Genomic DNA, 59,391 nt, shown 5'->3' on the forward strand with positions numbered 1-59,391 from the left:
GCCGAAGAACACTTTCCAATATCATCCCGGAATGTGGCAGAGCAGTAAAATTCAACTCTGGATAGCAGTTGTTTCAAGCTGAGTTGTGGGCCCCCAAAATATATATTGAAGTGGTAATGCCCCAGTACCTCAGAACGTGACCTGATTTGGAAATAGGGTCAATGTACACATAATTAGTTAAGATGACGGAATCCAATGTGACTGGTGTCTCCGTAAGAAGACAGCCATGTGAGGACATGTGACGCTGGAGACAGAGATTGGAATGATGCAGCTATAAGCCACAGACAGTCACAGATCGCCACATATCCCCACGGATCACCACGGAGCGCCAGGGACCACCAGAAGGCTGGAGGAGGCAGGGAGGGATTCTCTCTCCAGAGATTCAAGGCATGGCACTATCAACACCTTGACCTTGACTCCCAGCTCCAGAACTGCGAGCGAATCCATTTCTGTGGTTCGAAGCTCCCCAGTTTGTGGTACTTTGTGACAGTGGCCCCAGGGACCCAAAACCATGCCACCTACCATGCTTTCCCATTCTGTTTTCGCTGCATCCCATCAGTTAAAAAGACTTTGCTAAGCCCTAGTTTTTATAGTCTGTATTTCAAGAACAACTAACTGACTTACTGAAAATTTAGGTTGAATTTTAAATGCCACATCCTCTGAGCCACACTGACCATGCCCACTATGGCCGCAGAAGCAACAAGAACAAAACAGCTAAGAGTTATGAACACTTCCAGGAGACTTCCTGCATCTCCCGGTTTAATGCCCACACAGCCTGATGAAGGGGGTATGACATTGTCCCCATTTTACAGGTGAAGAAGCTGAGGCTTTGGGAAGTTAAGAAACTTGCCTGAGGACTCTGCAGGTGAAGTAAATTGAAACCCTGGACAGCGTGAACACAAGGCCTGTGGTGTTAATGGGCCTGCTTGTCCCCACCGTTCCTTCCCTTTCCCCTGCTCTGTGCAAACGTTTACCCAGCCCCTACCTTACCTGCAGGAACTCACCATGTTAAGGTCTGGTTGGAGGTGGATACGGGGAGCAAGGCTTCCCTGTATGTGTAACCGATTGTTTGTTGATGCAGCTTGGGGTTCAAACAGTGTAAGCAGGCCAGCCTCCAGAGCGCAGCACATGAAGACCCACCTTCAGGCCATGGCAGGCAGTCAGGTGTCACTGGCTCTGAGGCTGCCTGATGTGCTAAAGGAGAAAACACCTCAAATTTCGTCGCTAGCAAGGCAGATCCCAGGGAGGGCCCCTCGTCCCTGGGGAAGCAATGAGTCAAACAGCATGGCATCTTGTCGAGACCGTGTGCCCAGGTGCAGGGAGAACACAGTATCGGAGGATCTGTGTCTGTGGAGTTGGTCAGGAAAGACTTCTGATCCTAGAACTTTCCAGAACTTCACCTCAGGTTATTCCTTTTACAATTTCAGAGTATCAGCCCATTTAAGGGATTTGAAGGTAACACAGATTAGTGATGACATAAACCTAGGTTGGGCTGAACGGGACCTATATCAACAGGTCTCTGCCCATTGCCCCGACCTCTCCCTGTGGGCTGCATGGAGTCCCTGAGGGATGGAAGTGCACTTCTCAGTGGTCACTCATTTTTGCTTTGTGTTTGGACGCCTTCTGCTTCCTTCATCATCCATACCTTTCCTCTCAGCACTCAGGGATCCCCTTCTGTACCACTCCCTTCACCCCTGCATCTTCTGACTCGAGGATTGTGACCCACCCACACGTCCATGTCATCAGAGCGCCGGGAGAGGAGAGAATGTTCAATGGAACATACTGAAAACCCCTCAATCTCATTTTGGCCAATAGTACAACCTCCCTCTCCCGCACATTCTCCTAAGAGTATGGTGGGCTTACCCTTCCCTTGTTTCTCCGGCTCAGCTTTATATGGTGATGGGTCTGCAGGACGAGGACAGACCAAAGGCTAGAAGAGCAGGTCAAGGGCTCGGAGAGCCACGTACCAGGGATCCAGTCTGAATCACTGGAACTTGACTGTACTTTCCTCTTCACCCTGAACAATGATTAAAGTTGGGCCTGAATCAAGAAGGTTGATTTTACTTATTTTGTCTCTTTACACTGTCGTAGGCTGGGCACTTGTTTTTGTCTGATACGGTTTCAGCAAAACATCAACCTGGGGCCCCACCGGCATCACACGGAGCCCAGTACCTGTCAAACTGTCCGACAGCATTCACCTGGAGTGTTCTCAGCCCCGTATGGCCCACACAGGGAAGCCCAGCTCCTTCCCCAGTGACTTGCAGTCTATCGGGAAAACTAGGTGAATACCCAAGAAATTATAAAACAATTTTATAACCATTATAAAGCAATCATAAAACAACCAAGATTTGGAATTGTGGTAGCAATTCTAAACAGAGTTGGTTTATTCAGTTTGTTCTTTTGCTCAGCTAATACTAAATGAGTAAGGCATCGCCTCTGCCTCAAGGAGCTAAGTTTTGTGGGGAGAATGGACGCGTAAACAAGTCACTCGGAAAATGTCATTTAATAGGTGCGACCACAGTATTTAGAGAACACTTCTCTGCACGGGTCCAGGCACTGGTATGTAAGCTAGCTACCTGTGGTATCCCAATACCTAAGTTACTGTCATTTGGAAGTGACTTGTTTCTGTCTCCTTCAGGACGTTGTAGGTAAAAAAGCATCGCCCAAATCTGCAGTCAGGACCAGAAAAGGGATAATGAATGCAAGTTTAATGGTGCCCACGTGGACCTCCGACTCAGTGATTTCAAACATTTTTTCTTTTAAGTAGCCCTGTGGTCCACTTTAAAAGTAGGTCAAGTATGTGTCTTCAGGCTTTCCAGCAGGAAACGAAAAAAAACCCCAATCACACACTTGATGGTATTCTATTAACATAAACAAATTGGTTGCTTGCTTAGGAAAGCTCAGCTATTCCTGATGCAGAAAGCTCTAGGAGGAGACTGTAGGTCTGGTGGGAAGGCTGCTAGCCAGATCCTACATGAACACAGTTTTGATCTTTTTATGTCTCTCTCTCTTTTTTTTTTTATAGAGCCTCTAAATGCTAGCTGATGAATATCTCCAAAGAATAATTTAGAAATTAGAGTTTTATGAAGGGCCAAGACAATGCTGGCCAAGTATGCAGGGCTGAACCCAGGGTAATATTTAGAACATCTAGAGGAGTGGATAGACTCCATGTCCCAAGGCAATGCTCCAAAAATATTCTTTCTCACAACTGGATTTTTTCATGATGTTTGGACAAGGGAGAGCACATGATTACAATCTAGGTAAGGAATCTAGAGGGCAAAGTGTCTGTGTAGCCAATTAGGTGCTGATTTGGAGGACGAGGAGATACTCCGTTTGTTCAGATTAGGGAATTTGCCTGAGATGTGTGTCTTTGTGGAGGAGAGCGACACAGGAGTGTCCCCATGTCCCCACGCAGCCTCATCTCGAGTCCTGCACATTCTCCTTTATCACCTTGCAAAGGTGCTGGTGGTGTGGAGGGGGAGGAGTCTCCTTTCTGGCAGATTCCAGAAGCGGTGGGAGGTCTGGGAAGACTCAGGGCTGGGGACCTCGCCTGCCACAGCTGGGTCTAATCCTCCCAGGTTCATCCAGGAAGGCAACCTCCGTAACTTCCTCGTGGGTTTGCTTCCCCCTGTTGTCATACCTGCTGTGGTCTCTGCCTCACCACATGGGCCTGTCTCCTTGCAGGAAAAGAAATGACATGGGGGAGAAATAAGCCATTTTTCTTTAAGATTTGATATTTAAGAACTGTGTACTGAAAGTAAAGATCATTACTTGGGAGAGACCCAACCAATCCCAGACAGGGCAGGCTAGGAGAAGCCTGGAGAACATTCCCTGAGGCTAATGGGATTCAGATCAGCCTGGGAGAGTTCTGTTCTCAGGGCTTTATCTTGGATTTTTATCTGGCCAGTGAGATCTGAAGTCTCCTTTGCAGGACTGGGGGGCAGAGGGCGGGGCCAGCCCTGTCAATCAAACAGATGGGGTAAAGATTCGTACTCATCACTCTGGTCAAGGCTGCAAGTCCAAATTTCTAGTGTACCTGAAGTTGCTCTGCCCCCAAATGCTGAACCAAGGCAATTTGTACAGAATGAGTCGTCTGCCACTCTGAGATCTGTTGTTTCCAACGCAGACTCTGAGGTCTGTCATCTTCCTATGAAAATGAGCCCTCCCACCTGCCCCAGCTCCAGCCATTCTCTCTCAGCATAGTGACCCTCCCTCTTGTTAGTCTCCCTCTTGTATCTTTCTAACTCTAAGGGGAGTGCTGGGCTCTGGGGAAGCACTTGATGGCCATCTCCCCACCATCCTGAGCTCAACATCCAGGGTAAAGAGGACTCCCTTCCAGATGAGGAATACATTCTAGGATGTGAGTGGAATTGACAGGGCATCCCTGGGTTTAGCACTGAGCAGGAGCTCCGTGGCATTGAGAGGGTTTGGAATTTGAGTGAGTTCCACTTATGGGTCTACTTATGGGTTCTACCTCTTCTGGGTTCTACCACTTATGGGTCCACTCTCTGGCCTTCTGGGTTACTAAATTTTACTTTCCTTGTTCCTCTAATACCCTTCCCAAGGGCCTCTCTGCCACGTTTCCCTGTTGTTTGTTGGGAAAAAGAGGGATGGTGTTTCTCTAGGGAACTTTGGAAGGTGGGACTTGGCTCACGGAGGTGAAAGCTAGAACTTCCTTCCACAGTGGACGTTGGGAACCACAGACTTCACTTCCCCAGGCTCTGTTGGCTCTGTTACCCGTTCTCTCTACACCTCCCTCCCCCCAAACTCTCCCTACCTCTCAAGAGGAGGATGATTACTCACAAAGACAAGCCAGGCACAGAAATAGCCAACCTATTTGTGGCTTAAATGCAAGCAGTTTTATTTTTACAGAGAGTTGCTGTATTTTCTCTAAGTAGAAATCATTATCTACCACAAATGAAACCCCAGCTCCATCTGCAGTGGTTCCTGCTTTTGTTAGAGGTGCCAATTAGTCACAAAACAATTGGCACCTCCTACCACCCACTCAGTCTGAGGGGGACAGAGCGCCCTCTCTTCCAGGCTCCCCCTGACCAGCCCCTGCCCCACTCTGCCCTCACCTGGGCACCCCCTGGCCTCTCCACCATCCTGGTGGCCTGGTCCCTGTTCACCCAGAGACTGTCACCAACTTACAAATTGGGCAACTTGTTCTCTCTGTCAGCATGGACAGACTTCTGTTCTGTGAGGAGCTGGAAAAAGCCAACTGGTGAGGCCCTGTGTTCTGTTGACTTAAATCATGACGTTGGAGTCTTCCTTCCAGTTGGTCACTCTGCTCAGGGTTTCACAGCCCCCGTAGGGACAGGGCGAAACGTTCATAAAATCTGGACAGTCCCTGAGCTTCTGAGAAGCAGCAAATGTGGAGCAGAGGAACAGAGTGGGTCCTTCTGCCCATCCCCATTCTCCTTCACTCCTCTCTTCCTTCGGGGCGTCTCTTCCTTCCCTACTGTGACTTTGTGCCCTTCTCAGCAGCCCGGTACTTCTCTCCGAACTACCTCTGCTTGCGCCTGTCTGATCCCCTTCTCACCGAGTGCTCCTTCTTTTCTGCCTTGTGGTTTGTTTTAGGCAGTCCCGGGTCTCTTTCCAGTTTCTGATGATCCTCTGGGAGACGTAAAGTCCTTCAGGAGGCTGCCCCTCTCCTCCCTTGGAACGTCAAAACCAGGTAATGCGAGTGCACTGGGACTCCCCGGGGCCGAGCTGCTCAGCACCTGCATGCCCGTGGGTGCCCCGAACCTCACCTGTGTTGCCCGTGGCTTGGAGGTCCTCAGGGAAAGCTCCTGCTCTCCCTTTTCTTCTTCTTCCCCCCCGGGGGGACAGAGCCACAGGTCGGGCTTCCCACAGGAGCCGTAGGGCTCACTTCAGTCCTGTTGCTTATGGAAACAGTCAGAGGAAAGCCTCATGCATGGGCTCCCAAGTCTGCTTTCCCACAGAATCTGAAATCGCCTTCTTGTCCTGTTTCGATCTAATTGGTCCCCCGGGTCCATCACTACTTTGACACAGTAACCATGACCGGATGCTTTTGACAAGGAAGAAATACGGCCACAAGTGGAGGGTGGGTCTTCGTGCCAGGGCTGGGCGAGTCAAACCATTCAGAACTTTCCGGCTGGGACTTTAGGCCTTTACACTGGGGCTGTTGGAGAGGGGACAGGGGTCGGGTGGGAAGGGTAACATGACGGCAGGGGTGAGAAAGCATGTCACAGGAACAGCTGCTGGAGGGGTGAGTGTCCGAACCAGGCGGAGAAGCGGTCTGGGCACCCATCTCCTGGGTGCGCTCTCTCCCCCGCTTCATGCTCGCGCACTAACATGGGCCGTGACCCTGAACATGGGCTGTAGGGACGGAACGGGTACTCAACTACCGAACGGCGTGTCCCTCACTGTGCAGGTCGACATCGACACCTACATCTCATTTCCTCATTGCAACTTTTGGTGGTAATAGGATTGGCCCCATTTTACAGGCGAGAAAACAGAGTCTTACAAAGCTTTGCAGAGACAAGTCGACTGGTTCCAGGCTGTCAGGGAGGGGAGTGGTTCTGTCTGCTACCCACGAGGCTTTTCCCCTTCCGTAGACCATTTCTCGGGGTCACCTCTCTCCTGAGCCCTGGCTGGCCCCGACGGCTCCTGGGGTCAACCACCCCGCATTCTCACCAGCTCGTTCCCACTCTGGATCAGCGTGAAGATTTTCACTTGAGCGTTTCACTGAATGATGCCATTTGAAGCATGGCTTCTGCTGATAAGCGTGGGACCATCTGCTTGGCACATCTCAAATATTTTCAGCAGTGGGAGAGTAGCTCTGATTTCTTCAGAGAAGGAGGCTGCAGCCGTCCTCGGAGATGTGGGGACCCTCGGAGACCCTGCAGGCTGGCGGGGCAGCGGGGCCCCAGGATGCGAAGGGGTGCCGTCCCTGCTGCCGCCTCTGACCCTCCCCGAGCAAATGGAGCTAGTGAGTCTGCACCCCAGGTTTTAATTGTTCAGCTGCCCTTGGCAACCAGAGTAAGATTTTCCCTCTTCAAAAACCTATTGCCCGGGCAACCCTTTCTGTGCCCGCTGTTTTTACGGTGTGTTAGAGATTCGCTGTGTGTTGGCCAAAACCTCTGTATCTTCCTTCCTGTCTTTGTTTTGGAAAATTCGCTTCTTTGCCGGGTGAACTGTCCTCCGACGCTGTTTTTCAACTTCGGGGTTGAAACTTCTGTGTTCGCTTTTTCTCTTTGACTCGTGATGGGGGTTAAGAACCTGAGGATCGATTCATGAGTCTGATGTGGACGTGGGGGTGTTCAAGACTGTTTAATTTGTTGCTACAAGTGATAAAAGAGTTGGGGTCTGAAAGGGGTGTTACTATATTTGATTCCTCTGGGGAAATCTCTGGACTAGGAGCAGTTGGGCATGGCCAGAGGCAAGCTGGATTGATTTTTTCTTTTTTTTTTTTTTTTGCCTTTCCTTAGTGGGTACCAGAATTAGTCCTAGCTTCTGTCGCTTATAAGCTCGGACATGCAGCCCATGGGTGGCAAGGCTCAACCGAAAGAAATCTCCTGCTCCATCTTCTCTTTGATGTCCTTTGGCAATTATTTCCGGGACAGGGGTGGGGGTCGTTTGGGGAAACAACGTATAAGATGTTGTTCAATTCCTTTGTAAGCAGCAACGAGAAGGTGGTAACAAGGCTCCCTTTAGAGCAAGGTTTCCCAGCCTTGCACCATGACATTCCGGCCAAATCATTCTTTGTTGTGGGGAGCTGTTCTGTGCATGGTGGGGTGCTCAGCAGCATCCCTGGCCTCAACCACTAGATGCTGAGAGACCCCTCCTCTCAGTTGTAACAACCCAAATCTCCAGGCACGCCAAATGACTTCTAGGGGACAGGATCAGCCCCTTGCATCCCCCTGCCCTGAGGCCAGTGTTGTAAGTTGATCCTGCTGTACACTTGGAGAGGGAGCAGAAAGTTTTTGCTTCTCCGTGCAGATGGCTCAAGTGGTAGGAAGCTGGACGCGAGGCTTTTAATACCAGGACAGATGTCCCTGCCCTACACATTGCCATCAGATCCCTTACCTGCCATGGAAATTCCATCTCACAAATAGGTTTCTGTTTGTCCAGGTTACTGCACACACACAGAAGGAGGAATTTGCCCTTTCCTCTGGACCTGCACACCTGGGAGGTCCAGCCTAGGGTCAGGCCTCTCTTTTTGGTTGCGGAGGAACAAAAAAAGGCTTCAGACCCACTATGGAGCCCTAGTTTTGTTGGTTTTTCTCTTTCCTTTTCCTCCCCTCCTTCCTTCCTTCCTTCCTTCCCTCCTCCCCCTCTTTCCTTCCTTCCCTCCCTCCCCTCTTTCTTTCTTTCTTTCTTTCTTTCTTTCTTTTTCTTTTTCTTCTTCTTCTTCTTCTTCTTCTTCTTCTTCTTCTTCTTCTTCTTCTTCTTCTTCTTCTTCTTCCTTCCTTCCTTCCTTCCTTCCTTCCTTCCTCCCTTCCTCCCTTCCTCCCTTCCTCCCTTCCTCCCTTCCTCCCTTCCTCCCTTCCTCCCTTCCTCCCTTCCTTCCTCCCTTCCTTCCTTCCTTCTTCTAAGAGTGATGTGGCAGGCTGGGAATCCAGGACCATAGGAGGACTGTGGCCATTGAATGGGAATGTGGAAGAGCATGTTTGCTTCTTAGATCTCTAGAGAAAACGTCAGGAAGCAAAATGTATAGCATTTAAAATTCTCTGCCTTATGCCCTGATAAAGCTGAAGAAACCCCACAACTCTCAGCCTTCTTTGAGTCTCCTTGCTTGTCCATCAGCTCCACTGTCCATCTATTCCTCTCCCTTTCGTGGAGAGGCAAATGCAGGTAGCAATTTCAAGGAGACCTGCCAGGACACGGGCTCTGCAAAGCCCACATCCTTATATGTCTATGGAAACCACCACACTTGTTTTCCCTGCTTGCTGATTCATTATCTCCATTTGGCATTTCCACGAGACTCATATTGGCAACGTGCTTTTCAATACCTAGGTTTCCTTATACGCCAGCCTTCCAGAAATACATTAACATGCCAGTTATGTGAAGCAACTGAGGGTCAAGGGGCCAGACTGCTTTGCTTAGCACTCACACCTAGTGGTCACTTTGAAAATGTGGCTTTGAGGCAAAGTAGCCTTAGGCAGAGGCAGAATAGACGGGCATCTCTGCAGTGTGATTTGAACAACATCAAATCTCTCTTCTCAAACATCTCTTTTGCGTTCAGATGCCAAATTGCCAGTAATTCTTTTGATTTTTGCGAGAGGTAGGTGGGTGCTCAGTATACTCTCTACCACCATCAGCCTGGCTCACCGTGGTGTGTGTGAGATGTTGAGCTGTAAGCACGGGAGGCGGGGGGCAGCCCAGCCAGGGTGAGGGCCTCTGCAGGGGATGGTGGGGGGACCAGGGTCAGAGCTTCTGCTGGGTGAGGAGCGGGTCCCAGGGCAGAGGCCAGTGGTGGCGGTGGCCTGACAGCGTCAGGGAAACTCGGGGCAGGGGTGGGGGATGGGCAGTGGCCGAGATGGGAGGTGATTTACCAACTGTGGATGGATCAAATAAGTAAATATGTCGAGGATAATGGGGGTCAAGTTTCTCACCATCAGAGAAGGGAGTTAGAAATGTGGAGAGAAAGAAACAAAACTGTACTCAGTGGTGTTGGATTGAAATCAGGGATGCTGGTGGGAACCCATTGCATACACACACACACACACACACACACACAGTTGACCCTTGAACAACACGGGTTTGAACTGCTTGGATTCACTTACATGCGGGTTTTTTTTCCCGATAAATACAGTACAGCACTGTAAATGTATTTTCTCTTCCCTATGATTTTCTTAATAATATTTTCTTTTCTCCAGCTTATTTCATTATAAGAATACAGCATATAAGGGGCGCCTGGGTGGCTCAGTCTGTTGAGTGTCAGACTCTTGACTTTGGCTCAGGTCATGATCTCAGGGTCATGAGATGGAGCCCCGAGTTGGGCTCTGCGCTCAGTGGGGAGTCTGCTTGAGGTTTTTTCCTCTCTCTCTGCCCCTTCTCCCTGCTCTCTCTCTCTCAAATGAATAAATAAACTTAAAATACCACATATAATACATATTAACATACAAAAGGGATTGGTGCAGGGAACATATAAGAGGAGTAAAGCCTTTTGTTTTTTGGCTTAGAAGACTAGGAATACCAGAGCAAGCATGGAACAGCCGGGAAGGTCTGATTTCTGTTTTGGGTTGGCTGGGGCTGGTGTGCTTTTGTGAGCCGCCCAACTGGAGACATCCAGGACTAGGGGTTACAGGGTCTGATATTCTGGGGAGCTGTCAAGTTAGAGCTAGAGATTTTGGTGTCACCAGAGTGTGGTAATATTGAATGAGGGGTTGGACAAGGCCACTCAGGGGGAGTCTGTAGAGTAGGAAGGGCAGAGGGTCAGCAAGGGACCCCAGCAGCCCAAGAGCTCTGTAGGAAGAGATCCAGGACAGGTGATGGAGAAGAAGCTGCAGGCAGCCAGGAGGAGAGCCAGAGGGAAGAAAGCGTGTCTAGGCAATGGTGTCATCATGAAGCCCACAGCAGAGACATGGAGTAAGAGTCCATAACCTTCTGTGTGTGTGCTGGGGGGTAGGGTGAGGGCGAAATCACCTCCCTTTTGGAAGACTCATCTAAAAGCTCAATGCTGACTAGTGGATGCAGCTCATTCTTATTACTTGTCCTCATGAAAGGACATAACCTGAAGTTCCCTTCTGACTTCAATTATCACTACCTAAAATGGTGAAGTATGGTGCCCTTCATCAATAGAAGTGTTTTTTTTTTTTTTTTAAGATTTTATTTATTTATTTGAGAGAGAGAGAATGAGAGACAGAGAGCATGAGAGGGAGGAGGGTCAGAGGGAGAAGCAGACTCCCTGCCGAGCAGGGAGCCCGACGCGGGACTCGATCCTGGGACTCCAGGATCATGACCTGAGCCGAAGGCAGTCGCTTAACCAACTGAGCCACCCAGGCGCCCAATAGAAGTGTTTTTTGATGGTGGTGATGACTCTGGGTCATGCCCCTTCACAGAAGAAACAGGGATCAGAAGAAACTGAAAGCAACTCATTCCTGTTTTGTTGTTGTTATGAGTTTGGCATTGGGTAGAAGGCACCTTAATAAATAAAAGTCCATCCTCTAATAAATAATATTCATCTTTTAATAAGCAGTTATTGTCCTCCAATGACAATACATAATCCTGCCTTTTATTAAATAACGTTTAATAAAAGTCCATCCTTTGAGGCTTTTAATAAAGACCATTACTGACAATCAAGTTGATGGTGGCAATGGTTTCTGATGACATTAAGGCCGTTATTAAATGTCCCAAAAGTTTTACTGACCAAGTGTATGGGTAATGAACTTCCCACGTCCATGACCCATTGACACAGAACTGGCGTGGGGAGTAGAAACAGTGCTCTCGTGGACCTGGGCAATGTAGGCCCTGGTTCTGGCCTTGCTGTTAACTCAAGATGTGATCTTGGGCTGCTTGTGGCTGAGAAATACCTGATTCCTCCAAGCTCCAAATGTCTATGACCAACACAGAGCAGACAGACTAGTAGCAGTAAGGAGGTGGTGTGAAGAAGAAAAATAATTCATCAAAGAAGAAAGACAAGTGAATGTTAACCAGGAAAGAACATCCAAACTCATTAGCAATCAGACTACTAAATTGGCAAATTAAAAAAAAAATGGAGATGTTGTGTTGGGGGGTAGAAAGTATATGCATGTGTATGCTGTGGGGAAAAAAAGCGTTCATATACTGTAGATGTCCCTGTAATCGGTCCAGGTGTTTTTTGGAAGACAATTTGTTAATATGCTTTAAAATCTTCAAAAATATTTATACCCTTTCATCCAGCAATTCCACTTTTAGAAATATGTCCTAGGGAAATAATTAAAGATGGGCACAAAATTTATATCCAAGGAAGTTCATTAGAGTGCTTTGTTTTTAGAAATAATGATGAAAAATAAGAAGCAACGGGTATGTCCAGGGTTAGAGGATTGTTAAAACTAAATTATGGTTCGTCCAAATAGTGACTAGGAAAATCTCTTTAGAGACCATGCTGACAGAGAAAATGTTTACAATATGGTATTGAGTATGAGTAGAAAAAAAAAAGTAGCCTACCAAAACAGATTAAAACAATTTCAATTTTATTTATTTATTAAAGATTTTATTTATTTATTTGAGAGAGAGAGAATGAGAGACAGAGAGCATGAGAGGGAGGAAGGCCAGAGGGAGAAGCAGACTCCCTGCTGAGCAGGGAGCCTGATGTGGGACTCGATCCCGGGACTCCAGGATCATGACCTGAGCCGAAGGCAGTCGCTTAACCAACTGAGCCACCCAGGCGCCCAGCAATTTCAATTTTAAAAAGGAGCATGTGTGAGGCGTAGGAACAAGACGAAAAGAAAATATCCTCAAACGTGAAAGCAGGTTAATTTTGATTAGTGGTTTTACTTGTGATTTTTTTTTTTCCCCACTAAATGTTCCAAATCTTCTTCAATGAACACATACTGTTTTATAATTAGAGAAAAAGGCAATAACATTTAGAAATACCCCCATTTGGGGCTGGGATGAGACAGTATAAAATGAGCGTGTGGGGGTGCGTGTCTCGTGGTGGATGAGCCCTGTCTCCCCCGAGGCAGTTCAACGCACGCCTGTGGCTACTTCCCCCCCAGTGGGGTTTGGATGCAGAGAGCACACCGCCCCCCGTCCTACTCTGGCAAACTCACAATCAGAAAGTCATCAAGTCTTTGGGGGAAAAAAATCCCCTATAACATTAGGGAATCTGATGCCTTCAATTCCTCCAGTAGGAAGACTGGAGGCAGACTAGAACAGGCTATAAAAGGTGAAGTCTTAAAAATAGGGTTCGGCCCCAGGGCAGAGTAGGAGGTGGGGAGTCAGCCTCAGGAGCTCCCAGCCACAGGGCTCCCTCCACCTGGTTGTGAGAGGGGCTCTCACCATGTCTCCACTGTGGGCTTCCATTTACGGGTCTGTAAAATGAGGGGGGTTGGTCAGACCCGTGGTTTCGGACTTCTTTTTTAAGTGGGAGACCGGCTCAGGGTTCAGTTAGGATCGGGATCTGGGCTCCTGCCCTGGCCGGCTCTGGGGCTCTGGGATCAGGATCCACGGGAGCTTTCAGCCCCGATGTCCTGCAGGGTCCCGGGAGCACCCTGGGGTGGGGCCCTGGGGAGGTGTGACACAGCGACTCTGAACTTGGCCTGCTTACTAACCCTTCCTTTTTCCCTTATAAAAACGGGGGCAATAACACCTTCCTTATCATTTCTGGAGCTGATTGAAGGATCCAAAGTTAACTTGAAGGGAAGATGCCTTGGACGGTTATGTCCGCCCCAGGGGCCTTTTCCTGCTCTGATGTATTGCTTTTTCCATCGGAGTTCTTCAGTGAGAAGGAAGAGAGGGTAGGAAGGTGCTTCTATGAGGCTGCCAGTGGTTCATGCCAAATCCGGGTGCTATCCCCCACTCAACTCTCCGGCTGTTCTGACCCAGATCTTAGGCGGTGTTGGGGTATGAACCACATCAGGGCACAGAGGGCTGTAGGGACGAGCTCTCCTTCCTCCCCAGATGGTTACCACCAGGTAACAGGCAGCACTGCAGATATGATGTCTTTCTAAAGATGAGCTGTATTAAAAAAAAAAAAAAGATTTGCATGTCTGGTCAGAGTGCATAGCACTAGACCTGCGCTGATATGGAGACAAGTTACCCTCAGTGTTAATCGTGATTGCTTCCCGGCGTCCTCAGGGCTTTCTGAGAACTCAGCTGTGTGCTATTCTGAGCTAGGTGTTCTGCAGACCAGCAGCAGATACCCTCCCTCTCTCCTCCTCCTGCCCAGCCTCCCATGTCCTAGCCAGCCACCGACAGGGGGGATAACGGACAGAATGACCAAGGAGCCCTGGGGAAGGGGGTGGGCAGTGAGCGTGTTGGACCAGCTTCGTCCAAGGCACTTTGTGCCCCCTGCTATTTCCCTGGAGGGGCTGAAATTCAGTTTGGTAAGACTGGGAATGCGATTTTTAGCAATGCGTCATTTAAATAAAACCCTACTCTAACAAAACAACGTGGAGAGTAACCATTAGTTTTTTTTTTTTTTTTCTTAAGATTTTATTTATTTATTTGAGGGGCGCCTGGGTGGCTCAGTCGTTAAGCGTCTGCCTTCGGCTCAGGTCATGATCCCGGGGTCCTGGGATCGAGCCCCACATCGGGCTCCCTGCTTGGCGGGAAGCCTGCTTCTCCCTCTCCCACTCCCCCTGCTTCTGTTCCCTCTCTCACTGTGTCTCCCTCTGTCAAATAAATAAATAAAATCTTTTTAAAGATTTTATTTATTTATTTGAGAGAGAGCACAAGCAGGGAGAGGAGCAAAGGGAGAGGGAGAAGCAGACTCTCTGCTGAGCCGGGTGCCCAGGGAGACTCAATCTCAGGACCCCAAGATCATGACCTGGGCTGAAGTCAGACACTTAACCGACTGTGCCACCCGGACACCCTGAGTTATCATTAGTTTTTAATAAGAATTAATTTTTATGGGATCTTTATTTGCTTTCCAATCACATCCTGATCAAAATCTGCCTTGGCATTTTTGTGACAGAACTTTCTACTAACTGGCACGTCCTGGGCTGGAGGTGGTTGTTTTCTCTCTTGGACCACTGTGATGGGCTTTATTTCTTGGAATAATTCAATAAGTACTCACTGGATGCCTACGATGTGCCAAGTGCTAGAGATTCAGACATGAATAAGATAAAGCCCTGTTTTCCACGAGTTTGCAGGTTGGTAGGGGAGATGCAATTTTAACTCTGCTACAAGGAGGAATGTCGTGGAGAGAGAACACCAGAGTGGGCGAAGGGAGCATTGGATGGTTGGTGCAGGGAACAGGGAGGCCAGGAGGCGAGGAGATACTTCCCGAGGGTCCAGGCCAGAGTCATGGGAACGGAAGAGGGGCATGCTGTGGGTTGCTCCTGCATTTGAAATTCACAATCAGGCAAATGCACAGGGGTAAATAATGTTCTAAAGATCTCGCATGTGTCTATTACCTTTTGTTTAATGAAGTTCTGCTTACTGGAGAACACAGTAAGGGGAGCAGGGCACGCATAGACACGCACACCCGGATCTTGCCCTGATGTGCCCTCCCCATGCTTCATGCGGCAAACCAAGCTCTCTGTTCCCCGGCTGTCTGAGCCGCCACCCTCCTGTCCCGCTCTCAGCCGCCGGCAGTTCATTGACGCAGCCCCAGCAGGTGGAACGCTGGGTCCCCTGACCCCCCCTTTCTCCTGTCCCCTCACAGTCACGGAGGCCTGACTGCTCTTCTCAGAACTGGAATCCATCCCCTCCTTTGGCCATTATCCTCGTTATTATTTCTCAGCAGGACTTCTCAGCAGCCCCCTGCTGGCTTCTTTGCTCGATCCAGCATCTCCCTCCATCCAGCCTGTAGACCAGGACCAGGGTAACCTTTCTAAAACACAGCTCAGGGCATATCCCAACCCTGCGCCGAAACCTCTCATGCCCCCCCCACCCCCAGTGCAAATGGCAGAGGTTTTCCAACCATGACCCCTGGCCCACCTGCATCAGAATCCCCTGGGCTGTGAAATTACAGATTCTAGAGCCCCATTCCTAGGCTTTCTGAAACGGTGGGGTCTCGGAATTTGCATTTTTTCATAAGCAATCCCAGGTAATTTTTAAGCACCAAGCTGGATAAGCACAGTCTATAGAAGAAGCGTAATATTTAGAGAAGCATCATAACCTGGCCGTCATGCTTCAGCCCAGCTGTCCGCCCAGGGTCCGCCCACCTTTTTGAACCTCATCCCCAACATCTTGTGCCCTCCTCCCTCCATGTGTCAGTCCGTCTGTTCCTTTTTCTTATAATGCCTTTCTTCCCTCCCTCGGCTAATAAACTCCTACTGACCCTTCAAGGCCCAGCCTTGTAGAGCCTTCCTTGAAAGCCTGAGACATTGCTTCCTACCGCGTGCTTGCCTGGCACGCGGTCAAAGACCCCTTCCTTCCATTTCCTGTATTGCATTAGGTTTAGTCCTGTCTGTCTCCCCTACAAAACTGTGCAGAGGACCGTGTCTTATTTATTTCTTCATCCTTAACACTTGGGACGGTGACTGACATCTAAACGTCTGTTGAAAAATGGACAGAGGGTGATCTCGCTCCAGAAAGTGAATTTGGTTACTTTGGTTTGACTTTAAAAGAAAACACAGTTTGATCTCATGTGTTGAAACACCTTTCCTAACTGGCTTTTATGAGGAGTACATGATAGTTCTCTTGCACGTAACGAGTAGCCGAACGATGCTGTGGTCTGTGAGATGTCCAAGGATGCAAGTCTGAGTCAGAAAGATGTTCTTGCCAGCTTTCTTAAACATTCTGATCAGAATTCAATTAGAAACTAGGAAGTTCTGATTTGACATATCTAGTCTTTAATTTAGGTTTGTTATGAAAAGGTGAGAGCATTTGACTTCCTTGTACAAGGTATTTTCGTTTTGTGATGGTTCTCGACCTGGCTGTCCAATATGGTAACCACCAGCCACGTGGGGCTACGGAGTCTGTGAAATATGGCCACAAAACACACATGGGAGTTTAAAGACTCACTGTGGGAAAAAGAACGTAAAATATCTCATTAATATTTTTTATATTGATTACGTGTTGAAATAATATTTTGAACACACTGGGTCAGATAAAATAGTTATCAAAATTCATTTCGCCTGTTGCTTTTTAGTTTTTTGTATGTAGCTACTAGAAAAATTTAAGACATGTGGCTTGCATTATCTTTCTACTGGCTAGTGCCGATTGAGACCCTTCTTACCCTCTACTTCTTTGTACTCCAGACTATTCTGTTTCCTCTCTTCTGCCTCTAAAACACCACCCCCAACAACAAAATACCCAGCTCTGAAGCACCTACCATCCAACTATGTTACCTACGACCCTCCTCACTGTGACTATTTATACACCCCTGGGATGCGTTCCCATATTCCTTGAGGATTTTAGCACCTAGTTCACAGTTTTTTTTTTTTTCTAACTGTATTCCACTATTCCCCAGTCATTTCAATGTTCATGTAGATAAGTCTTCCGAAGCCTGGCTCCAGGTCCTGATCTCACCTCAAATGACCTTGTCCTCCACCCTCCCTCAGCCGTTCTTTCCCATGGTCATACAGTGATAGCCCCAAATCTGCACTGCCACAATCTTGGTTGCAAGCAACCCTTTCTCCAGCCCCACCTCCTTTTTTCTGGTTCCCTACCTTCAGTACTTGGACTTCCTCAGTCGTCTGATAACACCAGGCTCTATCAGATGGCTCCTGTGTCCTGTTCACTGTCATCTCTCTCACGACCTCACCTTTCTCCTAACCCCATTGAATTCTGTAGTCCATCATGGCACCCATTCCCTTCCATGTGGTCTGATCCCACTGGCGCCTCTTGTCCACTGTTGCACCAGCCTGGGAAAACCCCGGGCCTGGCTAAATCCAGCTCCCTCCTTCACCGTGCTCACACCTGGACAGCCGAACTGTAGCTGGAGAAAAACATGTGTCATGCTGAATTTTTAAATTCATGGGGGTTTAAAGACCCACTGGTGGGCTCTGATGTTTGCCCCAAAACTCGCTCTTTGTGTATTTCCCTGGTCCTTTCCCTCGTTCACTTGATTATTTCACATGCTACCCACATGAGGAGAACCCTCTGCCTCTCTTGACTCTTAGCTGATGATTTGGCTTCTTACTTTCTGAAAAAGGAGACACTGTGCATTCAGAAGAGAACTTCTTCCAACTTCTAACACTCCTGCTGTCAGCCTACCTGCCTAACTGCATTTTTAACCACACACTCTGCCTTCCCTTCTGCTCTGATGAATAAAGTATGCTATCAGCAAAAGCCAGCAACTCCACCAAGCTCTAGAACCCTAAGTCATGAATCATCAACTGTTTCTTCTCTCCTGGAAAATTCTTATTAGCTTATCAACTCTCCCAAAACCCCTGCAGCCCTCTCCAGTTACTGCTCCATTTCTGCTTGAATTTACATTAAATTTCCTCAAGAGGGTTGTCTATACTCACCGTCTCTACATGGAATCCATGTTGGTTAATCAGACTTTCATTTTCTCCACTCTGCCTAAACAGCTCTCATCAAGGTCAACAATAACTCTACTCTAATGGTCCATTTCCAATTCTCATCTAATTTGAACTTGGAGTAGAAGTTAGCACAGTTGATCATACCTTTGTGAAACACTTCTGCTTCCTGGACATCACTCTCCCTTGGTTGTCTCTTACCTCTCTGCCAGATCCTTCTTAGTTTCTTTTGCTTCTTTCTCTTCATCTCCCCACGACCTGTAAACTTTGAAATGCCCCAAGGATTGGTCTTTGGACCTCTTTTCCTTTATAATTGCCTATATTTCATAGATAATCTCATTTAGCCTCATGATTTTAAATCCCACCTGGTTGTGTATAATACCTGCATTTATATGCCCAGCCTGTACCTGTCTCCCTAGCTCCTGACACTCCTAGACATTCCAATTTGCATAGGCTTTTCTTTTTTTAAGATTTATTTATTTATTATTTGAGAGAGAGAGAGAGAGTTGGGGAGGGGCAGAAGGAGAGGGAGAGAGAGAATCTCTAGCAGACTCCCCACTGAGAGTGCAGCCTGACCCAGGACTCGATCCCACGACCCCAAGACCATGGCCTGAGCCAAAATCAAGAGTCAGACACTTAACCAACTGAGCCAACCAGGCACTCCAAGTGTAGGCTTTGCAAACTCAATATACTTCTCCTAACCCACTCCAACTGAACATTGTCTATTCAGTAAATGGCTGAAAAACTCATTCTCTCTCTCTACAATAACACATCTCACCCACCAACAAACCAAATGGCCTCCAGAATCCAACCATGTCTTGCTGCCTCCATAACCACATCCTAGTTCATGCATGGTCCGTGTTTTTTCTGTGTTGCACTTATTAGGACTTGACATCTTTTTATTTGTGGTTGTTGTTTGGTTATTGACTGCCTTCCCACTTGAGCAGAGACTCCAAGAGGTTGATGCTTGATCTATTTCCTTCACTGCCGTGTCCCAACACCTAGAATAGTGCCTGGCAGGAAGTTGGCTCTGAATAAATATTTGATGGGTGAGTGTGGGGAATGCGACTGTTTTACCTACAGACTTCTAACAAAGGCTGGTCTCTACAGCAGATCTTCGGTCAGCCATGCCACAGTATTCTGAATTCTGGTCCTGGTGTTGGGCTCCCGAAGGTATTGGGGTCTATTTCTTCTGTTTAATTATGAAATGGAAGGAGAACTTGCCCCAGTGAAAATAACTGCCAGTACCTCATCAGAGCAGCTGAGGGAAGTGTTAGTCAGGAGATGGGCATCAGGACAGCAGAGGCAGAGGTCCCCTGGGCTCCTGGCGCACACCACTGGAGAGGTAACTATCCTTCTCAGCAGGCCGCCTGCGAGTCTGGGTGTCACGCACAGCTGTACTGAGCCCCACAAGCAGAGTTGTGCCAATGCTGGGCTTCTGCTGACTCAATCCTGAAAACATCTAATATCATCGAGACGTGCAACCTTGATAAAATATTGCATCTCTGCACTGTTCTGCTTCAGGGAAGCTTGTGAGGAAAAGGCAGATATCTATTAATTTAAAATATTGGTTTGATCAACTTCCTACAGGTTAATTATTTTGCACACGGAGGGACCCTGGTCTACAAGGTCAAAATTCAAAAACAAAGAATAGTATTTTACTGCCACCATCAAAATGACAATAACAACAACGACTTGACAAAGTCAAGGACAAGTTAAAGTTGGCACCAGGGGGAGGATCTCTGCCGCTGCCTACCTCGTCCTTTCTCCAGTGGGGAAAGTGGCATCTGTGTATTTGTTACATAACAGGAAGAGAGCGGAGACTGCGCATATATTTATTTTGCAATTCATAGACATGTGATAGAAAGTTTCTGCGAATCTTTGCTTTGCAGTCTCAAATATTCAGTGTTTCTATTGGTTTCCAGTTAGTGCTTTGTTGACTGTCTGTCAGTAGTGTTTTCCTGCATGGTCTGGCCTGTGCTTTGTGGCGATGTGACCACACCTCGTTAAGACCTCACCATCTGTCACTCAGAACGTTGGTTTCCCTGGCTCACCTAGTCTGGGGAGGTGCCCAGTTTTGTCACAGATATTGAGACCACATAAGACAAATGCCTTCTCATTGTTCACACTTGCAAAAATATTGGTACACAATTGAACATAATTTTGCTAGCTATTTCCCCTCATTTATCCATCCTATACGGCACTTCATTCATTAAAAAAAAAAAAATGACAACAATAACACTGACCAAACATATATTTTGTCTTGGCACCTGAATGCAATTAATCTGGTTCCTCAAAACGGGAGACAAAGGTGCAGAAGATGAATGATTTTCAAGATGCCATTCTGAAAGCTTGGGCCAGGCCAGACATGGACGCCAGGCACTCTGACCCTCCTGCTTCGCTGGATCCCTTTGGCACTGAGCCACAAACAAATAATAATACAGAATTAAGGGCTATTGCTGGACCGAAAAATCATGAAATCAGTTCTCTTTTCTGGTGAAATGTCTAATTTTGTCATTGTCAGAAAAAGAATTGTACAGTCAAACATATTTGTTAATAACATGAAGTTCGTGATCCATTGCTGAAATTTTCCCTTCTCCCCTAGTACAATTTTCATGCTGTCTTTTTTGTTTTTGTTTTACTTATTTATAGAAAATTACCTAAAGAGCCCCTGCCTGAGGCCTCCTCATGGATGAGTCGAACGTGACGTCATTCGTTGATGAGAGGTCCACGAACGCCTCCACCGCCAGGAATACCTCTGCCGGGGACCTGCGTCGGGAAATCCCAGTTGTGCACTGGGTAATTATGAGCATCTCCCCTCTGGGCTTTGTCGAAAATGGAATCCTCCTCTGGTTCCTCTGCTTCCGGATGAGAAGAAATCCCTTCACGGTCTACATCACCCACTTGTCTATTGCAGACATCTCGTTGCTCTTTTGTATTTTTATTCTGTCTGTTGACTATGCTTTAGATTATGAGCTCTCTTCCGGCTATTACTACACGATTGTCACATTATCAGTGACGTTTCTGTTCGGCTACAACACGGGCCTCTATCTGTTGACGGCCATTAGTGTGGAGAGGTGCCTGTCTGTCCTGTACCCCATCTGGTACCGATGTCATCGCCCCAAGCACCAGTCGGCGTTTGTCTGTGCCCTCCTGTGGGCGCTTTCGTGCTTGGTGACCACCATGGAGTACGTCATGTGCATTGACAGTGAAGGGCAGAGTCACTCTCGAAGTGACTGCAGGGCAGTGATCATCTTCATTGCCATTCTGAGCTTCCTGGTCTTCACTCCCCTCATGGTGGTGTCTAGCACCATCCTGGTGATTAAGATCCGAAAGAACACGTGGACAGCCCATTCCTCGAAGCTGTACATAGTCATCATGGTCACCATCATTATCTTCCTCATTTTCGCCATGCCCATGAGGCTCCTGTACTTGCTCTATTATGAGTATTGGTCAGCCTTTGGGAACTTGCACCATATTTCTCTTCTTTTCTCCACAATCAACAGCAGCGCCAACCCTTTTATCTACTTCTTCGTGGGCAGCAGTAGGAAGAAGCGGTTCAAGGAGTCCTTAAAAGTGGTTCTGACCAGGGCTTTCAAAGATGAAATGCAACCCAGGCACCAGGAAGACAATGGCAACACCACCACAATTGAGACCGTGGTCTGAGGATGGTGGCGGAAAACCGTGGACAAAAATGGTGGGGCACAGATAATTTGTACTTTGTGCTTGGAATACTGCTTAAGTATGTCCTAAATATGACACAGAAGGACACCGCATCCCATATGCATGAGATACTCATTAACGATAAGACCGTATCCTTGTACTGTATCTTCTGAAAAAGCCTAAAAATGTGTTGGACCTCTCTCATTTCTGTACCTATAAAAAAATCTTGGTTCCTCCTCAGCTCTTCCAGCAACATTTCCCATAAACTGTAGAAATTACTCTAGCAGGAAGGTGTGCAGGTGAGTACTGGAAAAGGTAACAAAAGCATTTGTTGGAACTTGAGAAGGTGGAGTCACGTAGCAGGAAGAACATGGGCTTTGGAGTCAGATCGACTCTGTCATTTGCTGCCTGGGGACCTCAGACAAGTGGTTTGACCTCTAAGAGCCTCTTGTCCTCACTTATAAAATGTTTAATAGTAATAGTCCATCCCTCCCAGCCTTGTGGTGAGGATGAAATGGGGAGATGCGGTATGCTGAGCACTTGGCACATTGTCAACCCTCAATAAACATTAGTCTTTCCTCCTTGAAGTGCAAGAAGAAAGACATACTTCTGTTTTGTAACTTGCGCATGTGTGCACGCATGCATGCACACACAGCTCTACCGTGTACAAATATTGTTATGTGTTTTCCAATGTTGAATGTACATCTATGAAGGTCTTTCTGCTTGAAGCATGAAAGCTTTTCACGGAACAACACCTCTGCTGGAAGCATCTGCAGATGTTACAACATCCAACCATCCATGTGTCAGAGCATTATTTCAGGTTGTGAAGAAAAACATTTGGCCACCAGTAGAGGAGTTTCTCATGGCTCTTCCTTCCCTCTGTCGGAATGCTTGGTGTAATGAAAGTCTGCTTGGAAATCCTTTGCTTGACATAAGTTTTCATGAATGGAACTTAATTCCCAAGTTTGTGAGGGTGACTGTGTTTTTGGAGTTTCCCCTCCTGCCCCCATGAAGTGATGGGTTATTTACAGCCACAAAGTTCTGCGCCTTGAACCCTTTTTCCTCATGAGCATTTCTTCGCGGTAGTCCTGGGAGGAGGCCACGCAGCAGGGGCTGATGAGAGTTTTGGTCACATCTTGGAGGGGACCCGGGCATTTTTCCCAAGAAAATCTGTGCCGGGCTTGGTCAATATCTTAGTGCTCTGCTGCTCGCCTGCCATGACTTGTGTCTGAGTCTTCAGACAGCATGTCCTGGGTCTTCCCTAGGAAACACATCATGGCCCATAGACCATATTACTATGTTTCGTTTCCTTCTGCCCCTTCTAGGTGCTCCATGAAAATGACAATGCTTTGTGTGGTCCTAGGGGAGTAAAATGTTCATGCCTATAAATGAACCCATTAGGATTTATCTTAACCGTTTGTCTCCAAAGGGCCAGAGACTTTTTAGAAGTAATGTCCATTTCTTCTCCATCCTGACTTTCGAAAAGAATGATCACCTGTGATCTGATCGGGGGGGGGGGGGCACTGATCAGGGTGGGGGGCAGCTTCATTGAGGGAGATGTGCAAGTCTCTCCCACCCAGCCGAGTTTGGAGGCAGGCGGCTCTTCAGTGGGTGATGATATCTGATTCAGAAACCAGGCAGCTTGCTTTCAGGAGCCCAGATGGGTGTGGAGTGCTGACATTTAGAATGATCTTGTTTTTGATGGAAAACAGAGCATCTTCCTTGGGAAAGAACAGAATATGGAGGTCAGAGCGGCCCTCTGTTTGCCACCATCCCCCTGGTGCTGCGCTGGCCTCTGAGGTAGGAAAAAGGGATCAGCCTCATCTCATTTCAAAGGGATCTTTGGTCTCAAGGAGGAACCTAAAGACTCCTGGGAAACAAGGACTTTTCACCCATGGAAAATACAGTGAACTCATGAGAAGCTCCACTGATTGCCTTCCTGCAGATAAAGTGGGGAAATTGAATGTGATCATAAATATAAAAATTCTTCTGGATTTTTAAAGAACAATGCCTTCCAAACAGGTAAGATTCAGAGTTTAGCAGTGTTGTAAGGACAAATTCCTTTCTCTTACCTAAACCCATTCCCCAAAGTGAACTATAAGGTTAAAACTAAAACAGGAAGAGTTAAGTAAATGCGCACATATGGAGGGGAGTCGACTAAATGATTTGTACCCCTTGTGCATGGAGACACTTTGCCCGAGTCATCATAGGCTAAGGGAGTGCCATTTCTGCGACTTCCCTGGGCCTAGGGAGAAGGTTGTTCAGATATAATGATTGTTCTTGATGAAGGGAACAGATATTCAAGGATGGTCTTCTCTGCCAGACTCCATGACGTGAACAAGGCCAGGATGAGCATGTGGAAACCCCCTATGGTCTAGAATAGTAGCAGAACGCACACGTGTACCTACAGCTCCACACTGCACACAAATCAACGATAGGGGAGTGTTCTAAACAAAGTTGTGTTGCAGTCAAGAGGAAGGCAAAATCCCATCTTTTGTAGTAAAAAAAAGGGACCGTGCCATGGAGGTGCCCTTTGCAGGTAGGAGAGGCCCAAGCAAGGGCACACACACTGCCACCAGGGAGAAGCAGGGCCAGTCACTGTCACTGCCACGGGCTGGCTGGAGAAGCGGACCTTAGAGACTCACGTGGTCCTGCTCACCACCCCACTCCTCTCTTTTGGATGCTCTGCCTTTGGTCTTCTGGCCTCACATTCTTCAAGATTCCTGGACTATAGCTCCCAGGCCTTCTCTCCACATCCTTTCTCACTGACATCCAGCCTTGCCATGGGTGGCGGCCCAATTTCATATCTCCACAAGTCATCCACTGGCCTCCTTGAGGTGGCCAGGTGACCAGGCAACCTCAGCTCCTCTCCTTTCTGGGCAACACTCTGAGCCTTACGGCAACTCACACCAATCTACTTCTGAAAACAAAAATCCCCCAGGGCTGCCTTCTGACCATGCTCTCCCGTCCTTCACATCATTCACTTCCTGACCCCCACTGACTTACCAGACTCAGCTGGGCTCCAATCCTGTGTACCCAACCACCTAAAAGACATTTGGACTTGATGCCTTGCAAACACCTCAAGTGCAACCTGTCCAGTTCCCCACCATTCCTCCTCTATTCCTTTCTCAGTGAATGACACCACTAGTTACCCTGTCACCCCAGCAATCCTATTCCCTTTGCACAGATTGCTCTTCTCTCTTTTTAATCTAGCAAACTCCATTTATCCATCTATATCCAGCTCATGGATCAGCCACTCAGGAGTGCCTTCCTGGACCCTGAGTACCTGGATGACAATTTCACAGTTTGCTTTCTTTTTCACAAGAATAGAAGCAACTAGAAGAAATCTTCCACATCTTACCAACATCATATCCATGGATCTAGCTGCATCTTTCTGCACATAGGCTTCTCCCTTTTTATTCTGAGGGAACTCACTGTGCCCTTGGCTAAGGTGAGCCTTCATACCTGGGCTAGGTACAATTTTGGTAGGTACAGTTTTGAAAAATTATTGAAAAATTATTCCAAAAATTATTAACCTTTTTCTGTGACTAAAAGCAAGATATTGTTGCTTCTCAAGGATCTATGGGTTGACTGAACTCAGCTGGGTACTTCCCATTTGAGGTCTCTTATGGCTGCAGTCAGATGTTGGCTGAGGCAGCAGGGGTCTGAAGGCTGCACTGGGTGGGGAATCCAAGATGGTGCACTCATGGGGTTGATAGATGGCTGTGAGCTCAGCTGGAGAGATTGTCCAGAGGTCCTACCCTTGGCCTCTTGATGTGGCTAGAGTTTTTTACAACATGGCAACTGTGTTCTGAGAGGAAATTTGCTGAGAATGTGCTTTTCCAAGAGGCCAAAAATCAACTGTTAATTTCTCACTTATTTGAATGAATTAGCATGTGGTTGAAATTACAAGTTTTTTCCCTCTTGTTTCATTCACATGTAACTGACATATAACATTGTATTCGTTTTAGGTGTACAACATTACAATAAGTTTTGATAAAGGCACAATGAAAAACTTTCTCATAATTCTAATTTCATTTTTCAAGATAATGTATTTCCCCCCATGATTTACTATGAAATCTTGGTCCTCATTTTAATAAGATTCCCTTCTAACAAACTTTTACAAAAACTAGTCATCCTTGGATATGGAGATCCTCTTGCGCTAATTATTTTTAAATGTGTACATATGAGTGTTAACACAAGGGTTGAGTTGTCAAAGCAGACTCAATGTGAATTATAGATCTTACCCAATGGAAAGGTAATGATTCAAATGTCACGGGCAAGTGCAGGCACAAATGAAACCCTCTTTTCTGGAGGAACCCCAGACTGAGATGAAGCTCCCAAAACATCCCCTTTTCCTACCTGAGAATGTAGTTTAGCTTTAAGCTGATGAGTTTTGAGCAATGTAGGTGAACACATTGTTTTCAGAGGAAGGCATTTAGGTTTGGGGTGTGTCCATTTTTGATAAAATTCTATTTATCACCCAGAAAATGTGTGTGTCACTATTCCTTCTTCTCTAGTCTTCTGTGTCCCATAAATCTATAAATTCCAAATTTATTTACAATAACCAATCTTGACAGATCAGCTCTATCCTGCTGAAAATAGGACGAGTTTCCCAAGTATAACACTTTTATAAAGCAGTCTGAATGAGATGAGTGTCTTTGCAAGGAGCCCTCACTGAGGTCATTCATTCCCCAAGGCACTCCCTGTAGGGAAGGAGCAAGTTACACCTGCTGCTTACGCTTCCTTTCTAAGGCCTCAGCCAACACCAGGACTGTGAATGTCTGAGGCAGAGACTGCTTTTACTGCAAGGCAGGCAGAGAGGAGGACCCTGCCCTTGCAGTGAGAAGACTAGGACTTAAAGCCTAGTCTTAAACACCAGCTGTGTGAGAGTCAGCAAGTTTCCTCCCAAAGCAGATCCTGAGGCAAGGATTTGATGCAAATAATTTATTTAGGAGGTCACCCTAAGCAGTGACGGAGGGATTGAGATATTCAGACAAGAAAGAGAGGAAGCCAATATAGAGTGAGTTAGTGAGTAGAAGCCCAGGACAGTGGACACTCCTGAGAGACACATGTAACCCACTCAGAACTGCCCTCCCAGAGGGGTGAAGACGGTGCTGAGCCACCAACTCCTGCCTCTTGTAGGCAAAGATTGCTCTTTTTTTTTTTTTTTTTAATATTTTAGTTATTTATTTGACAGAGACAGAGATAGCGAGAGCAGGAACACAAGCAGGGGGAGTGGGAGAGGGAGAAGCAGGCTTCCCGCAGAGCAGGGAGCTGGTGTGGGGCTCGATCCAAGGACCCTGGGATCTTGATCTGAGCCCAAGGCAGACGCTTAACGACTGAGCCACCCAGGTGCCCCAAGGCAAAGATTGCTCTTAAGAGTGACAACTCCCAGCTCCTCTGGGCATGCCCTGTGCCCAGGCAGAGCACAGCCTGTTGTGAGAACACCTTGAGGCAGAGAGGCTCAGAAACCTTGGGCAGGTGCAGGATGTGCCTGCAGGTGACCTCAGGGTGGCTTTAGGACTAAACAATAGCATTTACCTCACAAAGCAGCCGTGCCAAATATAAGTGAGATAATGTGTGTGAAACTCTGCATAAACTGGGAAACATCAATCAAAAGGCAATTATTCCTTGGGGCACCTGGCTGGCTCAGTCAGTAGAATATACAACGCTTGATCTCGACATTGTGGGTTCGAGCCCCACATTGGGTGTAGAGATCACTTAAAAATTAAAAAAAAAAAAAAAGTCCTTGAGGACATAGTGCTAAGTGAAATAAGCCAGGCACAAAAGGACATGAGATGCCTGGAGCAGTCAAATTCATAAAGACAGAACGGAGAAGGGTGGCTGCCAGGGACTAGGGCGAGGGGCATGGGGAGTTAGTGTTGAGTGCAGACAGGGTTTCAGTTTGGGGAGGTGAGAAAGCTCTGCAGATGGATGGTGGTGATGGGTGCACAGTATTGTGAATGTACTTACTGCTACTGAAATGGACACTTAGGAATGGTGAAAATGATAACTTCTATGTCATGTATACTTTGCCACAATAAAAACAATGAGTTCTTATACTTTCAGGACACTAGGTGTGCTTCTCAGTATGCTTGAGCGTCTGGCCCACCGATGGGCCCCAAGCCAATGGTGTTGATGACAAGGAATGAAGACAAACTCGTTGCTCTGGGGCGTGTCCCACTGGTACCGTCTTCTGTGTGAGCGCAGACATGGGGCTCATTAAACAAGCCCTCTCACAATCCGTGTGGTCTCCCCGGCAGCAGCCCTACACGATCTCGGCGGAGCCATTGCAGATGGCCAGAGGGAGACCATTTTGCGCTTTGTGGGCCATACAGTTTGTGTTGCAATGACTCAACTCCGTCCCTCTTTGTATGAAAGATGATATGTCAACGAGTGAGCATGGCTATGTTCCAATAAAACTTTATTTACAGATACTGAAAATTGAATCTCGTGTAATTTTCAAGTGCCATAAAAATGTATTTTTTCTTCAACCATTCGAAAATGTAAACAACTACTGTTAGTTTGTAGGCTGTATAAAAAACAAGTGGCAGCTGGCTTTGGTGGCCACGGTGCTTTGCCACGGCTGACCTAGAGTATTCTGGGATTCCCTCTTCTGGAATCGCTTTTAATGCGGCCGAAGCACAGCCATCTACAATCCTGACCTCAGTGGTGGCAAATCTTCACTGTGCCCTGAGCATCTGACTTTGCAAAAGGACCAGCAGACACCTCGACTCAAACCTGATGGATGAAATTGGCATAAATGTGAGAAACATAAGGTGATACTAGAAAATGAGGGAAAGATTTCTGGTGGTAGCTAACTTGGCTATAAATAAATTTCTTTTCTGTACTCAGATCACTTTATTCAGTCATACCAAACTAGATGCTCTGGATTCAGAGGAAACTATTGGAGTTTTTCAGAGACTAGGAATGAAATGTTCATGTGTAAGAATTCATGTTGGGATTTTAGAAAGATAAAGAACTCACATATGGCTTTTGGGTACAGCATGAATAAACTCTAACTGCTGACAAATTTGAAAACCAGAACATTCCTAATACTGGGTTGATTAGCACTTGCAAGCTTTGTACCGTCACCATCTTTTAAACAAGGAACATAAGCCTGCCTAGAGTTGTGGGGTAAATATTTCAGGATGTTATTAATGCAAAGGTCATTATCACACTGATATATTGATGTATGCTTTTGATCAAAGTGTACCCTTAAAGTAATTTGCTCTTGGGCAAGTGTAGAAAGAGAAAAAGATTCCTTAAAACACAATAAGGGCACAATGAAACACCATTAAAAGTCCTTCAACCTCATTAGCCCTGGTTGAGTGTAGTCGAATGTTTATGGGAAATCAGAGAGAGGTCCTGAGGGCTTCCTACCTTTCTTCTTCCAGGGAGAGGAGATAGATGACACCCCAGGGACAGAGTGACCCTTTCCCTTTCTGCGTGAAGGAGCCAGGCACTCACTAACAGAGCGTGTGTGTCACAGTATTGATCGTGTTCCGGGAGAGCTCAGCACCTAAAATCTTGCCTCTTATTTCTACAGACTGAGAATAAGGGTTATTTTCCAGGCGAATGTCAGGATCGAAGGGCCTGCTGTCAGACACGTGAAGTAGGGACGTCAGTGTTAGTCTGACGTGGATAGAGCTGGTCCATTGGTGGGCTGTCCTCCATGTGTGGCTGTTTTCTCCGGGCCTGTCTTGGGGAAGGGGGAGGACGATGTGCGGCACGCTCTCCACAATGACACTCCGAGTATTACCATTCATAGACGGTTCCTGCTGGCTTTGACTTTTCCCTACAGACCTCATTCCCAGCTTCCAATCATTCTGCTTATTCATCCTAAAGGGGGGTGAACTGAGGTGGGAGAAGAGCATGCTGGTGAGGGCAAAGCATCTGGGAGGGCCACAGACAGACTAGAGGTGCACCCCCTGCCCACTCCCACACAGGGGATAGCACTGCTGGCTGTGGAATGAAGGAGAACACGCGGGAAAGGCCTGGGACACCTGAGGAACCTGGGCCCTGTCTCCTGGGTGATAAGAGATGAGCCTGAGTGCCTGGAGGTGCTCATCGAAGTTTTGCTGGATTCAGTGAAGGGACTGTCAGGGAAGATGAGGCAGGACATCCAAGTCTTAGGAGCTCAGCAGTGTCTGTTGCACCAGTGAGACCTCCACAGGGTAAGCTCTCTCCGGAGGGTCCCAGAGAGGCCCCGGCCCCCGCCTCCATTCACAGCCTGGACGGGGACTGATATTGACTCAGAGAATATTCCCCACTCTACGCTAGGAGGCTCCCTGATAGGGTCCTGGTCTACAGGGGGACCAGACTCAGAGGAAACGTTGAGAAAATTGTGTGGTACTTCAACAGAATAATTTCCATTTAAATGGAAGAGTCTGTTAAATGTAATAATTAAAATACTGGACTTGTGTTTTGTATGACTTTGTTTTTCATTTCATTTGTCATGTCATTTTTACGATATTTTGAAGAAAAAAAAAAGTCTGCGAAGCATTGGAAATAAAAGCAGAGGGAAACATCCCTTGCCACGGGTCATGAGGAAGCCCAGGTGGAGGCCCATGACTTAGATTCTATTTCTTTTTCTTTCTCTTTCTGGGGACTTGTGCTTAACTGTAGAGTTATAATGTTGTGTTAAGTCGTGTGATGCTAGGTCTAAAGAAAAGCAGTCGTCAGTGGTGTAAGGAATGGAAAGTTCTGGGGTTTTATGGAGGAGACTCCACATCAGATGGAGTTTGGCCAGGTTGCTGCTATTGACATTGCTCCCTACCCCTATCACCTGGACACCCCCCGGACGCTGAGCTACCGCTGCCTGCTGCCCCCACACGCCACTACCATGATGCTTCAGTCACAGATTTGTCTGTGCAAAGTCCAAGGCGAGAGCACAGCTGGAAACACCATGTACATATTCACATCCTGCCTTTGCGCCACTCCCTTCCCTTGTGGGACCCGAGTTGCTACATTCCACAAATGCTACACATAATGGGACACTCAAGACCGGTAAGTGCCTGCTATGGCCATGCCTTTGCCTGCCCAACATTCCACACATCCTTTCCCCCTTTGTAAGCCCCCCACGCCCTCCACACGTGCCTCCCTCCCCAGCTCAGAGCACTTCCAGTGAACACATCCAGCTCCGAGTCCGGGGCGTCCAGGTGGCACCCTTTCCTCTCCCTTTTTCCGGCCCTGGGATCCTTCATCTGGGTTTAGAGAGAAGCAATGAAATAGAAAACGCTGAAAGGGAGAAAATCACAGCGTAGCAAATATTCATCATCTGGGTAATTCGCCTCTAAAAAACTGGGCTATTTTTCATTCCATTCACCCTCTGTTGAACATCAATCTGCACACCCCTGAGATAATGAGTTCTACGGTATAGTGTTTTGCACGATCTACCTGTGCACTAGTTGCTAATAAAAAATTATGTAATGACAGGCCGCTGGATTTTTTTTCAACTCCATGATTTTTCACAAGAAGCTAAGGCAACAAATTTCTGTATTGCTTCTAGAACGCTGAGCAGTTTTATGTTTGTGTATGTGCTGGACTCCTTGTGTTTTAAACAGAAAGGGGAGAGTTGATTTTGTGCAGCGAATTTTCCACATCTCTTCCCGCAATATTCTTTTCTGGAATGCACGTGAATTCAGAAGTAAGACCAACTGGCCAGAGTTGTGAGACTTTATTTGTGTCAACAGTAATACCTACTTCATGAGAAGTAGAGATTAATACCGCTAACTTGAATAGCTATTTGCCAGATACTTCTCTTTGGGCTTCACATACGTATCTCATGTACTACTCACAACCTCATCAGCATATACTTTTATTATGTCTATTTTATTGACCCATCTCCTAAAACTAGTGAATGGCAGATCCAGATTCAAACTCTGACAGTCTGACCCCAGAGCCTCTACCCTTCATGTTACTCAAACATTCGATTATTTCTCATATTGACCAAAGACCTGCTTTCACTGTTAATCCTGAAGAGGAAGTTGAGAAATTTATATGTCATGTGGATGACATGAGGAACCACTGGGGAAAGATGAAGATGTTCCTTCAAGCTTAATATCTCTCACAGAGATAAGTAGTGCAGAGTTTAGGGTTAAGAAAATGAAACCTCGGTGTTCTGGCTCCTTCATCATCCCTGTCTTCCTCCTCCAGCCCAGCTGCCATAGCTCGGTAGTTACAGTTAAACTTCATGGAAGAAATGGAGTTGGGGCCATGCCAATGTTCCCATTTCAGGTTTCAAAGGAGGGTTCTGCGTTAAACTGAGCTGCCCCTGCCTACAAACAAGACAAGAAGATCCCAAGGAGTGGAGAACATAACGCTGGGACCTGGATCCTGTTTTTAGGGAGCATCTGGAAATTCCCGCTTGAGGGTCATTTTTCACCTGGTGGTTGTTCCTCCTGAAAATGAGTCCTATAGTCCTGTCCCTTGAAGGAAGCAAATGACATAAATGTTCCAGAGCAGAACCTGACAAGTTGGAGGGTACAGCATGAAAACATATGACAGATGGGGTTGGAAACATGAAGGGCAGTTCTATGGCATCTTGAGAGTAGGGGAGAAATTAGACCATAAAACATAAGGCTAAAGGACGTGACAAAATACTTGAGCAATGAACTAAGAAGAAGGACATTGGTTTGAGAAAGATAAGAATTAACAGTACACAAAGTTATGAAAAAAATGAATTCTGTAATAATTAGCAGGAATCTATATCTTCTTTCATCAAAAAGCTTAAATGATTTGAAATGAAATTAAAAAAATGTATGGACCCCATCTCTCTTCCCCGTTTTTGGAGTGCCTTCCTTTTCCAGAATGATCCAGACCAGGCCCATCCACTGTTCTATCTTCAAGCCTCTGGCGAAGCCTCATCTTCAACAGCTTTTGTCCCTCAAGAACTGTTGAATGAACGAACAAAGAAAGCTTTCAGATAAAAAACTAATAAACTCTTTCCCCTTCTGTGTGCTCAGATTCTCTGCTTTTGAAAATTCCTTTGGTGCAACCATGACATCCACCTTTGACCGACTGACACCTCTACCAGCCACCACCCTGCATTTTCACTTTACCACACTCTTGCAATTAATATTTTGTCACTCATGCTACATAATATATGTGTACTATATCATATATAGTTTATTTGGTGTGTTTTTGTATAAAAATTATATCATATTCTATGTGGTTTCCTGCAAAATTTTTTCCCTCAGCATTATGTTGAGGGAATTCACCTACGCTGTTGTGTGTAGTGTACTCCATTTATTTTGACTGCTGAAATATAGTCCTATATTTGCCTATGGGCAAATAGACCACATTTTACTTATTCTCTTGTCAATGGACTGTTTCCAGCTTGTTAGCTTTTTTAAACTGAAAACATTGCTGTTTAGAAGCTCTTCTATACACATCTCCTCGTATGCTTGTGCAAAAATTTCTCTTGGGTATGTACCTAGAATTAGGATTGCTGGGTCAGATTTACAAAACAATGGCATAGTGTTTTCTGAAGTTGGCTGGATCAGGTGGAGTGAGCCAATTCACACTCCTCCAAAATACCTGGATACAGCTGACCCCCTCTACACTTCTCAGTATTCACCAGTCTAGATGGTACATTGTTGTAGACCTGATTTGCACTTACCAGGTTGCTAAAGAGGATGAGCATCTTGTTATGATTCTTGGCCCTTCAGGCTGCATCCCTCCTCTCCCCAAATTCGTGTCCACTCAGAACTTCAGAATTTGACCATTTCTGAAAATGAGGTACTTGTAGATGTAATTAGTTAAGTTACGATGAGGTCATCGTGGATTAGGATAAATCCCGAATCCAATGACGTGTCCTTATAAGAGGGCCATGCAAAAAACAGATATGTATGGAGGAGAGATGGCCATGTGAAGGCAGAAGTCGAAATTGGAGATATGTCTACAAGTAAAGGGAGGCTAGAGATTGCCAGCAAAACCCAGAAGCTAGGAAGAGACAAGGAAGGATTCTTCTAGAGAGCTTTCAGAGGAGCACGGCACTACCAGCACCTTGAATTTTTTCCATGGGTTAAATTTTTAAAAATCTCTCTGGCAAGTCTTAATTTGCCCTACTTACTTAAATGTCTTTAATTACTATATAGCCTTATATAAGTCTTGATATCTAATAGGAAAATTCCCCTGCCCTATTCATTTTATTTGGGCACGGTATATAGCAAATGATGCCAATCTGCCCACACCCCTTTGGATTCCTTTACATTCTCTAGTTCACTACCAGTTTTTCCTGGGAACACTTTCTAATAAGTCACTTTTAGATGCGTCCCTCTGTATCCCTGTCTCAGAGTCTTCTGGGGAACTATTTTAACACTTTGGTATTCCACATACATTTAGAATATCTTTTCAGGTTACATGAAAATTCTGTTGAGATTTTGTTTGGAATTGTATAGAATATATAATAAATTTGGGGGAGACCTATACCCTTGTGATATTATATTTTGTTACACATGAATATGAAATACATCCCCACTTATAGGTCTTCTTTAATAACTTTCAACAAAGGTCTTATTATTTCCTGAGTGATGATCTTAAACATATTTTATTTTATTTTATTTTTTTATTTTTTAAAGATTTTATTTATTTATTTGAGACAGAGAGAATGAGAGACAGAGAGCATGAGAGGGAGGAGGGTCAGAGGGAGAAGCAGAGTCCCTGCCGAGCAGGGAGCCCGATGCGGGACTCGATCCCGGGACTCCAGGATCATGACCTGAGCCGAAGGCAGTCGCTTAACCAACTGAGCCACCCAGGCGCCCCTTAAACATATTTTATTAGACTTATTTCTAGGTACACTATATTTTTCATTGCTCTCATAAATGGTGGGGTTTTTGTTTTGTTTTGTTTTAATTTTGCTTCCTAACTATTGCTAGTGTATAAAAATGCAACAGAATTTTACTCTTGGTCTTTTTTTTTTTGTATGCCCGGTAATTTTTGGCTGAGTTCTGGACATTGTACATGAGAACTGTGTTTCAGGACCCCTTTGTTAGTCTAGTGAAGCCTGTGGACTCCTTCTTAGAAGAATATTTTTAAATGAGGAAAATAACATGCATGGAATTACAAAGAAATCAATTATATTTAATTGCAACCCAAAGGATCTTGGGGTCCATGGACCCCAGGTTAAGAACAGTATAGAAGTTCTGGATGATGTTATTTTCCTCCAGAGGGGGTTCACAGCAAACTTTGGTGAGGCAGATAGAGTTAAATCTGATCACCTTTATCCAACCATGAATTGAGCTGATTTGAGACTAAACTGCAGTTTTGGAAGGTTTCCTCTCCCCTGCCAGGGTGTACCCCTCCAGGAGTCCCAAGATCAGAACTTATTTTAGTGTCACTTCCAACAAAGAGAAAATCCCAACCGCCCAGAGTTTTAGGGAATAATATATTTGGCAGAAGCAAATACATTTCTGCAGATAATAACCTCAGACAGATTGTAGATATCAAGACATTTCATCACAGGGTTCTGACATTTAAAAACTCAGGAGTTTAGAGTTTTGTTGGCTTTCAGAGATAGGCTGGGCTTAATAAGCCAAATAAATTATTCTTTAGTTTTCTGCTGAAAATGCTGTAAATAGATTTTACAAGTTCTGTTTGTCATCTTTTTATGAGGAATACTAACTCTTCCTCTAGCATAATATTTTTCTGAAGGAAAGAGCATTTCTAAATATATTTGTTAATTACCAAATAACAAGACAAATGAAAGATTAGAGTTCAGTTGCCTTCTGTCCTTTCACTGATCCAAAAATTGTTTCAGATATTTTAAAGGTACAATTCTGACCTGGTAGTTAACTTACATTGGGTTTTGGCAACAGAAAGTGTTATATAATAGTGCAGCCTCCTTTTACCAAATAGAGATCTGAGCTTTAAAAAAAAATCTCACTCTTTAAATTTAGAAATATTGAATGTTTGGTTAAGAAGGACTTTTTTTTTTAGCACTTTATTTTGTTAGAGTAGTTTTAGGTTCACAACAAAATTTAGGGGAAGGTACAGAGATTTCCTATATGCCCCCTGCTTCACACATGCACAGGCTTCCCCATTACCAACATCCCCTACCATAGGGTACATTGATTAGCGCTCATGAACCTAGATTGACACATCCTAATCAGTCTAAAGTTTACATTATAGCTCAGTTTTGGTGTTGTACATTCTATGGGCTTAGGCAAATGCATAATGACGTACCCATCATTATAGAATCATACAGAGTATTTTCACTGTCCTAAAAATCCTCTGTGTGTTGCCTCTTCCTGCCTCCCCCAAGCCCCAGACAGCCACCATTTTTTCTTCTGCTGCTGTAGCTACAGTTTTGCCTTTTCCAGAATGTAGTATCATCACAATCACACTGTATATAGCCTTTTTATATTGGATTCTTTCACCTAGTAATTTGTATTTAAGGTTACCTGTTTTTTCATGGCTTGAAAGCTCTTTTTTTTTTTTTTTTTTTTTTTTTTTAGTACTGAATAATATTCTATTGTCTGGAAGTACCATAATGTATTTATCCATCCACCTACCAAAAGACATCTTGGTTGCTTCCAAGATTTGGAAATTATGAGTAAAACTACATACTGCAGATTTTTGTGTGGACATAAGTTTTTAACTCCTTTGGGTAAATACCACGGTTGTGCAACTGTTGGATTGTATGGTTAGAGTATGTTTAGTTCTGTAAGAAACTGCTAAATTGTCTTCCAAAGTGGCTGTACTCTTTTGCATGCCTACCAGCAATCAGTGAGAGTTCCTGTTGCTCCACACTCTCACCAGCATTTGGTGTGGTCAGTGTTCTGGATTTTGGACATTCTAATAGCTGTGGCATCTCATTGTTGTTTTAGTTTGCATTTCCTTGGTGACATATGATGTAGAGCATCTTTTCATATACTTGTTTGCCATCTGCATATCTTCTTTAGTGAGGTGTCTGGTAAGGTCTTTGGCCCATTTTTAAATCAAGTTGTCTGTTTTCTTATTGTTGAGTTTTAAGAGTTCTTTTTATACTTTGGATAATAGTTCTTTGTCAGAAGTATCTTTTGCAAATATTTCCTCCACAACTCTAGGGCTAGTCTTCTCATTTTCTTGGCATTGTCTTTCACAAAGCAAGTTTTAATTTTAATGATGTCCAGTTTACCAAACATTTCTTTCATGGATTGTGCAAGAAGAATTTTTCCCTTCTGATATTTTTTATAATTTTTTTCTTATTAAAAAGATACAACAATGAGTAGAGTACAATACTCTCCATATTATTCCAATTTCTTGAGGTCAGTTGGAAGAAAAATACAGTCATCTATAGTATGTAGTTTTAAAATGGTCATTATAATTCTCTACCTTATCTATTCAAATCAATTCAAACATTTATTGAGTATCTTCTACAAACCATGTACCATGGTAAACATAAATAAATAATATGGTCTTGCCTCAGAGAGTCTACATTTTGTATCATGCTCGAGTGTAAGCAGTACAAGATTTCTCCATAGGCTAAGTGTATCAATAAGTCAGGAATCAAAAACAAAGCAAAACAAAAAAATGTATATATTTAAATTTTATTTATTTATTCATGAGAGACAGAGAGAAAGAGAGAGGCAGAGGGAGAAGCAGGCTCCCCGCTGAGCAGGGAGCCTGATGCGGGACTCCATCCCAGGACCCCGGGATCATGACCTGAGCTGAAGGCAGACACTTAACTGACTGAGCCACACAGGTGCCCCAAAAATATATATATTTAAAAGTAGGCTCCATCAGGCGCCTGGGTGGTGTAGTAAGTTACACACCCAATTCTCGGTTTCGGTGGTTTCGGTTCAGGTCGTGATCTCAGGTGGTGAGATCGAGCCCAGCTTTGGGCTCTGCACGCAGTGTAGAGTCTGCTTGAGACTCTCTCCCTCTCTTTCTGCCCCTTTCTACTGTGTTCTCTCTCTAAAATAAAATAAATAAATCTTAAAAAAAAAAAGTAGGCTCCATGCCCAACATGTGGCTTGAACTCACAATCTTGAGATCAAGAGTTGCGTGCTCTACAGACTGAGGTAGCCAGGCACCCCAACAAAATATTTTTTGAATAAAACATTTATTTTTCATAAAATTATTTAGCATTTTGCAAAAAAGTCAGAAAAATCTAGAAATTATTAACTTCAGCTCACATATAAGTTTTGAGTTTTATGGTTTAGTGTTGTTCTCACTTTGAGGTGCATAGAGGGCAGGTGGTGGGCACATTAACCTTCTCAGTGCTGGGGGCCACTAAAGGTCTTAGTGTAGTTTGAGTTTAAGCTTTGACTTTATGAATTTGATTGAGAGAAGCTAAGAAGGTGGAGACAGAATACTTCATCCAACTTGCCCGCTTCTCCCCAACACACCCTTCAGAATTCCTTGGGCTAGGGATAAGAAATTCAAGGAACATGGTGACAGATTTGATGCAGGAAAGCATGGTGATGTCAAACTCTTCCCAAGAGTTTGCACAAGGGCAGGAAGGGTCATACAAAAGTTCTTCCACGATACAATGATTATTGTCAGCTTGAGGGATTCTAGGCTGATCAAGGAAGAGACAGGACCATTGGGTGGCAGTGTTGCACAACTAGCTTTACTGGGTGGCACTTGGTCAGGTTGCTTGCAGGGTGGTCCCTCTGGGCAGGAGAACCTCCAGGGACAGCAGGCACTGTGTCACCACCCAGAAGAGGGCTTGGGAACTCACAGGGCAGGGGGGAATCAGAGAGGGGACTTACATGCCCAGGTAATATCACTCAGCAGCAGGGGTGGGGGAGAATCTGGGTGGGAGAGCCTCCAAGGGCAATAGCATTTTGGGGTCTTTACAGTTAATTATATATGTCAACTTGACTGGATCGCAAGATGTTCAGATTTTTGGCCAAATGTGGTTCTGGGAGTTTCTCTGAGGATGTTTCTGGATGAGATTAATATTTGAATCGATAGACTGAGTGAAGCAGATTGCCCTCCCTGATGTGGGTGGACCTCAGTCAATCTGTTGGAGGAGAATTTGCTCTCTGCCTGTCTTCAGCTTAGGACATTGTCTTCTCCTGCCTTTGGACTTGCACTTGACCTATAAGTTACACTACTGTCTGACCTGGGTTTCCAGCTTCCCACCTGCAGGTCCGGGACTTCTCAGCCTCCATAACTGCATGCACCAATTCCTTTAAATAAACAAACAAACAAATAAATAAAATCTTTTATTAGTTCTGTTTCTCTGGAGAACTTTGACTGATGCAGGTTCTTTTATAGCTACATGGTTTTCTTATCCATGGCTAGGAGATGCTGGGTTCAGTTTCAAAGAGTATATCAAGTGGGTAGGCTCTGAATGGTGAAAACTAATGTTTATTGGGACTATATGCAAAGCAACTGAGTATAAGAATTTTAGTTTGGGCTTTGAGCTAACAGTCCTGGTTTCTGTGAAGGAGAAAACAAAACAGGGACCATTTTAGGCCCATTTATATGACAACTGCAGAGAGAAAAGAGGAGGGTCCCTAATGAGTAAACCTCTTAATAGCTAATGTTGCTTTTCCTAATTCTGGAGCCTTCTCTGTTAAGGATGGCAGTGAGCTGGGGGTCTTCGTGCAAACTGTCCTCGCCTTGCCTGTCCACACCACACCAGCCCAGAGAGCCAAACAAGGGCTCAGGTAACCATGGCAACAGTAACAAAAATAGTTGCATCTTCTCAGCCGCTGTCTATGTCCTTACTTTTCCCTGGCCAAATCCCAGTCTGTTCCACGTGCTCCCCTTGGCTAACAGCCACTTTGGTGCATCTACTGCAGCCACTGGTGTGTTTGCTTAATCATGTTTTTTTTCTAATTAAAAGATATTAAATGCTTATTATAGAGGATCTGAGAAGTAGAAAAATATAGAGAATTAAAAGTGATCCATACCAGAAATAACTATTAACATTTTTATGTACTTCTTCTTAGTCTTTTTTAAGGCATATTTATATTTAGCATCATTATTGTTTTGTATTCACCTTCTTGCACCTTAAATTAAATCATACAATTTTCCTGTGTTATTAAATATGTCTTAGAAGCATAATTTGTAATGGCAGCATAAAATGATATTCTGTGGTTGTAGCACAATTTGATTTTTGGACATTCAGGTTGGTTCCTGACAAGGTTCAGTCACTACAGTGCCCCTCTAGTGTTGGCTCAGATGAGGTTGGGAAGGGCTCTCTCTGCTGTCAGCGTTCATATTTGCAGACATCGAAGAAGGTAGAAAGTGCTTTCTTCGTTTCTTTCTTCATCTCTCATCTCACGTTTTGTGGATCTCATTCTACTAAGAAGGTACAAACCCTCTTCTGAGAAATGCCGAAGCTGCCAAAGCCAACAAACCAAACTGGTTGGGAAAGGAGAGAAGAGCTGGGACAACCGGAAGCTTGTGGGGGTGACAACTGAGGCACCATCTTGACAAGAACACTTTGAAGATGTGTTTTCACATTGAACTCACGTCAAAATTCATGATGGGTCACTCCACACTCACGAGGATGGCTGTTGTAAAAAACATGGAAACTACCTGGTGTTGGCAGGGATGTGGAGAAGTTAGAACTGGAATGAGTCCAGCAAGAGTTTGTCTGCCCGATGTGAAGCAAGCCGGTAAAGGACCGACACTGAGCTTTACAGTGAGGAAAGGCTATTTATTGGTGTGGTGCCACCCAGGAGAATGAGAGCTAATGCTCAAGGTCCTGAACTCCCCAAGGGCTTACAAGTAAGGGCAAAATTTGGGGAGGGGTCTCCAGAGAAGGTGGGTGCCATTGGTTGGAGGCTCATGAAACCATGTTAACAGATGGTACTTAGTTACTTATGGTGCCACTCTGTCTCGTCCCATGGAGCTCTGTTCTATGTCAAGACGCTTGGAATATGAAAAATATCTGTATTTCCTATGTTAGAGATTTCATTAAGTACACCTGGTGATTATGTGGTTAGGATAGTGCTTGTCAGCTGCTTGTATGTACCTAAACTGACCACTTGTATGTGCATAAGCTAGTGGGGTTGTGTTCCTTCACGTTCCTTTGAATGATTAGCAAGCATTCCTATCTCCTGGGCCTAGGTCTGCATGTTTCCTGCCCAGTCCAGCTGTGCTTGGGACGATAGGACCACTAGCGTTCATTCTTTCATCTGAACTGACGAGATGGATGCTGGCTTCAGGTCCCTGCTGCACTGGTGGTGGGAATGCAACATGGTACAGCAACTGTGCAGAACAGCATGGTGGTTCCTGAGTTAACTTAGACCTAGCATAGGATCCCACAGCTCCACTCCTATGTATCTACCCAGCTGGATTTTTTTTTAAAAGATTTCATTTATTTCTTTTGACAGAGAGAGAGATAGCGAGAGCAGGAACACAAGCAGGGGGAGTGGGAGAGGGAGAAGCAGGCTCCCCGCGGAGCAGGGAGCCCGATGCGGGGCCCCGACCCAATTGGATTTGAGTACAAGAGCAAGCAGGGACTCAAACAGTATCTGTACACTCAGTTCATAAGAGCATTCTTCACAAGAGCCAAAAAGTAGAAACAACTCAAATGTCCAACAAGAGATGAATGGATAAACAAAGTGTGGTATATCCATACAATGGAATTTTAGTCATTTCTTTTTTTAAATTATTTATTTATTTATTTAATTAAAAAAATTTTTTAAGATTTTATTTTATTTATTTGACAGAGAGAGAGAGAGCACAAGCAGGGGGAGTGGCAGGCAGAGGCAGAGGGAGAAGCAGCCCGATGTGGGACTCCATCCCAGGACCCCGGGATCATGACCTGAGCTGAAGGCAGTTGCTTAACCAACTGAGCCACCCAGGAGCCCCATCTTTTAAAAAAAGATTTTATTTAGGGGCACCTGGGTGGCTCAGTCGTTAAGCGTCTGCCTTCGGCTCAGGTCATGATCCTGGAGTCCCGGGATCGAGTCCCACATCGGGCTCCCTGCTTGGCGGGAAGCCTGCTTCTCCCTCTCCCACTCCCCCTGCTTGTGTTCCTGTTCTCGCTGTCTCTCTCTGTCATATAAATAAATAAAATCTTAAAAAAAAAGATTTTATTTATTTATGTATTTGAGAGAGAGACAACAAGTGGGTGGAGGGGCAGAGGGAGAGGGAGAAGCAGACTCCCTGAAGAGCAGGGAACCCGATGCGGGGCTCGATCCCAGGACCCCGGGATCACGACCTGAGCTGAAGGCAGACACTTAACCGACTGAGCCACCCTGGGTGCCCCAGAAATGAAATTCTGACAGCTGCTACAATCTGGATGAACTATGAAGCATTTTGCTAAGTGAAATAAGCCAGACACGAAAGGACAAATACTATATGATTCCATGTATATGAGGTCCCTAGAATAGTCAAATCCATACAGGCTGTAAGTAGAATGGTGGTTGCCAGGGGCGGGGGCCGGGCGTAGGGGGAGATGGGGAATCGTTGCTTAGTGGGCACAGTTTCGGTTTGAGAAGATGAAGAAGTTCTGGAGATGGATGGCGGGTGACGCTTGTACAGCACTGTGAATGTTCTTAATGCCACCGAACGTACACTGAAAAATGGTTAAAACAGTAAATTTTGGGGCGCCTGGGTGGCTCAGTTGTTAAGCGTCTGCCTTCGGCTCAGGTCATGGTCCCAGGGTCCTGGGATTGAGCCCCGCATCGGGCTCCCTACTTTGCGGGAAGCCTGCTTCTCCCTCTCCCACTCCCCCTGCTTGTGTTCCCTCTCTCGCTGTGTCTCTTTGTCAAATAAATAAATAAAATCTTAAAAAAAAAAACAGTAAATTTTGTCTTATGCATTCAACAGGGTGAGCCCCAGTACAGGGGTCACAGGGAGCCCTCTGGGCATCACTACGTTGTTGTCTGTCAACAACCCCCTCCTGCTCTCAGCCGTGTGATGCGGGGGCTCTGCAAACACATACTGCTTTGCTGGTAGCTCCCTCTGAGGGTCTGCGAGCTGGGGGGGCTCTAGAGGGAGGCTGGGGACAGTATGACCCTTCGCCTTAGTGTAACCCATCGCCCTTCCCTGCTTTGTTTTCTCCACGTCACCATGGATGTCCGAATCTGTTTTGTCCACCCCCACCTCCTCCCACGGTGTGGACTGCACGAGGACAGGGATCAGAGCGTCCCCTTCACTGCCACACCCTGCTGTGCCTCAGGTGCTCACGGCAGGTTGGTTCAGAGCTTCTGAAGCATCTCCTCAGAAGCCCTGGACTTCCACAGAGCACGGGTTGAAAAAACACCAGATTCGAGCGCCGTCTGTGGTCTGTCTGTATTACATGGCCACATCAAGTTATGAACGTGAATCCTTATCTCCAACAACTGACCTACTCAGGCAAAAATAAGTCACCATGCCACGTAGTGTGAGAACACTCCCTGCAATATTCTACTCATGTCAGCAGGAAACGCTGGGCTCCCAGTCCTTCAGAGGTGTCTCCACCTTTTTACACCAATGTGGGAACTTGACATCTACTTAAAAAAAAAAAAGTTTTCTTATGGGAAATTTCAAATATAGACAAACATTGAGAAAACAGTATCGTGGATTCCCATGAAGTCAATGCTTAGCTGCAACAGTTGTCGACATTCTGCGGCTCATCTTCCTTTACGTCAGTTCATTTCAGTGTCATCGTTTGTACTTATGTTAAAGCAAATCCCCATACTGTGTCCCCCATGGATACTTCAATATGTATCTCTGAAGGTTATTCTTGATCCAAGAAGGGATCTTCTCTGAGAAGGTCATGCCCTTCAGTCAAGCAAATACCTTTGCAGGTATGCACGTGGACACGGAGGAGAAAGGGACACCGCTGGGTCAGCCATACTGGAAGCCAACTGGTGACCTTGCAGTACATGGTGGCTCCTCCAGCCAGACGGCCCAGGCAGCTAGGTCTGGGGCTCAAGGACCCCATCACTTGGTGGGGTAGGGCTCACCTTGAGCCCTACTTGCCAGTGTAGGTCACACACATCTCTTGCTGCTTCTGGTCCCACTTCATCAGATACAACCAAACTTAACCGCACCCACAGCATCTCAGTGGGTGGCTCACTGGTTAGGAATGAGGAGAGGCTGTGTGGCCAGGCCATGAGGACGTGTCCTGGCCAATATCTCCAGACAGAGCTGGAAGCTACTGCTACTGGAACATCAGATGTGGATTTCCAAGCATTGCTGCAAGGAATAGAGATCTCCACTTACAAAATGTATTGAACAGCAATAGGAAATGCACCAAACCTCTGAGGCTGAAAACTGGAAAAAAAAGAGATTGTCCTTTTTTTTTTTTTCCAAAACAGTCTTTTGAGTTCACATGAACTCAAAAGACTGTTTCAACAAAAGGAAGAATGCGTTCCTATAAGTGATTTGGAGGGAGTGCACTGTGGTTCTACTGTGCAGCCCACAGCTTGACCTGATGCCAAAGATCCTGCTTTCACAGATGCTGGAAAGGAAATGCTCCATTCCTCAGCTCCTTCTCCCCCCACGGTCTCATCAGAACATTTTACAGAATCTGTTACAGCTCGTCAGAACTCAAGTATGATTTTTTTCTGGTGCTGTGTCTCTTTTTCCTCCTGGGGCTTACCTGAAAGGCAACTCACCACCAGGGTTGCAGATCTCTTGGTAAGTTCCATGCAATCGTTGGCTAGCATCACGCTGACATTGGCATGGTCAGGTATTTTATGTCTGATCATGCTATATTGGCTGCAACGGGCCACCAAGAAACCTTCTCTGCCAAATGATCAACAATTGCAATCTTCCCACCTCCCCATCTAGACAGGCTCTGGGCCAGGTGGAGCATCTGCAGGCTGCTGGGTGGGGCTGGGACCAATTGAGAGAAGGCTACAGGTGCTCAGTGGGCACCAAGAAGGCAGGTGACCCAACAGAGGTGATGATGGAAGGGGTTCAGGGAGGGTTGGAGTCCGGGAATCTGGGAGTAAGACAAAGGAGTACCAGAACTGAAGAGGGCTGGGGGACTAGTAGTGGAGAATGGAGGAAGGAAGAGTGGGAGGATGGGTCCCTGGGCTGCTTGGTCCCTTCCTCTGGCACACGTCAATGATCTGAGAGAACGTGGCAATGAGGCGTATGCACCCTAGACCTTTTGCCTGAGTCTGTGTTCTGACTCTACGATCACACCAGCTAGTTACTCTGAACTGGTGCCTCACCTTCCACGACTCAGTTTCCTCAGCCGTACAGCGGGGAGGATTATAATCGTGTTCACCGCATATGTGGTTGTGAGAATCAAGTGCTACCCTATGGCAAGCACTTAGACTGTGACACACGGCAAGCACTGTATGGGGCCAGTTGTTATGACATCGAAGCCCTCGGGGCCTCAACTGCAGGGGAGAAGTGGTTATGGAGGTAGAATTGGCTCAAACCAGCACCCATGCATTTACAGAACACCTTGGACACGCTCTCACCCATACGCCTTTCCACTTGCTCCCCATGGTGAGTGTGCTGGCAGCCATCGGCACTTCAGTTGTCTATGGGAGAAGCAGAGACTCACAGAGTTTGCTCAGCTCTGAGCCAGACAGCAAGACTTGGCATTGTACTTTCTCTCCTCTGTCGGCTACCTCTGTCCTCCTCTGCTCCCTTGGCCTTTGCGGAATCGGCGCCATCCTTAAGAGCCTGCCTGCTGAAATAAAAAGGGGAAGGCAATGCAGGAAGCAAATGCCAGAAGCTATTTTCCGAGGCCCTGACCAGCAACATGCTATTTAGGACTTGTATGGGCCTCCTTCCATGATGCAGCTGCTTTGAGGGCACCAGAGCCACCGTGGGGTCACTGAGCAGCTGTGTTCTGACCTCAGGAAGCCACTTACACACCTACCGCTGCCCTTGGAATCTCCTGGAACTCCTGGAACACAGTTGGGCCCGACAGACATCACATGACGAAGGAAGGAAGCATGACAGAGCCCCTGGCCCCGTGTTCCAGCCCCGGAGCCCCCCAGAACGGGTCCCTCCACCTACTCGTTCATTGGTGAGGAAAGGAGAGCGGTTGATTCTATAAGCTCAAAGCTTTCTTCCAGTGAGAGAGCCTACATTTCCATCTCTTTATATGAGAAGACCTCCAAGAGTTTATACATGTAAGGAAAAAAGTGGGGGCAGGTAGGGAGTGGAAGCCAAACACTGAATTCTTTTTCTCTTTCTTTAACAGGTTCATGTTTTCTATTCTGTTGTTCTTGATTGTGGGAGTAATTCAAAGTCCTAAGTATGCACAAACCAGTTGGAAATGTTTTAAAAGGGCAGCCAAATGGGAATTCCTCTTCCAAATAACAAGTTTGATTCCATGGTTGGATTTTTAAAACTTTTGTTTATCTTCACTAATTATTTCACTTCGATTTTAATGCTTTCTTTCTGAATAAATATTCCTAAATAGTTTAAAAGAACAGAGAAATAAGATCATCCAGAACATTCGTCATACAATTTGGTCTAGTGATGAGAGTGCTGGATTAAGGATGGGTGAAGAGTTTTGCTTCTGACCCTGTGTGGAGTGGTGACTTTGGAAGCCATTCACCTCTCTGGGCCTATTTCTTCCTCTGTCACATTAAATGGGTTGGACTCTCAGGTGGGAAATTATTATTTTTATGGTATTCACTCCCTGCCTTCTTTTTCTTCTAGTCATGGGACCCTGTTTTGTTTTGTTTTGTTTTTTGAATGGAACCACACCTTTTCTACCACCATGTATTTCAGATGGGGTCTGTCACAAGCTTGGATTTCAGGGTCCCCTCTATGGCAGTGAGAGTGGGGAGAGATGCCTCTCAGAGCATGAAGGGAAACAAAATTTTTATATTTTAAAGTATAAGTGACTAACACATAAAAGTATATCTTACTCTGTGTATGAGGTAGCTATTGGTGCATCACAAATCATCACACATAGCAGCTTAAAACAACACACATTTATTTATAATCTCAGAGTTTCAGGGGGTTAGGAGTCTGGTCATGGCTTAGCTGGGTTCTAGGCTGCAGCATCTCACCAGGCTAGAGTTAAGGTGTTGGCCAAGGCTGTAGGATCATCAGAGGCTCTGTTGGAGAAGGGCCAGCCCCCACAGTCCTTTGGTTGTTGGCAGAATTGATTTATTTCTTGTCACAGAGCTAAGCCTTCAGTTCCTTGCTTGAGGCTGCTCTCCGCAAATAGAGGTTACTCATGGTTCTCTGCCACATGGGTTTGTCCACCATGGCCATTGACTTCATGGTGCCTTCTTCAAGACCAGTGAGGAAGAGTCCAGCATGTCTGCTAGCAAGACAGAGTCTTATACACACATATGGTAACCTAATCATGGAGTGATATCCCATCACCTCTGCCATAATCTCTTGGCTACAAAAAATCTTTCTCCCACATACATGTGAACCCCAGGAGGTAGGTTTCCATGGGGGTCACCAAGGGTCAGGATTAACCTGACCTGTGAGTGAATATTTAATGCCTTCCCCATCGTACTGGTAAGTACCTCAAAGTCTTGGACTAACACTACCCTTTACACACTATGCAATCATCTCATCTTTAGCTCCTTGTGATTTTTACTGGTAATGGGTTTCTATGATGAGATCTCAGATAGACTTGACATTAATGGAATTCCGCTCAGTAGTAGGCATTATTGTGTTCAGTTTCCAAGGCTTTTGCTTTCATTTTGACACCTGTGTTTACCGGATGGCCTCCCTCCTGGGCAAAGCTGTATCCAGGTGTTAGTGGGTGACAGATCCCTGTGTTTTTGTCTTTATCCATATGTGGGATTATCCCATTAGTAGGATACTCTTCAGTGAAATGCCTTTGTCAATAGGAGACCCTGATTTCCAGGCCATGGAATGGATGTTCATATGTCCTCCATCTTTATTATGTCAGTACAGTGGTGATACATGACGACAGCCTGAAGTTCTCATCTTTGAATTCCCATGGTTTCATACCTTCCACCAGCGCAGAGCATCTCTGGACTCTCCTTTGAGGAGACTTTCAACATCTATTCTTCTTATCTCTGATTAAACCAGGAAAAATGACGCAATCTGGGTTGGGGAGAAAAGGAACAGATGGAAGGCTGTTTGCACCCAGAAGGGTGGGGAGAAACCAAAACACTCTCACGCTGTTTCGTGGGGGCATCTAAAGACCATCTTACAGCTTGAAGAAATAAATAAATACCCAATCAAATAGGAGCATCTGGAAGGTTGAAGGTTAATGGTCATTTTTCAGTTGAGAAGATAATAAACAAAGAGGATGATTACTTTTTAGAACTGCCGTGTTATTTTTAAGCAGTTTTAGTAAACCTTCCCTTTCTCTAACTTTTCTTTCAAATGGCTACTCTGGCTTTTTAAAAATAACATTTTAATTTTAGAATAGTTTTATATTTACAGTTTGTGAAGATAGTACAGAGAGATTCCATACACGCTATTTCCCTAACTTTTTGTTCAAACTCTCCGGTGGCTGTTGCCAGGCCCCCACAGTTTTCAATACCATGCTCCTAGTGTGTAAGAAGAGAGAGGTCCTTTCTTCTACCTCCTTTTTAGTGCATAACTCGGTCAAAATTTTCAAAGCAGAGAGATTAGGAGTAACGCTGGAAGAGGAAAGGGGAGAGAAGGCGGCAGGTACAATAAATTCTTAATTCTCAAATTTTATTTTAATGGTTAACTTCAGTCTCCCTGTCTGCCAATCTTTATAGAAATGGCTAGCAAGTGTCCAGCTGGGTGACACGGTGCTAGGAACACCAACAGTCCTTGTTGCTATAGGAGAACACTTCTCCCTCTCTTGGAGGTAAATTTTCTGCAGAGATCCCACCACTTATATTCTCTACATTAGCCCAGAATATTCTCTGCTGCAACGTGTGTGGTGGCTGTTCTAAGACCATTTAAGCAAAAGGTGGACTGTGCTGAGCTCTGGGAAGAGAATGCAAGTTTCCTCTTTGTCCTGGGAAGGAAAGAGGGAGATGCAGACTCTCTAGGATGGAGTGGACCTTGGGGCCTTTTTTTTAAGCTTCTCATCACACCTTAAATTCCACTACTGCAATCAAAACAGTAGTAAGCATTGTTGTACTCACAACAGTGTGGTATTGGCATAATGATAGACAAATAGATCAGAAGAATAGAGTCCAGAAATAAACTCACGCGTATACCGACAACTGATTTTTGACAAAAGTGCAAAAACAAAAGGCGGCGGCAAAGGCAATGCAATGGAGAAAGAATTGCTTTAAACGGACAGTTTATTATATGTCAATATGTAATTTACTGCATGCCAATGGTACCCCAATAAAGCTATCTAGATTTTAAAAATTCTTCTACTGAACAACCGCCAAGAGGTTTTCAGCAAAGCTCCCTTTATCAGAATCAGAGATAAGGCCGTGCCAGAAGCTGCAAACTGAAGGAGTCACTGGTGCGGAATGAGAGGAGATTCTGGAGCCTTGAGTCTTTTGTGGAGCCGTTGGTCAGAGGCACTGGGCGGGGGGATGCACAGCAGCCAACAGCCTGGACTTCGTCTCTGAGCTGAGTGCCCTCATCTCTAAGATGGTGGCCTTGGGCAGCTTGACCTCTAATACCCAGTGTTTCAAAGCTCAGTGGAAATACCCTGTGATTCTTTCACTGAACAAATCTTGTTTGGATTCTGGCGTAAAGGCCTTTGCCTTTGCGGCCCTTGACCTCTGCTCCGGCTGTGCTCAGTTCACAACACGGAGGGGGGATTATTAACCCTTGCTGCTGTGGGGAGGATCGGTGGACCTGGGCTAGAGCCGGTATTCGAGGTGTGTTTGTTTTCTTCCTTTTCCTTAGTCTACCGAGTGAGAGACATAGGAATGACTTTTTTCTTTACTTTCCTGGTACTGAATTTAATTTCTACTTTGTGTCATGGCCTGTAGAGTAGAAAGCAATCCATTTGGTTGGTTCCTCTCCTCAGAGTAACTGAGGTTTATGTAGGGCATGGATGGGGTGAAGGGTCTGGGTCTCACCTTTGCTAGGGTTGCTCAGATGTTTTGATTGGCCTTTGGGGGATGGTCCATACAACTCACAGTTGAGTCACAGGTCATGTGACCTCAGCTCCCTACAGACCCCACCCTCCTTTGCTTCCTTCTACCCCGTTCAGGGAGGCAGTGAAGACTGCTTGGACATGAAGCGCAGCCCCACCATTTCCTAGCCAGGGCAGAAGCTTTGTTTTCACACCTGAAAATAACGGGGATTAAAATCATTTCACTCATAGGGTAGCCATGAAAATTCAATGAGTCAGTGCCTCGACCTTGGTGACATTTGTTTTGTCATGCTGGAGTGTGGGGGGCCCTGTCTGTCCTTCTGCTGGGGCCCTTGGTCCCTCCAGGCTCTACCAAGAAAGGTGGCTCTTGGCCTCTCTGATCTCATCTCCCCCAATCAATCTGGGGGTTCTGAGGGATGGAGAGGGCAGAGCCCAGGGCTCCGCTATAATCTACTCAGGGCTTCCCTCTCTGGAGAGGCCCGGGGGAAACCTAGTCCTGGGGAAAGAGGGTAAGGGCAGAATGCCTTGCTACTCCTCACATGCATTCTACACCCCCAACCCCTCCAAAAAAATCCAAGAACACCTCCACCAGCCTCTCAAATGTCAAAGCCAAAGACTTACTCCTTTGCTGTCTGCATTCTGCTTGGTACAGAGCATTAGTGATGAGCCACACGGTGGGCACCCTGGATGACTGAATGTGGGTTGCTTACAAATACAGGGTCATACAGGGGGTACTCATATCACATCATCAAATGTCAGCTTCTGCTTGGTCCTCTGGAGTCTATGAAGGTGCCTGGTGCAGAAGGGAAGTTACCAGAAGCTTCCCTGGCCCCCTGACCCCCACAAGTATTGATGCTGGGATGGATGCATTAGGCATGACCGTGCAGGAGACCAGACCCTCTGAGTCAGAATCTCATGGGCTCAGGAGATGGGCATTCCTGTCATCTAATGCCCTTTGCAAAGGTCAGGGCTCATCAGGAAGGGGTGTGGATGACCCCTCAGCTCCTACTGCACTTTCTTCTGGGGACATGTGCCATGTTCTACGGTAGCTTAACTGCTAAACTAATAACATTTTCCAAGAGAATTCAAGCTGAAAATACATATATTGAAGAGTAATGTTGTTCTGCCACCTTGTGGTAACATCTTCCTGTGAATTCTTTTTGTTGCTGTGGCCTAGCGACTGCTAGAGAGCACTTTGGCTTTTCCTAAAAAGGATGAGTGTTTAAACCTGAACGATGTCTTATTTACTACCATTACACTCTCCAAAAAAACCTCAATTATTTAGATGTAAGCTATATTATTAGGATCAATCCTTGAGGTATATGATACTTAAGATAATCATTCAACCAACATTCATTTTCCATATGCAAGGAGAAGTGCTAAGTTCCGGGGGGAAAATATAAATATAGCCTCTATCCTCAATGAGCTTAAATTATGCCAGAGAATAAGGACATTTCACATCAATTTCTATATTATAAGGCAAAAAAATATATATGTGTTAGGAGCTCTGGATAAACGGGGAAAGAAGTGGATGATGGCATGGGAAATTGAGAAAGATCTAATGAGGGAGATCATTTGAGCCCAGGGAGTCACCAAGCATCTTTGAGTCAGGGTGGGACACGAGAGGATTGGTGTGGTAAGAAGGTCACCGGAGTAAGAATGGAGAGATCTATAAACTTTTCTGATCATGCACCACTAAGAATCGAACAATAGGTATTCCAGTAAAAGTATTTATAAATTATAAGCATTTACAGGCATTGCATGTACATTAAAAGCCACATGTTAAAAGGAACAGAAAAAAATAAAGAGAAAAGCCTGAGTACTCCTTGCTTTCCATTGGATTGACAGGCGCACCCCACTTTGGAGGTCGCTGGTGTAGACCATGTGGGCAGGGAGACGAGCAAAGAGAATCAGAGAGACCCTCGGAGCCATCAGGACGGGGCAGTAAGAGGGGTAAGGGGATACAGACCTATGTAAGGTGGAGGCTGGATGTGAGTACAGAGACAGACCTTCAAAGACAAGCAGAGAACTGGCAAGAGTTTAGGGTGAATGAGCTGTTAAAGGCAGTTCTAGGTTGATTTTGTTTTGTTTTGTTTTATTTTATTTATTTTTTTTAAGATTTTTTTAAAAATTTATTTATTTGACAGAGAGATAGCACAAGTAGGCAGAGCGGCAGGCAGAGGGAGAGGGAGAAGCAGGCTCTCTGCTGAGCAGGGAGCCCGATGCAGGGCTCAATCCCACGACCCTGGGATCATGACCTGAGCTGAAGGCAGCCGCTTAACCGACTGAGCCACCCAGGTGCCCCTGTTTTGTTTTGTTTTTAAATCGTATGCTGTTGGGAAGGTGGTGGTGAATCATTTACTGAAAGAGAGGGTGCAAAGAAAAGGCACGTTGGTGGGGAAGGTAATGAGTTTGTTTTGTGTACATTGAGTGCTAAGTACCAGTGAAACCTATCTGGCTTCCATAGCGATCTGGAGATTTATTTTCCTGAGTCCAGAGTGGAGTAGTGTCATCGGATTCAGAGGTGATGGCCAAGTGTGGGAGAGCATGAAGTTGCCCAGGGAAAGACTACAGAGTGAGAAGAGAATAGGACCAGGACAGACTCCCATAGTGGCCAAGTCCTAGGGATGATTGGAGCGCAGGTTCCCTGGGAAATACCCTCTGTGACGGAGAATCGCCAGCAGGTGTGCAGGGGAGTGTCTCAGAGCTAACACCTGTGAGGGAACGAGGATGCGGGACTGGGTGGAGGGACAAGTTGAATGCGATGTGGTTTCACCGGGTCTCAACCCAACCCACGGCAGCTCTAAACCCAGATGAGCCCTTTGAGTGATGAGCAGTGGTGCACCCAACTGGTTCCTCCTGGCTTGTGGGAGCAACTATGTGCATCCCCTCCAGCTCCTCGCTCAGTGATGTCAGCTTGATCTTGAAATTGGCCACAGTGGGAGTATTTACACCATGGAAACCACCCAACATGACAAGCCAGGGCTTTTTTCCTAGAGAACCGGTTGTGAAATATTTACTAGGATACACATGTGTGTCCCTAATGAGGTAAGAGGATGGAACCTTTGTATCTTTGCCTCAACTCATCCTTGGATGCGGGCTGCCCCTGGGGAGGGGATGTTGCCTCGGGTGGGATAGCTTCCTTCAGCAAAGGACCACACCTGGTTGTGAGCCTTCAGCAGAAAACATTCCCTCCATCTGGAGATGTGTTAGGGCCTTGACTGTGAGCAGGGAATGTGGAGAGCATATTCAGCCCACATTCTCGGCAACTGCTTCATTTAGTGACTTGACTTCATCTGGAAACTGCTCTAGGAGTCTCGTTAGTCTCTCGGGGAAACTTGGAAGAGTAAGACTGGTCTCCTTTGCCACAGGTAGTCTTGAGGCCACAGGCTGTTCATCATTTCCCTCCTTTTCTATCCATTCTAGATTCCCCTTACCCTCTCCTGGTCTGGGTAGCTTACCTGGTAGCCTGACCCAGATGTTCATCCCCAAGGGCTGGAAATCCTGGTCACCATGCCCTGCTCAGACTGTTGCTGTTGCCTGATGTCTCGTTACCATCAGATTACCATCAGAGTTGATAGTTACCATTACCATCAGAGTTGGGCAGGGGAATGCCCAGAGATAGCCTCGAGGACCACCACCAGTGTGCAAATCTATTCACCCCGTTGCAAAAGGGCAGACATTCCTGATGATCAGGATCAGTTACCCTGCTGGTAGGGTGAATCCTTTTCTTGCCAGCTCATCTCTTGGCATCGGGAGACTTGGTGACCACTGCAGCCCTCCTCTGGGAGCAGGGCTTCTCCCCTCATAGATCCAGGATGCTTTTTTTTTTTTTTTTTAAGATTTTATTTATTTATTTGACAGAGAGAGACACAGCGAGAGAGGGAACACAAGCAGGGGGAGCGGGAGAGGGAGAAGCAGGCTTCCCGCGGAGCAGGGAGCCCGGTGCAGGACTCGATCCCAGGACCCTGGGATCATAACCTGAGCCGAAGGCAGACACTTAACAACTGAGCCACCCAGGCGCCCCAAGATCCAGGACCCTTTTGGGGTCTATTTATCCAACTTTCACCAAGTGTTCCAGGTGCAATGTTCTTCAGGCTGCAAGAGAGTGAGTCTGGTTTCCTGTTCTGTGGGAGTTGAACACTTAGCCTACGGTTTGGACTCAGAGCAGAGATACAGCTGTGCTCCCTTGCAAGTGTCCCCGTAAGTGCTGCCTGTGGGGAGTAGAGATTCTCCTGTCTCGCTAACAAGAAGAGGAACAGAAAGAAATGTGATGCTTTTGCCCCGACAGGCCTGGTAGGGAGTAATTGGGTCAACTCCAGAACTAACATCATATGCTTGTCAACATTAGCGATGGGGTTTTTATCTTGTCTTCGTATAATACTTCTTTTCCATTAGTAAGTAAAGCATATTCTATTAAGGAAACTATGGCATTTTCATCATGGACCTTCCCTGTTTATCATACACCCCACCCAGTTTTAGAGTTTCCAGCCCCAATTTTTAAGGTGTCTCTATCTCAGGGATATGAAATTCTCAAAATGAAATTAATTTTAATTCACTTAAAATGCCACACCACCTGATTAATAAGGGCAGAGAAGTGTAGAGAGGAAAGAGGAAGACTATTTGAACAGGAGATACCAATATTTTGGGAATGGTAATAATATGCTGGGTGTGTTTAATTGCTCAGGGGGCGTTATTTTTGCCTGACTAGGCTGTTGATTCTTTGATGCTTTTGACTTTCCATGGTGATTACCATAGCTGAGGAAAGGTAGAAGATTGGAGATAGTAAATGGTGGCTTGAATCTCCCAATTCTTGCCAGAGAAAAGTCACCAACCACTTGCTGGAATGACTTCAATTTTGTAATGAATAGACCATAACAGATTATTCTTCTGTTTGGCCCCACACTTCATGTTATGCCATTTTACCAAACACCTAAACTAAAAGCTTCCTCCTGGCATTTATCTCTCTTTTCTCACTCTGTGCTCAGGAACAATAATCCTCACTCATTGGAATGGTACTTTCTTGTTCATTTATTTATCAACTGTTTTATTGAATTTTTCTTATCTGCACAGCATTGCATTAGTCACCTAGAGGCTGCGGCGATGAAGGTGTTTCTGGCCTAAAGGGACTATGACTCCAATTGACACAATACAAGGGTACCTTGCTTTATCCAGAACAGGTATGTTAGAAAGCCTTTCTAACTCTATTTTGTAAGTGCCTGGTCTTTTTTAATCAATTATTTAAACAGGTTTATTGAGATATAATTTATATAACATGTAATTTGCCTATTTAAAGTGTCCAATTCAATTTTTTTAAAGTATATTTGCAGATTTGTGCCACCATCACCGCAGTCAGTTTTAGAACATTTTCATCACCTCAAAAAGAAACCCCATATCCTTTAGCTACCAACCCCCAATCCCCCCACCATTCCTCTCTCCATCCCTAAGCAACCATTGATCTACTTTCTGTATAGATTTCCACTTTTTGGACATTTCATATAAATGGAGTTATATGATATGTGGCCTTTTGTGTCTGGTTTCTTTTGCTTTAGCCTGATGTTTTTGAGGTTCATCCAAATTGTAGCATATATCAGTACTTCATTTGTTTTATGACTAAATAATATTCCATTGTGTGGATATACCACATTTTATTTACCCATTTGTTAGTTGGTGGACATTTGGGTTGTTTCCACCATTTGGATATTATGAGTAATACTGTTACAAACACAAGTTTTGTATGAAGAGATGTTTTCATTTCTTTTGGGCATATACCATGAGTGAAATTGCTGGGTCATATGGTAATCATTTGAGAAACTGCCAACTTCCAAAGTGGCTGTGCCATGTTACATTTCCACCAGGAAGTGTGTGAGGCTTCCAATTTCTCCACATCCTTGTCAACCCTTGTTGTTATCTCAGTTTTGAATTTTAGCCATTCTATCAAGTGTGAAGTGGTATCTGGTGATGGTTTCGATTTGCATGTCCCTGATGACTAATGATGTTGAGGGGTGCCTGGGTGGCTCAGTCGTTAAGCATCTGCCCTTGGCTCAGGTCATGATCTCAGGGTCCTGGGATTGAGCTCCCACATTGGGCTCCCTACTCAGCGGGAAGCCTGCTTCTCCCTCTCCCACTCCCCCTGCTTGTGTTCCTGCTCTTGCTAACTCTCTCTCTCTCTTTCACATAAATAAATAAAATCTTAAAAAAAAAAAAGACTAATGATGTTGAGCATCATTTCATGTGCTCATTGGCCATTTGTTTATCTTCCTTTGCGAAATGTCGATTCAGATCCTTTGCCCATTTTTAAATTGAGTTATTTGACTTTTTATAATTGAATTGTAAGAAGGTGCCTGGTCATTAAGAGGAGTTGATATTTAAAGCAGCAGATCCCAATTGTGGGTCACATGGTCCTTAGGCGATTCACATATACATGTTATTTTTAAATATTTGCAAAAAAGTGTATATATATACCAATCATGAGGGCTCACCGGGCATTTCTCTCAGATTCCTTTCCTTCATTCAAGAACTATGAAAACCCAGAGTGGTCGCATGAGTTATGTCATGCTCATCTGGAGCTGATGGCATGGGGATTTTCAGAGTGAGATTGATGGCCCCAAAACAGAGGACAGAGCCACATCTCAGGCAGCCACAGTTCCTGAACTGGACAGATCCAGCATGCACTCCGCCTCAGTCAAGAGTATAAAGTGACATGCCTAATCTTAGTCCTTATACCCTATTCCGATTCCTACACTCTAGCATCCTGCTTATGCTCAAACCCCTTCCCTCCTCCAAACCATAGATGCTACTTCCTTTCCTAATATGGAAGAATGTTAAAGCTGGTAGTAAGTGTTGTCCTCTCTGGATTTTTTTTTTTTTCTAGTATACGTGTGCCTTACCCACTCCCATCTCTTGACCACGGTGTTGATTTTCTCTCCCCTGCTGCCATGATATGCTCCTTCCGTGAAGACTTCTCTAAATCCACTGAGCAGAATTAGTCATTTCTAGCCTTGGACTTCCAGGGCACTCTCTGGAGTCCTTTGGTATGCAGCTTGGTTAATTTGATTGCTTATTTATCCACTTACTCAACAAATATTTGACAGGTGCCTACTATATGCCAGTGATGTGCAAGGACTAGAGGGACCACCGTGAGCACAATAGATGAGATCCCCACCCTCAGAGAGCTTGGAGTCTAGTGGGAGCAACAGATCCTAAATAAACAAGTGACTCTAAAGCGTCAAGTGCTAGGGAGTGAAGAAGAGAAGCATGCTGAGATAGAGAATAAGATGTACAGAGAACAACTATTTAGATCAGTTGCAGCTGGCCTCACCAAATTTGAGAAGGTGCCAGTTTCCTCTGCTGGTGTGAGAAAGAGTGTTCCTGGCAGAAGAAACTGTATACACATAAGCCTTGAGTCAGGACAGAACTTGGCGAATGTGCTGTTCACAAAGGGGACCAGTGGGACAAAAGCTTAGTAGGGGGTGGGGTGGAACCAGAGGAGGAAGAACAGATTCATACTCTTGTAGGCCAGAGGCCAGAGTCTGGATTAATTTACAAGTGCAACAGGAAACTATTATAGTATTTTAGCAGGAGATTGCCATGACCCCAGAAAAGGCATAAATTTCTCCATCCACAAGCATGGGTGTGCAGAAAAGTGATTTCTCTAAAACCAAATTCAACTTTGCTGACAACTTTGCATTTCTTCTGAAGGAGAATTTCATCTTGCCACAAGTCAGTTGCCTCTAATTTACAACAGTCTCCTTCGGGAAACTACTAGGTTAACTGGGAGTCTTTCCGACCTCTCTGCCTTCCTCTTTCTCCCCAGGTGGTGTCTGGGTTCAGGGGAGGCTCCCATACTGTTCTGCTGTGTGGAGGTGCTTTATGGTCCTTGTTCATTTTGTTCTCACTGGTTTCCAAGCGGGTACACCAGTTTTCAAGGCCACCTACATTGGGTCGACTTGGTTGGTCTCCGTCCCACTCTAGAGAGTCCTTTCAAGACCCCTGGCTATTTGAGCCATTTCCTTGCTGCTCTGCCCCGTTGTGAAGTATAGGGGCGGAAAAATTTTCCTCCTACTCTTTTAAGTTCTTCAGCTGACCCAATAATTGACAATTAGACAGCTAAAGAGGAGAAGAACTAATTTAATTTTGTATGTACAGCAACCCCATAAAAATATGAGCCCCAAAGGCAAGTCCAGCAGTTGAGGCTTATATGCCATCCTGAGCTAAGGAATGGGATAGGGCCTGAGGCTTCAGAGGGCAGGAAGGTAATTCACAGGACATAAGAAGAGCAGATGTTGATAATTAGATGTTTGCCCTGGCATACGTATAAGTCATTTAGATAAAAGTTATCTCTGATAATAGTTCTCTCTCTGAGACAGGCACCCTATCTAAATTCTTTTAGGTAGATAAAGGAGAGGTAAAAGTTTTTCTTGAGTCTGCTGGACCTTGATTGCTTTCACCTCAAAATAATCTGCATGCTAAAATGACATATTTGGGGGTCATACATTCTGTTCCCTTTTATAAGCTTCTTTTAAACCCACTGGCCTGAGCACCTTGACATTGCTATCCAACCACTCAGGTGCCCCGTGGGCACATGAATTGTCTTTGGGGTTTGCAGCCTCAAGGGCTTTGCCCCGAGAGCCAGGCATTCCTCAGTTTACCTGGGATTTCTCACTTTCTTGCTCTCCTATTCCAGCACTGACCCAGGAGTAGGGGATGGGCCCTTCCCAGGGACCCCCCGAATCTAAACTATAAATGATTCTCAATTTCCTTCTCACCTGCAGGCTGAACTCTGCCTTATGGGTGGGAAATGGCTCTTGGGCACTTCTGTGTGTTTGCCACTGTGAAGGCAGAGTTACCCCAGTCCTGGAAAGTGTAACAGGTCAGTATATTCCACCCTAGGGGGTTGAAAACTGGTTCCCTCTGAGCCCGTCTTGGCTCAAAGTGAGATTTCCCTTCATCTGGTCCAGTCCCTGCCCTCAGGATGCTCACCTCCACAAACACCTCTGTCCTCTATTCTAGAAGTTCTAGAGGATATAGGAGTGCCCTGGGCCCTAGAACAACAAACTGGGAAGTCTTGAGTCAACTAAAACCAGCTAATTGGCGGGCAGTATTCTGGTGATCATCAGCAAAGCACAGCCAGAGACTGGTGTCTCCATCTCTTTGGGACTCAAGGTTGCCTAAAGCCCTCTCCAGGCTTTGTCCAAAGGACCCTTCCCTTCCTCTCTGCTTCTGCAACTCCTGTATATTTTCTCTCAGCTCCACGAGCTGAAAAACCAGCTCTGTAAATCTGTATTTGAATCCTCGCTTGGTCCAGAGGCTAGTGAATCTGGGGCCAAGTAGCCAAGTATTTACAAACTGTTCCTGGTCTCAAGTGGGTGACTCAGGTCCAAGGGCGGGGAGGAGAGGCCCCGAGTCACAAGGGAAGGAATTTCAGGTGGGGATGGGGTTGGAGAGCTGAAAGGGAAATTCGCTGGCAAGGGCTTTGAAATCTGAGTCTAGAGTGTTCTAAACATTCTAAAATTTCCCCCTTGGCTGCCTTCTAACAAGCAGAAGACAGAGAAAGCCCAGTCAGGAGGCTGGAGTGGATGGTAACTGGGCCTGGGGTGGCTGATTTGTTTTGCATTTGTAGACCCTGTCATATTGTGTGTGCTTCTAAGTCAGGGACCTTATTTCATTATCTCAGGGACCCTTGGAGAGGAGTCCTACCCATTTGTGGAATTTACAAATTCTATTTCAGTCCGGTAACCTTCTCAACCTTTCAACCTTCATTATATTCTTGTTCTGCCAAGGACTATAAATTCCGTATACATTTTGATTTAATGGCAACAACTAGCCAAAGAAAGCAGATGT

General features: G+C 45.7%; 1 protein-coding gene across 1 annotated transcript; it reads left to right on the forward strand.

The window, feature by feature from the left end:
• The first annotated feature begins 20,513 nt into the window (after positions 1 to 20,513).
• On the forward strand, positions 20,514 to 22,699 carry LOC118001809 (proto-oncogene Mas). The gene has a single exon (XM_034991949.1). It carries the CDS (start codon positions 20,733 to 20,735, stop codon positions 21,708 to 21,710), a length of 978 nt encoding a protein of 325 aa, XP_034847840.1. The 5' UTR covers positions 20,514 to 20,732; the 3' UTR covers positions 21,711 to 22,699.
• The last annotated feature ends 36,692 nt before the right edge of the window (positions 22,700 to 59,391 follow it).

This window comes from Mirounga leonina, unplaced genomic scaffold (genome assembly GCF_011800145.1).
Source record: "Mirounga leonina isolate KUSES-001 unplaced genomic scaffold, KU_Mleo_1.0 Mir_54, whole genome shotgun sequence".
Taxonomy (NCBI): Eukaryota; Metazoa; Chordata; class Mammalia; order Carnivora; family Phocidae; genus Mirounga; species Mirounga leonina.

Bases quoted from the DNA above. Each gene is read 5' to 3' on its own strand.
- LOC118001809 (XM_034991949.1), top strand. From the start codon at position 20,733: ATGGATGAGTCGAACGTGACGTCATTCGTTGATGAGAGGTCCACGAAC.